General features: G+C 45.8%; 1 protein-coding gene across 1 annotated transcript; it reads right to left on the bottom strand.

The window, feature by feature from the left end:
* Positions 1-35,873: 35,873 nt before the first annotated feature.
* ARL14EPL (ARF like GTPase 14 effector protein like) lies at positions 35,874-57,076 on the bottom strand. The gene is made up of 4 exons (XM_069745896.1): positions 57,049-57,076; positions 56,454-56,554; positions 42,584-42,717; positions 35,874-36,099 (listed from the first exon to the last, which is right to left on the bottom strand). Exons 1-4 carry the CDS (start codon positions 57,074-57,076, stop codon positions 35,874-35,876), a joined length of 489 nt encoding a protein of 162 aa, XP_069601997.1.
* Between the last annotated feature and the right edge of the window lie 15,013 nt (positions 57,077-72,089).

Here is a 72,089-nt window from a genome sequence, read left to right as displayed (position 1 = left end):
AACCTTGATAGCCGGCGGGGAAATGACAAGAAAGCCCGGCTAAATAGGAAACTCCCAAATCCTAATAGAACAGGTGGACACCAGAGACAGCAGAACACAAATCACCCAGTACCATCAGTAACCACCAGAGGGAGCCCAAAAACAGAACTCACAACAGTACCCCCCCTTGAGGAGGGGTCACCGAACCCTCACGAGAACCACCAGGGCGACCAGGATGAGCCCTATGAAAAGCGCGGACCAAATCATCAGCATGAACATCAGAGGCAACCACCCAAGAATTATCCTCCTGACCATAACCCTTCCACTTGACCAAATATTGGAGTTTCCGTCTGGAAACACGAGAATCCAAGATCTTCTCCACAACATACTCCAATTCTCCCTCCACCAGCACCGGAGCAGGAGGCTCAAGCGAAGGAACAACAGGTACCTCATACCTCCGCAACAACGACCGATGAAACACATTATGAATAGCAAACGATGCCGGGAGATCCAAACGAAACGACACAGGGTTAAGAATTTCCAAGATCCTATAAGGACCGATGAACCGAGGCTTGAACTTAGGAGAAGAGACCTTCATAGGAACAAAACGAGAAGACAACCACACCAAGTCCCCAACACGAAGTCGAGGACCCACGCGGCGACGGCGATTAGCAAACTGCTGAGCCTTCTCCTGGGACAACTTCAAATTGTCCACCACATGACTCCAAATCTGATGCAACCTATCCACCACCATGTCCACTCCAGGACAATCAGAAGGCTCCACCTGACCAGAGGAAAAACGAGGATGAAACCCTGAATTACAAAAGAAAGGAGAAACCAAGGTAGCAGAACTAGCCCGATTATTAAGGGCAAACTCGGCCAGCGGCAAAAAGGTAACCCAGTCATCCTGATCAGCAGAAACAAAACACCTCAAATAAGTTTCCAAGGTCTGATTAGTTCGCTCCGTCTGGCCATTCGTCTGAGGGTGGAATGCAGACGAAAAGGACAAATCAATGCCCATCTTAGCACAGAACGTCCGCCAAAATCTAGACACAAACTGGGATCCCCTGTCAGAAACGATGTTCTCCGGATTCCCATGCAAACGAACCACGTTCTGGAAAAACAGAGGGACCAACTCAGAGGAGGAAGGCAACTTAGGCAAGGGTACAAGATGAACCATTTTAGAAAAGCGGTCACACACAACCCAGATGACGGACATTTTTTGAGAGACAGGGAGATCCGAAATAAAGTCCATGGAAATGTGCGTCCAAGGCCTCTTCGGGATAGGCAAAGGTGACAACAATCCACTGGCTCGAGAACAGCAAGGCTTAGCCCGAGCACAAACCTCACAAGACTGCACAAAAGAACGCACATCCCTCGACAAGGAAGGCCACCAAAAAGACCTGGCCACCAAGTCTCTAGTACCAAATATTCCAGGATGACCTGCCAACGCAGAAGAATGGACCTCGGAGATGACTCTACTGGTCCAACTATCCGGAACAAACAGTCTCTCAGGCGGACAACGATCAGGTTTACCCGCCTGAAACTCCTGCAAAGCACGTCGCAAGTCTGGGAAGACGGCCGACAAAATCACCCCATCCCTAAGGATACCAGTGGGCTCAGAATTTCCAGGGGAGTCAGGCACAAAACTCCTAGAAAGAGCATCCGCCTTCACATTCTTTGAACCTGGCAGGTATGAAACCACAAAATTGAAACGAGAGAAAAACAGTGACCAACGAGCCTGTCTAGGATTCAGACGCCTGGCAGACTCAAGGTAAATCAGATTTTTGTGATCAGTCAAGACCACCACACGATGTCTAGCACCCTCCAGCCAATGACGCCGCTCCTCAAATGCCCACTTCATGGCCAAAAGTTCCCGATTACCCACATCATAATTCCGCTCAGCGGGCGAAAATTTTCTAGAAAAGAACGCACATGGCTTCATCACCGAGCAATCGGAGCTTCTCTGTCACAAAACCGCCCCCGCTCCAATCTCGGAAGCATCAACCTCAACTTGGAAAGAAAGCGAAACATCAGGCTGACGCAACACAGGAGCAGAAGAAAACCGGCGTTTAAGTTCCTGAAAGGCCTCCACAGCCGCAGGAGACCAATCAGCAACATCAGCACCCTTCTTAGTCAAATCCGTCAAAGGCTTAACAACACTAGAAAAATTAGTTATAAAACGACAATAGAAATTAGCAAAGCCCAAGAACTTCTGCAAACTCTTAAGAGATGCAGGCTGCGTCCAGTCACAAATAGCCCGAACCTTGATGGGATCCATCTCAATAGTAGAAGGGGAAAAAATATACCCCAAGAAAGAAATCTTCTGGACTCCAAAGAGACACTTTGAGCCCTTTACAAACAAGGAATTAGCCCGCAGGACCTGAAACACCTTCCTGACCTGCTGAACATGAGACTCCCAGTCATCAGAAAAAACCAAAATATCATCCAAATACACAATCATAAATTTATCCAGATATTCACGGAAAATATCGTGCATAAAGGACTGGAAGACTGAAGGAGCATTAGAAAGTCCGAAAGGCATTACCAAATACTCAAAATGGCCCTCAGTTGTATTAAATGCGGTTTTCCACTCATCACCTTGCTTTATTCGTATAAGATTATACGCACCCCGGAGATCAATCTTAGTGAACCATCTAGCCCCCTTAATGCGAGCAAACAAATCAGTCAACAAAGGCAAAGGATACTGATATTTTACGGTAATCTTATTCAAAAGACGATAATCTATACAAGGCCTCAAGGACCCATCTTTCTTGGCCACGAAAAAAAAAACCTGCTCCCAAAGGGGACGAAGATGGACGGATATGTCCCTTTTCCAAGGACTCCTTAACATAATCCCGCATAGCAGTATGCAAAAATTTCAGGCGAATAAACCTGATCGTTGTCCAGCAGAGAAACTGTTCGTCCCTGATAGGTGGACTAATAAACTTATCTCTGAACTTCATTGTTCGGTGTTGGCTGGTCATCCTGGAATCTTTGGTACCAGAGAGTTAGTGGCTAGATCCTTCTGGTGGCCATCTCTGTCACGGGATGTACGTACTTTTGTGCAGTCCTGTGGGATTTGTGCTAGGGCTAAGCCCTGCTGTTCTCGTGCCAGTGGGTTGCTTTTGCCCTTGCCGGTCCCAAAGAGGCCTTGGACACATATTTCGATGGATTTCATTTCTGACCTTCCCGTTTCTCAAAAGATGTCAGTCATTTGGGTGGTCTGTGATCGCTTTTCTAAAATGGTCCATCTGGTGCCCTTGGCTAAATTGCCTTCCTCCTCTGATTTGGTACCTTTGTTCTTTCAGCATGTGGTTCGGTTGCATGGCATTCCTGAGAATATTGTTTCTGACAGAGGTTCCCAGTTTGTTTCAAGGTTTTGGCGAGCCTTTTGTGGTAGGATGGGCATTGACCTATCCTTTTCCTCGGCTTTCCATCCTCACACTAATGGCCAGACCGAACGAACCAATCAGACCTTGGAAACATATCTGAGATGTTTTGTTTCTGCAGACCAGGATGATTGGGTGTCCTTTTTGCCGTTGGCTGAGTTCGCCCTTAATAATCGGGCCAGCTCGGCTACCTTGGTTTCTCCATTTTTTTGCAATTCTGGGTTCCATCCTCGTTTCTCTTCAGGACAGGTTGAGTCTTCGGACTGTCCTGGTGTGGATTCTGTGGTGGATAGGTTGCAGCAGATCTGGACTCAGGTAGTGGACAATTTGATCTTGTCCCAGGAGAAAGCTCAACTTTTCGCTAATCGCAGACGCCGTGTGGGTCCCCGACTTCGTGTTGGGGATCTGGTTTGGTTATCTTCTCGTCATATTCCTATGAAGGTTTCCTCTCCTAAATTTAAACCTCATTTTATTGGTCCGTATAGGATTTCTGAGGTTCTCAATCCTGTGTCTTTTCGTTTGACCCTCCCAGACTCCTTTCCCATACATAATGTATTCCATAGGTCGTTGTTGCGGAGATACGTGGCACCTATGGTTCCATCTGTTGAGCCTCCTGCCCCGGTTTTGGTGGAGGGGGAATTGGAGTATATTGTGGAGAAGATTTTGGATTCTCGTGTTTCTAGACGGAAACTCCAGTATCTGGTTAAATGGAAGGGTTATGCTCAGGAAGATAATTCCTGGGTTTTTGCCTCTGATGTTCATGCTTCCGATCTTGTTCGTGCCTTTCATGTGGCTCATCCTGGTCGGCCTGGGGGCTCTGGTGAGGGTTCGGTGACCCCTCCTCAAGGGGGGGTACTGTTGTGAATTCTGTGGCTGAATTCACTCCTGTGGTCACAAGTGGTACTGCAGCTTCTGAGCTTCCTCCCTCAGGTGTTCTGGTGAGCTCGTTAACTGCTTCATTACTTAACTCCGCCTGATGCTGCTATCCTTGCTCCTTGTCAATGTTTCAGTGTTGGATCTGAGCTTCTCCTGATTGTTCCTGTGACCTGCTGCTCTGTATAGCTAAGTGCTTTTTGCTTTTTTGTTGCTTTTTTTCTGTCCAGCTTGTCTTTTGTTTTGCTGGAAGCTCTGAGACGCAAAGGGTGTACCGCCGTGCCGTTAGTTCGGCACGGTGGGTTTTTTTTGCCCCCTTTGCGTGGTTTTGCTTTAGGGTTTTTTGTAGACTGCAAAGTTCGCTTTACTGTCCTCGCTCTGTCCTAGAATATCGGGCCCCACTTTGCTGAATCTATTTCATCCCTACGTTTTGTCTTTTCATCTTACTCACAGTCATTATATGTGGGGGGCTGCCTTTTCCTTTGGGGAATTTCTCTGGGGCAAGTCAGGCCTATTTTTCTATCTTCAGGCTAGCTAGTTTCTTAGGCTGTGCCGAGTTGCCTAGGTAGTTGTTAGGCGCAATCCACAGCCGCTTTTAGTTGTGTTTAGGATAGGATCAGGTGTGCAGTCTACAGAGTTTCCACGTCTCAGAGCTCGTTCTTGTATTTTTGGGTATTTGTCAGATCACTGTGTGCGCTCTGATCGCTAAGCACACTGTGTTACTGGATTGCCTTCATAACACCTGTCATTAGCAAACATAACAACTCACCTATCGTCCGGCTCCACTGCAGGTGTGTCTTCAAGAAAATGGCGCCGGAAAGCGCGGACTGCGCAGGCGCCGATTGCGGCAGCAGGAATCAGCGCCTGCGCAGTCTGTGCTTTCCGGCGCCATTTTCTTGAAGACACACCTGCAGTGGAGCCGGAGTGTGTCTTCAAGAAAATGGTGCCGGAAAGCGCGGACTGCGCAGGCGCCGATTCCGGCAGCAGGAATCGGCGCCTGCCTAGTCCGCGCTTTCCAGCGCCATTTTCTTGAAGACTCACTCCGGCTCCTCTGCCTGTGACTGGTAAGTCAGAGGGCGGCGCCGGCGCGCATTAAGCGCGTCATCGCGCCCTCTGAACTGTCACAGTAGAGGAGCCGGGAGACGGAGTCGCACGCAGCGCTGGAACGGGGAAAGGTGAATATACTTACCCTCCTGGCGGTCCCTGACTCTCCGGTGGAGATAACGGTATGCGTTCAGTGCTTACGCATACCGCGATCTCCTGGGAGCGTCACTCTGTGGGGGCCAGACTGCGCCGGCGCTTGCGCCTGCGCAGTCTATAAAGGCTTCGGACAGAGTGACGCTCCCAGCGTTATATTATAGATATGTAGTGCGATGGCCCCAGTTCCCACAATAAATATAGGACGATGGCACAAGTTGCATACATATATATATATATATATATATATACCGTATATACTCGAGTATAAGCCAAGATTTTCAGCCCATTTTTTTGGGCTGAAAGTCCCCCTCTCGGCTTATACTCGAGTCATACCCGGGGGTCGGCAGGGGAGGGGGAGCAGGGGCTGTGTAATTATACTTACCTGCTCCCGGCGCGGTCCCTGGACGTCCCGGCTTCTTCCAGCGCTGCAGATTCTTCCTGTATTGAGCGGTCACATGGCACTGCTCATATACAGTAATGAATATGCGGCTCCACCCCCCATAGAGGTGGAGCCGCATATTAATTACTCTATATGAGCGGTGACGCTGCCCGCTCAATACAGGAAGAAGATGCAGTGCCGGGGAAGAAGCAGGGACACAGCGCCAGGACCAGGTAAGTATATGGGGAGGGGGAGCGCTGCGCGATAGTCACCTGCTCCTCGGTCCGGGTGTCGCTCTGTCTTCAGCAGTGACGCTCAGGTGAGAGGACGAGGTGACCTAGTCAGTGCGCGCCCTCTGCTGAGCGTCAGTGCCGAAGACGGAGCCGCACGAGGAGCAGGTGACAGTGCCGGGGTCCTGAGCGAAGTGAGGTGAGTATGTGATTTTTTTTTTTTTTATGGCAGCCACAGCATATGGGGCAAGTGACTGTGCAGAGCATCTTATGGGGCCATAACACTTGTGCAGCACTATATGGGGCAAGTGGCTGTGCCGAGCATCTTGTGGGGCCATAACACTTGTGCAGCACTATATGGGGCAAGTGGCTGTACGGAGCATCTTATAGGGCCATACTTGTGCAGCATTATATGGGGCAAGTGGCTGTGCAGAGCATCTTATGGGGCCATAACACTTGTGCAGCACTATATGGGGCAAGTGGCTGTACGGAGCATCTTATGGGGCCATACTTGTGCAGCATTATATGGGGCAAGTGGCTGTGCAGAGCATCTTATGGGGCCATAACACTTGTGCAGCACTATATGGGGCAAGTGGCTGTGCAGAGCATCTTATGGGGCCATAACACTTGTGCAGCACTATATGGGGCAAGTGGCTGTACGGAGCATCTTATGGGGCCATAACACTTGTGCAGCATTATATGGGGCAAGTAGCTGTACAGAGCATCTTATGGGGCCATACTTGTGCAGCATTATATGGGGCAAGTGACTGTGCAGAGCATCTTATGGGGCCATAACACTTGTGCAGCATTATATGGGGCAAGTAGCTGTACGGAGCATCTTATGGGGCCATAACACTTGTGCAGCATTATATGGGTCAAGTAGCTGTGCAGAGCATCTTATGGGGCCATAACACTTGTGCAGCATTATATGGGGCAAGTGGCTGTGCGGAGCATCTTATGGGAACACACTTGTGCAGCATTATATGGGTCAAGTAGCTGTGCAGAGCATCTTATGGGGCCATAACACTTGTGCAGCATTATATGGGGCAAGTAGCTGTACGGAGCATCTTATGGGGCCATACTTGTGCAGCATTATATGGGGCAAGTAGCTGTGCAGAGCATCTTATGGGGCCATAACACTTGTGCAGCATTATATGGGGCAAGTAGCTGTGCAGAGCATCTCATGGGGCCATACTTGTGCAGCACTCTATGGGGCAAGTGGCTGTGCAGAGCATCTTATGGGGCCACACTTGTGCAGCATTATATGGGGCAAGTGTCTGTACGGAGCATCTTATGGGGCCACACTTGTGCAGCATTATATGGGGCAAGTGGCTGTGCAGAGCATCTTATGGGGCCACACTTGTGCAGCATTATATGGGGCAAGTGGCTGTACGGAGCATCTTATGGGGCCATACTTGTGCAGCATTATATGGGGCAAGTAGCTGTGCAGAGCATCTTATGGGGCCATGCTTGTGCAGCATTATAAGGGGCAAGTGGCTGTGCAGAGCATCTTATGGGGCCATAACGCTTGTGCAGCATTATATGGGGCAAATAGCTGTGCAGAGCATCTTATGGGGCCATAACACTTGTGCAGCATTATAAGGGGCAAGTGGCTGTGCGGAGCATCTTATGGGGCCATAATGCTTGTGCAGCATTATATGGGGCAAGTGGCTGTACGGAGCACTATAATGGGGCCATAACACTTGTGCAGCATTATATGGGGCAAGTAGCTGTGCGGAGCATCTGTATGGGGCCATAACACTTGTGCAGCACTATATGGGGCAAGTGACTGTACTGAGCATCTTATGGGGCCATAACACTTGTGCAGCACTATATGGGGCAAGTGACTATACGGAGCATCTTATGGGGCCATAACACTTGTGCAGCATTATAAGGGGCAAGTGGCTGTGCGGAGCATCTTATGGGGCCATAATGCTTGTGTAGCATTATATGGGGCAAGTGGCTGTACGGAGCACTATAATGGGGCCATAACACTTGTGCAGCATTATATGGGGCAAGTAGCTGTGCGGAGCATCTGTATGGGGCCATAACACTTGTGCAGCACTATATGGGGCAAGTGACTGTACTGAGCATCTTATGGGGCCATAACACTTGTGCAGCACTATATGGGGCAAGTGACTATACGGAGCATCTTATGGGGCCATAACACTTGTGCAGCACTATATGGGGCAAGTGACTATACGGAGCATCTTATGGGGCCATAACACTTGTGCAGCACTATATGGGGCAAGTGACTATACGGAGCATCTTATGGGGCCATAACACTTGTGCAGCACTATATGGGGCAAGTGACTATACGGAGCATCTTATGGGGCCATAACACTTGTGCAGCACTATATAGGGCAAATATCTCTATGGAGCATTTTATGGGGCCATAATGAACTGTATGGAGCATTATATGGGGCCTATTTTGTATGGAGCATCTTATGGGGCCATAATGAACTGTATGGAGCATTATATGGGGCTCCTGATTCAATATGGATATTCAAAAACCTTAACCTACTGATGTCTCAATTAATTTTACTTTTATTGGTATCTATTTTTACTTTTGAAATTTACCGGTAGCTGCTGCATTTCCCACCCTAGGCTTATACTCGAGTCATTAAGTTTTCCCAGTTTTTTGTGGCAAAATTAGGGGGGTCGGCTTATACTCGGGTCGGCTTATACTCGAGTATATACGGTATATATATTATGATGGCCCCAGTTCTCCCCAAATATCTAGAATGATGACCCCAGTTCTCCCCATATATATAGTAGGATGGCCCCAGTTCTCCCCCATATTTTTCTCTTCCGGTCAGCAGAGCGGCATGAGGCAATAATGTCATCTCGCCGCCTGAGTGAGCACACTGAAGTCTCAGGAAGCTGCAGTCTGCAGCTTATGAGACAGACAAGGGTTTCCACTAGGAATTTCGGGGCCCCATACTGGCAACATTTTCGGGTTCCCTTGAGACTCCGCCCAGGCTCCACCCCAGCTCCACCTCCACCTCCACTGTCCCACTGCTCATTCTTGGAAAATCTCAACTTCACCACCATGTCCTCACCGATCAGATATTAACAGTTCCCATCAAACACCAGATCACATTAACAACCAGCATCTTTTGTTCTGGCAAAAAGAATTTTTAAGTTGACACCACGACACAATAGACTCTTTCGGCCGGGCCCTACTCTACTCTAAACTATTAAAAATAAATATATTTTTATGGATTTTTCTTTAAGGGAATGAGTGACATACATTTACATTTTGTTTTAAACAACCATAAATACCACATACTGTACAGTACAAGGGACAAATATCATCACACCATGACCAGACCACACACTACCACCACAGTGACCGAATAATATCACATACAAGGAACAAATACCGCCACACTATGACCAGACCATATATTACCACCACATAGTGACTGAATAATACCACTTACAAGGAACAAATATAGTGATGAGCGAATATACTCATTACTCAAGATTTCCCGAGCACGCTCGGGTGTCCTCTGAGTATTTTTAGTGCTCTGATATTTAGTTTTCAGCGCCGCAGCTGAATGATGTACATCTGTTATCCAGCATAAGTACATGTGGGGGTTGCCTGGTTGCTAGGGAATCCCCACATGTAATCAAGCTGGCTAAGAGATGTAAATCATTCAGCTGCAGCACTGAAAACTAAATCCACGAGCACTAAAAAATACTCGGAGGGCACCCGAGCGTGCTCGGGAAATCTCGAGTAACGAGTATGCTCGCTCATCACTAAACAAATACCAACGCACCATGTCCAGACCACATATTACCACCACCTGATGACCAATATTACCACATACAAGGAACAAATACCGCCACACCATGACCAGACCACATATTACCACCACATAGTGACTGAATACTAGAATACTGATCATTAATTTAAAAAAAAACACAATACTAAGTGCTATTGTATACAGGAACTCTGTATTTACTGTCAGTGTACAGGTAATACAGTGATCACTGGTGACATTATACACAGGAGCTCTGTATATAGTGTCAGTGTACAGGTAATACAGGGATCACCAGTGACATTATACACAGGAGCTCTGTAAAAAGTGCCAGTGTACAGGTAATACAGGGATCACCACTGCCAGTGACATTATACACAGGAGCTCTGAATATAGTATACAGTGTGTAGTGTCAGTGTACAGGTAAAACACTGACTCACCAGTGACGTCTGTAGCTGAAGTCCTTCATCTTTGCTTTTCTCATTCATGCAGCACAGACCACCGTTGCTTCTTCCAGCCAGGACTCGCCTCTGCATAAAATAACACAGTTACCTAGAGCACCGCTTCCAGAGCACATTCCCCACTTTTTCCCTTTTTTCAGCCCAACTCCCCCACTTCATCAAGTGCAGCCCAACTCCTCCTTCATCATGTGCAGTCCTCCTTAACCCCCAAATTCTATCATGTGCAGCGCCACTCACCTCATCATGTGCAGTCTCCTTAACCCCCAAATTCCATCATGTGCGGCCCCACTCCCCCTTCATCATGTGCAGCCTCCTTTAACCCCCAAATTCCATCATCTGCGGCCCCACTCCCCTTCATCATATGCAGCCTCCTTTAGCCCCCAAATTCCATCATGTGCGGCCCCACTCCCCTTCCTCATGTGCAGTCTCCATAACCCCCAAATTCCATTATGTACAGCCTCCTTTAACCCCCCAAATTCCATCATGTGCAGCCTCCTTTAACCCCCCAAATTCCATCATGTGCAGCCTCCTTTAACCCCCCAAATTGCATCATGTGCAGCCTCCTTTAACCCCCCAAATTCCATTATGTGCAGCCTACTTTAACCCCCCAAATTACATTATGTGCAGCCTCCTTTAACCCCCCAAATTCCATCATGTGCAGCCTCCTTTAACCCCCCAAATTCTGTCATGTGCAGCCTCCTTTAACCCCCCAAATTCCGTTATGTGCAGCCTCCTTTAACCCCCCAAGTTCCATCATGTGCAGCCTCCTTTATCCCCCAAATTCCATCATGTACAGCCTCCTTTATCCCTCCAAATTCCATCATGTGCAGCCTCCTTTATCCCCCCAAATTTCATGTGCAGTCTCCTTTCACCCCTCCCCACTTCTTCATTTGCAGTTACCCACCATTTAATTTTTTTTAAAAAGTTCTTTTTATACTTACATCACCACTCGCTCCCCTGCAGTGCCTCTCTGCTTCTAGCGTCCTAGTCGGGACATGTCGGCGCGTGCGCGATGACATCATCGCGCACGCCCAACACCTGACCCGGAAGCATAGAGAGATCATGGAGGGAGCAGGAGCTGTACAGCCATCAAGGTGACAGCCGCGCACAGCTCCCGTACCCGGCGTGGACGTGTGCGCCGACTGTGACTGCTGCCGGCCGCGTCACAGTGCAGCACACACGGCCGCGCACAATTTGATGTGCTGCTGTACAGCCACCACCAGGCGGCCGGCCCTGAGCAGCTGCTGGGGGAGCGGCTCGGGGGGCATGGAAAAGAAGGGGACCAAGTAAGAAAACCCTCGGTGACTGGCGGTTACCGCTGCTGAAGGGGCTGCAGGAGGTTTTTGCTTCCAATTGCCCCCCCCCTCCAAATATGAGCATCAGCCGTACTACATCTGGTTTACAGTGGGTATGGAAAGAATCCAGCCCCTTTGCTCAGTATTGAGTAGAAGCACCTTTTGAGCTAGTACAGCCAGGAGTCTTCTTGGGAATGATGCAACAAGTTTTTCACACCTGGATTTGGGGATCCTCTGCCATTCTTCCTTGCAGATCCCCTCCTGTTCAGTCACGTTGGATGGTGAACGTTGGTGGACAGCCATTTTCAGGTCTCTCCAGAGATGCTCAATTGGGTTTAGGTCAGGGCTCTGGCTGGGCCAGTCAAGAAAGGTCACAGAGTTGTTCTGTAGCCACGTCTTTCTTATTGTAGCTGAATGCTTAGGGTCATTGTCTTGTTGGAAGGTGAACCTTCGGCCAAGTCTGAGGTCCAGAGCTCTCTGGAAGAGGTTTTCAGTCAGGATATCTCAGTACTTGGCCGCATTCATGTTTCCTTCAATGACAGCCAGTCGTCCTTTCCCTGCAGCTGAACAAAAAAACCATAGCATGATGCTGCTACCACCATGTTTCACTGTTGGGATTGTATTGGGCAGGTGATGAGCAGTGCCTGGTTTTCTCCACACATAACGCTTAGAATTATCACCAAAAAGGTCTATCTTCGTCTCATCAGACCAGAATCTTATTTCCCATAGTCTGGGAGTCCTTTGTGTGTTTTTTAACAAACTCTATGCGGGCTTTCATATGTCTTGCACTGAGAAGAGGCTTCCGTTGGGCCACTCTGCCATAAAGGCCCGACTGGCAGAGAGCTGCAGTGATAGTTGACTTTGTGGAACTTTCTCCCATCTCCTTACTGCATCTCTGAAGCTCAGCCACAGTGATCTTGTGGTTCTTCTTTACCTCTCTCACCAAGGCTCTTCTCCCATGATTGCTCAGTTTGGCTGGACGGCCAGGTCTATGAAGACTTCTGGTGGTCCCAAACTTCTTCCATTTAAGAATTATGGAGGCCACTGTGCTCTTAGGAACCTTGAGTACTACAGAAATTCTGTTGTAACCTTGGCCAGATCTGTGCCTTGCCACAATTCTGTCTCTGAGCTCCTTGGCCAGTTCCTTTGACCTCATGATTCTCATTTGGTCTGACATGCACTGTGAGCTGTGAGGTCTTACATAGACAGGTGTGTTCCTTTCCAAATCAAGTCCTATCAGTTTAATTAAACACAGCAGGAGTCCAATGAAGGAGTAGAACCATCTCAAGGAGGATCACAAGGAAATGGACAGCATGTGACTTAACTATGAGTATCTGAGCAAAGGGTCCGAATACTTATGACCATGTGATATCAGTTTTTTGTTTATTAAATTTGCAAAAATTTCTACATTTCATACCTTTCATACCAAATGGCTGCAATGAAACAAAGAGTGAAAACTTTAAAGGGGTCTGAATACTTTCCATACCCACTGTATACATTATGTGACATGAGGGTCATGGCTGCAGTGGTGCTAGATGGGTTAATATGAGGGAGCACTGAAATGCTCAGGTGCTCGTTGTTCAAACCGAGCAATTCCTAATACTCGCATGCTTGATTTGAGTAATAAATATAATGGGAGTCCATGGAAAAGCCAAGTGTCACGATCCATGTTTGGATCTGTGGCAGATCTGGTTTCCCTCAGATTAAAACCTTTTTCCTTTCTGGTCATCGGGGGTTAATGCAGTTTTTCCCCCGGTGGCTGCTGGTGTAATTGCATTGCTTCTTGCTCTGCTGATGTGGGTGGTGACCACTCCCACCTTTCTTTAAAAGGTCACCTGGTGCATCAGCTGACTGTTGGTTATACAGGTCCTTTGGATACCAACCTTGCTGGAATAGGAGCTTGCTGAGTGCAGTTGTTCTACAGCTGAATACTCATTCCTGGTGCCTTACTCTGCTGTGTGGTGCATTGCAGCAGAGAAAGCTAAGTGTGGTATTATTGTTTCTTTGTCCCTTTGTTGTTTGCAACTTTCCCTGTGTTGTATTAGTGCAGCGGTGGGACCAGTGCTCTCACCTGCCTGTTCCCTACCTAGCGATTAGAGCAGGGCAAGTGAGGGACAAGGTATCCTGGTCGACCGACAGGGCCCACCGTTCTTAAAGTGTCCCCGGTGTACCCTTGTGTGTTTCGCCGTTTTGTGACCCACCACCAGGTCGTGTCACACCAGGACAGTCACATCGTGACACCAAGCTTTTTTCCGTCAGACCCTACAAAGAGGTCTGGGGGGGGCAGTAAAAATGTTCAAATGGATGGGAAAAGTGATGAATGGAATGAGAACGAACAGCATGGGGAAAACCCCAAGAAGCATATCTGACTCCCAGATCGCTGCTGAGAACAATGGTGTCACACTTTTACTCCACTTTAAGGACTGACAATAAAACATTCCAAACTGATGAGAAATTGGATTGTAGAAGAAAAAAATGTAAGAAATAATTTAAGTAAACCAAAATTATTATTTTTTCTTAATTTTTAATACATTTGTATTAATTTTCTTAAAAAAAAAATGGAAATATCATTGTAATTTATGAAGGAAGCAAGAACTGCCAAACAATAGATGAAAGAAGGACTCGGATACGCCCTGTATTATACATAAAGGAGGGCCTCATGCACATTATGTTCAAATTGTCATTTAGTGGTACTCCTAGACTCATAAAAGCTATGCACTAAGTGCAAAGCCTGCTAAAAAAAATTACAAGCAGGGTCATCCATACACCCTTGAAGGCACCAAGTTCAGTACCTCATAAAAAAGGCCAAGATGAATGTAATGCGAGGTTCACAGGAAAGCCAAAAGTACATAAAGTATGCCATATGTTCTAAGCTCTCTACAGCCAACACTTTCCTGTCTTCACCATGATGACTACTCTCAATCTCCTCCTCCATCTTTTCCTCTTCATTCCCCTCCTCAGTCCATCCACCGTCTTTTTAGGATAGCATAAAAGCGTGGCTCGCCACAGTTTTGTGCACTGATGAACTGAGGCCAGACAAAATCCAGAGTAACTCTGCTGCCTCATTGTAGTGAATGGATCCCTCTGGGGTTTCATCTGAATCACATACTCAGAGATTTAGATGTAAACCCTGACGTAACTGCTCAACGTAGAGCGTCTGATAATTGTGATCCCAAATGTTATGTAAAGTGTTCCTAACGAAAGCTTCAACTCATTCCACAAAAAAACAAGTCCCCACTCAGGTCCTTCACCTGTCAATGGAAATATAGCGAGTTTACATGTTGCTGGTAGTACAAAGGCTCTGTATAATAATAATAATAATCTTTATATAGCGCTAACATATTCTGCAGCGCTTTACAGTTTGCACACATTATCATCGTTATCCCCAACGGGGCTCACAATCTAAATTCCCTATTAGTATGTCTTTGGAATAGTCTCTGTATAGCTCCTCACCCCCTAAAAGGAATTCAGCAAATTCTGCGCTCCAATTTCTGTAGTGATGACAGCTAATTTACTGGTGCGTGTCTCCAGAAGAATGAGGTGGGCACAATGTACCAGTCACTACAATGCACTGGGCACTACAACGTACTGGTGACTACAATGTACTGGGCACTGCAATGGTAGTTTGCAATTTTCACTTAGAAACACTATTGCTTGTTTCTGGAAAATACTCATGGAGTCAAAATCATCACTACAACTGTAGACAAACTCACAAAGGGGTATAATTTCCAAAATGGGGTCACTTGAAGGGGGATTCTGCTCTTCTAACACTTAGGGGCTCTGTTTATGAAGTCTGCAAACTATTCTAGCAAAATCCTCATTCCAAGAGTACTATTCCTCCAGAGCCTTCAGTAGAAATTGTGGGACAAATTTTGGTGCCATTTTTACCCATTCCCCAGTGTGAAAATGTAAACTCTGGGGTTAAAATAGAACTTTGGTGGTAAAAATGTAATTATTTTTCTTCTCTGCCCAATGGTATAAAATTATGTTATGTAAAAATGATCACTGCACCCCTAGATGAATTTAATGAGAGGTGTAGTTTGTAAAATAGGGTCACTTATTGGGGATCTGCTGTTTTGCTACCTCAGGGGCTCTACCAATGTGACATGTGAAAGAAGAATGATCTCCAGCGTGAATTTTCATGGAGTTAAAAATAACAATTTATTAGAGACATGCTTTAAAACCAATGTTGGGCTATATGCATGATGAAAATGGGGTCCCTGGTGGTCCAAACTGACACGTTTCGACCGTTCAGGTCTTATTCATGGTACCATGTCTCTAATAAATTTTTATTTTTAACTCCATGAAAATTCAAGCTCATTCTTCTTTCACACTTTGGCTATGTTCACACGTTGCGTCCTGTCCCTGCGGGTTCTCCCGCAGCGGATTTGATAAATCTGCAGGGCAAACCCGCTGCGGTTATCCCTGCAGACTTATCGCGGTTTGTCCTGCGGGTTCCGCTGCGGGATTTTACTCCTACTATTGATGCTGCATATGCAGCAATATGCAGCATCAATAGTAATGTTAAAAATAATAAAATAATGATATACTCACCCTCCGACGTCCCGATCTCCTCGGCGCTGCAGGCGGCGGTCCGGGTCCAAACATGCTGTGCGACCAGGACCTTCGTGACATCACGGTCATGTGACCGCGACGTCACCGCAGGTCCTGGTCGCATAGCAAACCTGAGACCGGACGGCCGCGTGCAGCGCTGAGACTTCAGAGGTGAGTATATCATTATTTTTTATTTTAATTCTTTTTTTTTTTACTCAAATATGGTTCCCGGGGCCTGAAGGAGAGTCTCCTCTCCTCCACCCCGGGTATAACCCGCACATTATCCGCTTACTTCCCGCATAGTGTGCACAGCCCCATGCGGGAAGTAAGCGGATCAATGCATTTCTATGGGTGCAGAATCGCTGCGATTCTGCACAAAGAAGTGACATGCTGCGGGTTTTTAACCGCTGCGTTTCTGCGCGGTTTTTCCCGCAGCATGTGCACAGCGGTTTGCGGTTTCCATTGGTTTACATGTAAATGTAAACGCAATGGAAACTGCAGCGGACCCGCAGCGGCAAAATCGCTGCGGTTCTGCGGTAAAAACCGCAACGTGTGAACATGGCCTAAGATATAGACAACGGCTTTTATCAGGGCGGCTCTGTGTGTGGATGAACATTGGATTTCTTCTGAATCTGGTGAGCTGACAATTTTCCTATTTTTCCCCTACCCTCCATGTATACTAATGTGACATGGCACCCTCAAACCAGTCCATCAAAATATGAACTTCAATATGGCACCTATTCCCTTCTGAGCTTTGCACGGTGCCTCATAAGTAGTTTTTGACCACATATGGGGTATTGGTGTACTCAAAATAAATTGCACAACAATTTTTGCTGTCCAATTTCTCCTGTTACCCTTGTGAAAATAAAAAAATGGGGGCTAAAAAAACATTTCTGTGGGGAAAATGTGCTTTTTTTCATGGCTCAACGTTATAAACTTCTGTGAAGCACCTGGGGGTTCAAAGTGCTCACCACACATCTAGATAAATTCTTGAGGGGTCTAGTTTCCAAAATGATGTCACTTATGGGGGGTTTCCACTGTTTAGGCACATCAGGGGCTGTCCAAACGCAACATGACACCCGAAATCTGTGTTCCAAAATGTCACTTCATCCTTTCTCAGCTCTGCTGTGCTTCCAAACAGTAGTTTTCCAACACAAATGGGGTATCAACGTACTCTGGAGACACTGCACAATACATTTTAGAGTCCATTTTCTCCTTTTACTCTTGTGAAAATAAAAAATTTGTCGCTAAAAACATTTTTGTGGGGAAATTGTGATTTTTTTTTTTTTTTTTCACGGCTCAACATTATAAACTTCTATGAAGCACCTGGGGGTTGAAGGTGCTCACCACACATCTAGATAAGTTCCTTAACGGGTCTAGTTTCTAAAATGGGGTCACGCTTTGGAAACATCAAGGGCTCTTCAAACACAACATGGTGTCTGCTAATGATTCCAGAAAATTTAGCATTCAAAAAGTCAAATGGCGCTCCTTCCCTTCCGAAACCTGCCGTGCGCCCAATAGTAGTTTTTCTCCACATGTTGGTTATCTGGTGTGATGGATGGCACAGGGGAAGTGGTGTGTCGACTTCACTCACCTCTGGGGAGAGGAGAGAAGGACCCAGCAGGGGATCGACTCTCTGGCGCCACCACTTGCCCCAGGTCAGTCAGGGAACTGCACCAAGGACAAATAGTCACCGGAAAGGCTTCCCTTATAGGTACGAGTTATTGAAGCCCTCCCAGTAAGGAGGGATATACATCGCCAGTCCAGGCTGGGGACATATATGTAAACCTCCCGGCTGTCACTGTCAGATTTCTTCACTACCAGTACGGTATGCTGCCACCAGTTCCTCATTACATCTAAGCCCCGTCCGACAACAGGCTTATATCGGGTCAGATAACCACCCGGGTAGCGTATAATAACCAACTGAACGTGCGGACTTGGGGATTTGTGAATTGAGATAAAAGAGCAGCCCAAGATCAATTTTATATTTAATCGCCGAAAGGCGCACTAGAAATATACAGGTATATACAAAAGCAGATATGCAAGTATACAATCAGGAGTGTACTACAAGGGTAGGGTATAGATAGATTGCAATTACCGTGTTGTGTAGCATGTGACCACAGGGAGGCGCTGATGGATCACAGGTCCAAATCTTAGTTACATGATTCCCTGGCCCGTGGGTCCAAAATTACGATCTACCTATTATCTCCAAGGCTGCTCCCTCCCACACGCTGCGCCCACCTCTGGACTGGGCCACTTCACTCCACCCATATCTGAGAGTATGATTTTCCAGGCACAGCCGTGCAAGGCCCATAACTTTTCGTCCGAAGGTCCAAATAAGGCGGCAGTGGCTCCACTGGATTTTATCTGTGCAGGGAGACCAAACACGACTACTGTATTTAATTTCTGGTAGCTATGCTTTGTAACTCAATAACATAGTACTAGAGGTGGCTGGATGTTATGGGATCGTGGGGAAAGGAATGCCGATTCTGATTATGTGCTCAGAGATGTTGCATTCTGTTATTATAGGTCATTTTCCAGATTCAATACCTCAGAGCCTTGCAGTGACCAGTGGTGCCACGATGTCTCCATGTGCTTGAGTCAGACAAAGGAATCCAGGTCGGCTGGTCCTTCAGGAGAGTTCACACCCCTGTGATAATTGCCAGGGACACAGGGTCTATTCCTATGCGCTCCCCCCCCCCCCAACCAAGGTGCTCTCTACACATCTAGATAAGTTCCCTTGGTGGTTTATTTTACAAAATGCTGTCACGTTCCACTGTTTAGGCACATCAGGGGCTCTCCATATGCGACATGGCGTCCACTAATTATTCCAGCAAATTTTACATTCAGAAAATCAAATGGCGCTCCTTCCCTTCTGAGCCCTGCCATGTGCCCAAACAGTGGTTATCATATGAAGTATCAGCATACATAGGAGAAATTGCACAACAAATTTTAAAGGTCCATTTTTTTCTGTTATCTTGTGAAAATAACAAAATTTGGGTCTAAATTTAAATTTTTGTGAAAAAAAAGTTAAATGTAATTTTTTTTTCTTCCATAATCCTCTATGATGAGGAACATGTTTGTGCTTCTGGGTGGCCTGTGGACAGGTCTCTCCTTGGTTTCTCTGGCCTAGAGCAGGAAGATAAGACTGCCCACAGTCCGGCCCCAGAGCACAAGCATCTCATTAACTGAAAACTTCCAAAACTGATTACACAGAACCACAAGATGGATTCCTTCACCCCAGGAACAGCGCCAACCTGACAATGCCTGTAATTTACTTAGCAAAATCCTGCTGACACGTTTGCTTTAGCTATTTTGTGTGACATACAGTAACTCTGTTTTAAGAACATAAAAATTCAAAGTTTTAAAATTGCTAAATTTTTGCAAACTTTCTGAAATTTTCACAAATAAATGCAAGTCATATTGAAGAAGTTTTATCACTGTCATCAAGTACAATATGTCACGAAAAAACAGTCTCAGAATCAGTGGGATATGTTGAAGCATTGCAGAATTATTACCACATAAAGTGACAGTGGCCAGAATTGTAAAATTTGGCCTGGTCATGAAGGTGAAAACAGGCTTCGGGATGAAGGGGTTAAATGGATATTCCCATCTTCAAGATCCTTTCCCAATAAAGTAGTAGGTGTAATAATAATATTAGCAAATACACTGTGTTCCAAATTATAATGCAAATTGGATTTAAGTGTCATAAAGATTTAATTGTTTTATTTTTCAACTAAACTTGTGGATGGTATTGTGTCTCAGGGCTCAATGGATCACTGAAATCAATCTTAAACACATGTGATAATTAGTTTTCCAGGTGATTCTAATTAAAGGAAAAACTACTTAAAAATGATGATCCACATTATTAAGCAGGCCACAGGTTTCAAGCAATATGGGAAATAAAAAGATTCTCTCTGCTGCTGAAAAGCATTAAATAGTGCAATGCCTTGGACAAGGTATGAAAACATTAGATATTTCACGAAAACTTAAGAGTGATCATCATACTGTGAAGAGATTTGTGACTAAATCAGAGCACAGACAGAGTTCATGCAGATAAAGGCATAATGAGGAAGGTTTCTGCCAGACAAATTCATTGGATTAAGAGAGCAGCTGCCAAAATACCATTACAAAGCAGCAAACAGTTATTTGAAGCTGCTGGTGCCTCTGGAGTCCCTCGAACCTCAAGGTGTATGATCCTTCAAAGGCTTGCTGTGGTGCATAAACATACTATTTGGCCACCCATAAACAGTGTTCACAAGCAGAAACAGTTGCAATGGGCCCAGACATACATGAAGACTAATTTTCAAACAGTCTTGTTTATTGATGAATGTCGAGCAACCCTGGATGGTCCAGATGGATGGATTAGTGGATGGTTGGTGGATGGCCGCCATGTCCCAACAAGGCTGCGACGTCGACGAGGTGAAGAAGTCATGTTTTGGGCCAGAATCATGGGTATGATCATCAGCTGGTAGGGCCCTTTAAGGTTCCTGAAGGTGTGAAAATTACCTCTGCATACATACATAGAGTTTCTGACTGACAACTTTCTTTGATGGTATAAGAAGCAGAAACGTGCCTTCAGGAGCAAAATCATCTTCATGCATGACAATCTCATGCTGCAAAGAATACCTCTGAGTCATTGGCTTTAACCCCTTCCCGACCTTTGACGCCACGTAGGCGTCATGAAAGTCGGTGCCAATCCGACCCATGACGCCTATGCGGCGTCATGGAAAGATCGCGTCCCTGCAGATCGGGTGAAAGGGTTAACTCCCATTTCACCCGATCTGCAGGGACAGGGGGAGTGGTAGTTTAGCCCAGGGGGGGTGGCTTCACCCCCTCGTGGCTACGATCGCTCTGATTGGCTGTTGAAAGTGAAACTGCCAATCAGAGCGATTTGTAATATTTCACCCATTATAACGGGTGAAATATTACAATCCAGCCATGGCCGATGCTGAAATATCATCGGCCATGGCTGGAAATACTAGTGTGCCCCCACCCCACCCCTCCGATCGCCCCCCCACCCCCCCGATCTGGCCGGTACACTGCTCCGGCTCCCCTCCGCCCTGTGCTCCGCTCCCCCCCGTGCTCGTGTCCGCTCCCCCCGTGCTCCAATCACCCCCCCGTGCTCCAATCACCCCCCCTGCACTCCGATCCACCCCCCCCCGTGCTCCGTTCCACCCCCCCGTGCTCCATTCCAGCCCCCCCGTGCTCCGTTCCACCCCTCCCGCGCTCCGTTCCACCCCTCCCGCGCTCCGATTCCCCCCCCCGTGCTCCGATCCCCCCCCCCGTGCTCCGATCCCCCCCCCCGTGGTCCCCCCCCACCCTATCATACTTACCGATCCAGCCGTGGTCCCGTCCGTCTTCTCCCGGGCGCCGCCATCTTCCAAAATGGCGGGCGCATGTGCAGTGCGCCCGCCGAATCTGCCGGCCGGCAGATTCGTTCCAAAGTGCATTTTGATCACTGAGATATAATCTATCTCAGTGATCAAAATAAAAAAAATAATAAATGACCCCCCCCCTTTGTCACCCCCATAGGTAGGGACAATAAAAAAATAAAGAAATTTTTTTTTTTCCACTAATGTTAGAATAGGGTTAGGGTTAGGGGTAGGGTTAGGGTTAGGGGTAGGGTTAGGGGTAGGGTTAGGGTTAGGGGTAGGGGTAGGGTTAGGGGTAGGGGTAGGGTTAGGGGTAGGGTTAGGGTTAGGGCTAGGGTTAGGTTTAGGGTTAGGGGTAGGGTTAGGGTTAGGAATGTGCACACGTATTCTGGTCCTCTGCGGATTTTTCCGCTGCGGATTTGATAAATCCGCAGTGCTAAACCGCTGCGGATTTATGGCGGATTTACCGCGTTTTTTTCTGCGCATTTCACTGCGGTTTTACAATTGCGATTTTCTATTGGAGCAGTTGTAAAACCGCTGCGGAATCCGCACAAAGAAGTGACATGCTGCGGAATGTAAACCGCTGCGTTTCCGTGCAGTTTTTCCGCAGCATGTGTACAGCGATTTTTGTTTCCCATAGGTTTACATTGAACTGTACACTCATGGGAAACTGCTGCGGATCCGCAGCGTTTTCCGCAGCGTGTGCACATACCTTTAGAATTAGGCTATGTGCACACGGTGCGGATTTGGCTGCGGATTCGCAGCAGTGTTCCATCAGGTTTACAGTACCATGTAAACATATGAAAAACCAAATCCGCTGTGCCCGTGATGCGGAAAATACCGCGCGGGAACGCTGCGTTGTATTTTCCGCAGCATGTGAATTCTTTGTGCGGATTCCGCAGCGTTTTACACCTGTTCCTCAATAGGAATCCGCAGGTGAAATCCGCACAAAAAACACTGGAAATCCGCGGAAAATCCGCAGGTAAAACACAGTGCCTTTTACCCGCAGATTTTTCAAAAATGGTGCGGAAATATCTCACACGAATCCGCAACGTGGGCACATAGCCTTAGGGTTAGGGTTGGAATTAGTGTTGTGGTTAGGGGTGTGTTGGGGTTAGGGTTGTGATTAGGATTATGGCTACAGTTGGGATTAGGGTTAGGGGTGTGTTGGGGTTAGTGTTGGAGTTAGAATTGAGGGGTTACCACTGTTTAGGCACATCAGGGGTCTCCAAACGCAACATGGCGCCACCATTGATTCCAGCCAATCTCGTATTCAAAAAGTCAAATGGTGCTCCCTCACTTCCGAGCCCTGACGTGTGCCCAAACAGTGGTTTACCCCCACATATGGGGTACCAGCATACTCAGGACAAACTGCGCAACAATTACTGGGGTCCAATTTCTCCTGTTACCCTTGTGAATCTAAAAAAATGCTTGCTAAAACATAATTTTTGAGGAAAGAAAAATGATTTTTTATTTTCACGGATCTGTGTTGTAAACGTCTGTGAAGCACTTGGGGGTTCAAAGTGCTCACCACATATCTAGATAAGTTCCTTGGGGGGTCTAGTTTCTAAAATGGGGTCACTTGTGGGGGGTTTCTACTGTTTAGGCACACCAGGGGCTCTGCAAACGCAACGTGACACCCGCAGACCATTCCATCAAAGTCTGCATTTCAAAAGTCACTACTTCCCTTCTGAGCCCCGACGTGTGCCCAAACAGTGGTTTACCCCCACATATGGGGTATCAGCGTACTCAGGAGAAACTGGACAACAACTTTTGGGGTCCAATTTCTCCTGTAACCCTTGGGAAAATAAAAAATTCTGGGCTAAATAATTATTTTTGAGGAAAGAAAACGTATTTATTATTTTCACGGCTCTGCATTATAAACTTCTATGAAGCACTTGGGGGTTCAAAGTGCTCACCACACATCTAGATAAGTTCCTTTCAGGGTCTAGTTTCCAAAATGGGGTCACTTGTGGGGGGTTTCTACTGTTTAGGCACATCAGGGGCTCTGCAAACGCAACGTGACGCCCGCAGAGCATTCCATCAAAGTCTGCATTTCAAAACGTCACTACTTCAATTCCAAGCCCCGGCATGTGCCCAAACAGTAGTTTACCCCCACATATGGGGTATCACCGTACTCAGGAGAAACTGGACAACAAATATTGGGGTCAAATTTCTCCTGTTACCCTTGGGAAAAATAAAAAACTCTGGGCTAAATAATTATTTTTGAGGAAAGAAAACGTATTTATTATTTTCACGGCTCTGCATTATAAACTTCTATGAAGCACTTGGGGGTTCAAAGTGCTCACCACACATCTAGATAAGTTCCTTTGGGGGTCTAGTTTCCAAAATGGGGTCACTTGTGGGGGGTTTCTACTGTTAAGCCACATCAGGGGCTCTGCAAACGCAACGTGACGCCCACAGAGCATTCCATCAAAGTCTGCATTTCAAAACGTCACTACTTCACTTCCGAGCCCCGGCATGTGCCCAAACAGTGATTTACCCCCACATATGGGGTATCAGCGTACTCAGGAGAAACTGGACAACAACTTTTGGGGTCAAATTTCTCCTGTTACCCTTGGGAAAATAAAAAATTGCAGGCTAAAAGATCATTTTTGAGAAAATAATTTTTTTTTTTTTTTTCATGGCTCTGCGTTATAAACTTCTGTGAAGCACTTGGGGGTTCAAAGTCCTCACCACACATCTAGATTAGTTCCTTTGGGGGTCTAGTTTCTAAAATGGTGTCATTTCTGGGGGATCTCCAATGTTTAGGCACACAGGGGCTCTCCAAACGTGACATGGTGTCCGCTAATGATTGGAGCTAATTTTCCATTTAAAAAGCCAAATGGCGTGCCATCCCTTCCGAGCCCTGCCGTGCGCCCAAACAGTGGTTTACCCCCACATATGGGGTATCAGCGTACTCAGGACAAACTGGACAACAATATTTGGGGTCCAATTTCTCCTATTATCCTTGGCAAAATAGGAAATTCCAGGCTAAAAAATCATTTTTGAGGAAAGAAAAATTATTTTTTATTTTCATGGCTCTGCGTTATAAACTTCTGTGAAGCACCTGGGGGTTTAAAGTGCTCAATATGCATCTAGATAAGTTCCTTGGGGGGTCTAGTTTCCAAAATGGGGTCACTTGTGCGGGAGCTCCAATGTTTAGGCACACAGGGGCTCTCCAAACGCGACATGGTGTCCGCTAACAATTGGAGCTAATTTTCCATTCAAAAAGTCAAATGGCGCGCCTTCTCTTCCGAGCCCTGCCGAGTGCCCAAACAGTGGTTTACCCCCACATATGAGGTATCGGCGTACTCGGGAGAAATTGCCCAACAAATTTTATGATCCATTTTATCCTACTGCCCATGTGAAAATGAAAAAATTGAGGCGAAAAGAATTTTTTTGTGAAAAAAAAGTACTTTTTCATTTTTACAGATCAATTTGTGAAGCACCTGAGGGTTTAAAGTGCTCACTAGGCATCTAAATTAGTTCCTTGGGGGGTCTAGTTTCCAAAATGGGGTCACTTGTGGGGGAGCGCCAATGTTTAGGCACACAGGAGCTATCCAAACGCGACATGGTGTCCGCTAACGATGGAAATAATTTTTCATTCAAAAAGTCAAATGGCGCTCCTTCCCTTCCGAGCCTTACCATGTGCCCAAACAGTGGTTTACCTCCACATGTGAGGTATTGGTGTACTCAGGAGAAATTGCCCAACACATTTTAGGATCCATTTTATCCTGTTGCCCATGTGAAAATGAAAAAATTGAGGCTAAAAGAATTTTTTTGTGAAAAAAAAGTACTTTTTCATTTTTACGGATCAATTTGTGAAGCACCTGGGGGTTCAAAGTGCTCACTATGCATCTAGATAAGTTCCTTGGGGCGTCTAGTTTCCAAAATGGGGTCACTTGTGGGGGAGCTCCAATTTTTAGGCACACGGGGGCTCTCCAAACGTGACATGGTGTCCGCTAAAGAGTGGAGCCAATTTTTGATTCAAAAAGTCAAATGGCGCTCCTTCCCTTCCAAGCCCTGCCGTGCGCCAAAACAGTGGTTTACCCCCACATATGAGGTATCAGCGTACTCAGGACAAATTGGACAACAACTTTCGTGGTTCAGTTTCTCCTTTTACCATTGGGAAAATAAAAAAATTGTTGCTAAAAGATAATTTTTGTGACTAAAAAGTTAAATGTTCATTTTTTCCTTCCATGTTGCTTCTGCTGCTGTGAAGCACCTGAAGGGTTAATAAACTTCTTGAATGTGGTTTTGAGTACCTTGAGGGGTGCAGTTTTTAGAATGGTGTCACTTTTGGGTATTTTCAGCCATATAGACCCCTCAAACTGACTTCAAATGTGAGGTGGTCCCTAAAAAAAATGGTTTTGTAAATTTCGTTGTAAAAATGACAAATCGCTGGTCGAATTTTAACCCTTATAACTTCCTAACAAAAAAAAATTTTGTTTCCAAAATTGTGCTGATGTAAAGTAAACATGTGGGAAATGTTATTTATTAACTATTTTGTGTCACATATCTCTCTGGTTTAACAGAATAAAAATTCAAAATGTGAAAATTGCGAAATTTTCAAAATTTTCGCCAAATTTCCGTGTTTATCACAAATAAATGCAGAATTTATTGACCTAAATTTACCACTAACATGAAGCCCAATATGTCACGAAAAAACAATCTCAGAACCGCTAGGATCCGTTGAAGCGTTCCTGAGTTATTACCTCATAAAGGGACACTGGTCAGAATTGCAAAAAACGGCAAGGTCTTTAAGGTCAAAATAGGCTGGGTCTTGAAGGGGTTAAAGGAGATAAACTCATGGTGTGGCCACTATCTTCCCCTGACCTCAACCCTATAGAAAACCTTTGGAGTATCAAGCAAAAATATCTATGAGGGTGGGAGGCAGTTCACATCAAAACAGCAGCTCTTGGAGGCTATTCTGACTTCATGCAAAGAAATACAAGCAGAAACTCTCCAAAAACTCACAAGTTCAATGGATGCAAGAATTGTGAAGGTGATATCAAAGAAGAGTTCCTATGTTAACATGTAACTTGGCCTGTTATGATGTTTTGGAGTTAAATAACTTTTTTGTTCAGTGAATGTGACCTCCTAATGCTGCAAATTCCACAAATGAGCATTTTCAGTTCTTTAAAACATATCAAATGTATAGAAATTCTACTGTGCCTAATAATTTGGAACAGTGCGTTTTGAGTTTTTATTCATTTTGGAGATTATATTATTATCATTGGGAGGTTTCTTCAATAAAATTTGATATGTACTCTAACAGGTGATGACTTTTATTAGACTGACTGTCATTTGCACCGACCATTTAGGAAAATCTGAGAAAAATATCATTTGCATAATAATTTGGAACATGGTGTACAGTACAGACCAAAAGTTTGGACACACCTTCTCATTTAAATATTTTTCTATATTTTCATGACTATGAAAATTTTACATTCACACTGAAGGCATCAAAACTATGAATTAACACATGTGGAATTATATACTTAACAAAAAAGTGTGAAACAGCTGAAATTATGTCCTATATTCCAGGTTCTTCAAAGTAGCCACCTTTTGCTTTGATGACTGCTTTGCACACTCTCGGCATTCTCTTGATGAGCTTCAAGAGGTAGTCACCGGGAATGGTCTTCCAACAATCTTGAAGGAGTTCCCAGAGATGCTTAGGACTTGTTGACCCTTTTGCCTTCACTCTGCGGTCCAGCTCACCCCAAACCATCTCGATTGGGTTCAGGTCTGGTGACTGTGGAGGCCAGGTCATCTGGCGTAGCACCCCATCACTCTCCTTCTTGGTCAAATAGCCCTTACACAGCCTGGAGGTGTGTTTGGGGTCATTGTCCTGTCGAAAAATAAATGATGGTCCAACTAAACGCAAACAGGATGGAATAGCATGCCGCTACAAGATGCTGTGGTAGCCATGCTGGTTCAGTATGCCTTCAATTTTGAATAAATCCCCAACAGTGTCACCAGCAAATCACCCCCACACCATCATACCACCTCCTCCATGCTTCACGGTGGGAAACAGGCATGTAGAGTCCATCCGTTCACCTTTTCTGCGTCGCACAAAGACACGGTGGTTGGAACCAAAGATCTCAAATTTGGACTCATTAAACCAAAGCACAGATTTCCACTGGTCTAATGTCCATTCCTTGTGTTCTTTAGCCCAAACAAGTCTCTTCTGCTTGTTGCCTGTCCTTAGCAGTGGTTTCCTAGCAGCTATTTTACCATGAAGGCCTGCTGCACAAAGTCTCCTCTTAACAGTTATTGTAGAGATGTGTCTGCTGCTAGAACTCTGTGTGGCATTGACCTGGTCTCTAATCTGAGCTGCTGTTAACCTGCGATTTCTGAGGCTGGTGACTCGGATAAACTTATCCTCAGAAGCAGAGGTGACTCTTGGTCTTCAGTTCCTGGGGCGGTCCTCATGTGAGCCAGTTTCTTTGTAGCACTTGATGGTTTTTTGCCACTGCACTTGGGACACTTTCAAAGGTTTCCCAATTTTTCGGACTGACTGACCTTCATTTCTTAAAGTAATGATGGCCACTCGTTTTTCTTTACTTAGCTGCTTTTTTCTTGCCATAATACAAATTCTAACAGTCTATTCAGTAGGACTATCAGCTGTGTATCCACCAGACTTCTGCACAACACAACTGATGGTCCCAACCCCATTTATAAGGCAAGAAATCCCACTTATTAAACCTGACAGGGTACACCTGTGAAGTGAAAAACATTCCCGATGACTACCTCTTGAAGCTCATCAAGAAAATGCCAAGAGTGTGCAAAGCAGTCATCAAAGCAAAAGGTGGCTACTTTGAAGAACCTAGAATATAAGACGTAATTTCAGTTGTTTCACACTTTTTTGTTAAGTATATAATTCCACATGTGTTAATTCACAGTTTTGATGCCTTCAGTGTAAATGTACAATTTTCATAGTCATGAAAATACAGAAAAAAATTTAAATGAGAAGGTGTGTCCAAACTCCAATTATAAATGTATAGTTCTTCTATGTCACTTACGCTAAATAAAGCAGCTTTGTTTTTTATTCTTCCTGGTATTTGGCTTTGACACAACTTTTTTGCGACTCACATGTGATTTTGATGCATTTCCACAACGGAAAGACACGAAAAACACATGTGCTTTTTACCTGCAAATGTTTCACCTGTAATGCAAGTCTATGGGAAAATCTGAATTGAAAGCTGAGAGAAATTGACATGTTGCAGATGACGTGCTTACAAGCATAAATCAGCTGCTGGCATCACAACAGGACGCTGTGAGGGAGCGAAGGGCAGGAAAGTAGAATGGTGTGGGGGTTTTCTGATGGGGGCCATGTAAACCAGGATAGGGATGAGGGGGCCATGCATACCAGGATAGGGATGAGGGGGCCATGAATACCAGGATAGGGATGAGGGGGCCATGAATACCAGGATAAGGATGAGGGGCCATGCATACCAGGATAGAGATGAGGGGGGCCATGGATACCAGGTTACAGATGAGGGGGCCATGCATACCAGGATAGGGATGAAGGGGCCCATGCATAGCAGGATAGGGATGAGGAGCCATGCAGACCAGGATAGCAATGAGGTGACCATGCCTACCAGGATAGGGACAATGGTACCATGCATACCAGGATGGGGAATGAGGAGACCATGTATACCAGGATGGGGGATGAGGGGACTATGTAAACCTGGATTGGGGGAATATATATATATCTATATATACCAGGATTTTTTATACCAGAAATTTTTTTCTCCTCTAAACCATAGGTGCGTCTTTTGGTCCAGTGCGTCTTATAGTCCAAAAAAATACGGTATATCCACAAAGTTAATTACAATGCAATTCTGAAAGTGAAATCTATAGAAACTTGGTGCAAAGTAATGCACACAAATAGTGCAGTGCAATATACAAAATTAAAGGGAACCTGTCGCCTCATTTTTCGCCTATAAGCTGCGGCCACCGCCATTAGGGGCTTATCTACAGCATTCTGCAATGCTGTAGATAAGCTCCCGATGTATCCTGAAAGATAAGAAAAACAAGTTAGATTATACTCACCCAGGGACGGTCCGGTGCGGTGCAGTCCGATGGGCGTCGCAGGTCTGGGTGCGACACCTCCCATCTTCATACGATGTCGTCATCCTCCTTGCTTCGTGTCGCGGCTCCTGCGCAGGTGTACTGATCTGCCCTGCTGAGGGCAGAGTTAAGTAATGCAGTGTTCAGGCGCCAGGAAAGGTCAGAGAGGCCCAGCGCACTGCAGTACTTTGCTCTGCCCTCAACAGGGCAGAGAATTACACCTGCGCATGAGCGGCGAAAGAAGCAAGGAAGAGGACGTAATCGCATGAAGATGGGAAGACCCGGACCTGTGACGCCCATCAGACCGGACCGCCCCTGGGTGAGTATAATCTAACTTGTTTTTCTTATCTTCCAGGTTACAACGGGGGCTTATCTACAGCATTACAGAATGCTGTAGATAAGCCCCTAATGGCGGTGGCCGAAGCTTATATACGAAAAATGAGGTGACAGATTCCCTTTAAATCAATTGTAAAGAGATAAAGATACCGTATATACTCGAGTATAAGCCGAGATTTTCAGCCCAAATTTTTGGGCTGAAAATGCCCCTCTCGGCTTATACTCGAGTCACGGTGGGTGGCAGGGTCGGCGGGTGAGGGGGAGAGGGCGCTGAGGCATACTTACCTAGTCCCGGCGATCCTGGCGCTCCCCCTGCCGTCCCACGGTCTTCGGGTGCCGCAGCTCTTCCCCTGTACAGCGGTCACGTGGGATCGCTCATTAGAAAAATGAAAATGGACTCCACTCCCATAGGGGTGGAGCCGCATATTCATTTCTCTAATCAGCGGTAATGGTGACCGCTGATAGAGGAAGAGGCTGCGGCACCGAAGACCAGCTGTCCGGGGGAAGGAGGGGGACACCGGGAGCAGGTAAGTATGTCATATTCACCTATCCCTGTTCCACACGCCGGGCGTCGCTCCATCTTCCGGCGTCGCTCCATCTTCCCGGTGTCTCTCCGGGCTGACTGTGCAGGTCAGAGGGCGCGATGACGCATATAGTGTGCGCGCCACCCTCTGCCTGATCAGTCAGTGCGGAGAGACGCCGGGACCGGACGCTGGAGCTGCAAGCAAGAGAGGTGAGTATGGCATTTTTTTTTTTTATTGCAGCAGCAGCAATGGCACAGCTTTCTATGGTACATCAATGGGGCAATAATGAACGGTGCAGAGCACTATATGGCACAGCTATGGGGCAATAATGAATGGTGCAGAGCACTATATGGCACAGCTATGGGACAAAAATGAACGGTGCAGAGCACTATATGGCAGAGCTATGGGGCAATAATGAACGGTGCAGAGCACTATATGGCACAGCTATGGGGCAATAATGAACGGTGCAGAGCACTATATGGCACAGCTATGGGGCAATAATGAACGGTGCAGAGCACTATATGGCACAACTATGGGGCAATAATGAACGGTGCAGAGCACTATATGGCACAGCTATGGGGCAATAATGAACGGTGCAGAGCACTATATGGCACAGCTATGGGGCAATAATGAACGGTGCAGAGCACTATATGGCACAGCTATGGGGTAATAATGAATGGTGCAGAGCACTATATGGCACAGCTATGGGGCAATAATGAATGGTGCAGAGCACTATATGGCACAGCTATGGGGCAATAATGAATGGTGCAGAGCACTATATGGCACAGCTATGGGACAAAAATGAACGGTGCAGAGCACTATATGGCACAGCTATGGGGCAATAATGAACGGTGCAGAGCACTATATGGCACAGCTATGGGGCAATAATGAACGGTGCAGAGCACTATATGGCACAGCTATGGGGCAATAATGAACGGTGCAGAGCACTATATGTACAGCTATGGGGCAATAATGAACGGTGCAGAGCACTATATGGCACAGCTATGGGGCAATAATGAACGATGCAGAGCACTATATGGCACAGCTATGGGACAAAAATGAACGGTGCAGAGCACTATATGGCACAGCTATGCGGCAATAATGAACGGTGCAGAGCACTATATGGCACAGCTATGGGGCAATAATGAACGGTGCAGAGCACTATATGTACAGCTATGGGGCAATAATGAACGGTGCAGACCACTATATGGCACAGCTATGGGACAAAAATGAACGGTGCAGAGCACTGTATGGCACAGCTATGGGGCAATAATGAACGGCGCAGAGCACTATATGGCACAGCTATGCGGCAATAATGAACGGTGCAGAGCACTATATGGCACAGCTATGGTGCAATAATGAACGGTGCAGAGCACTATATGGCACAGCTATGCGGCAATAATGAACAGTGCAGAGCACTATATGGCACAGCTATGGGGCAATAATGAACGGTGCAGGGCACTATATGGCACAGCTATGGGGCAATAATGAATGGTGCAGAGCACTATATGGCACAGCTATGGGGCAATAATGAACGGTACAGAGCATTGTATATGGGGCACAGCTTTATATGGAGCATCTATGGGGCAATAATGAACTGTATGGAGCATTATATGTGGCACATTTTTATATAGAGCATCTTATGGGCCCATCATGAACTGTATGGAGCATTATATGGGGCTCCTGATTCAATATGGATATTCAAAAACACTTAACCTACTGATGTCTCAATTAATTTTACTTTTATTGGTATCTATTTTTATTTTTGGCATTAACCAGTAGCGGCTGCATTTTCCACCCTAGGTTTATACTCGAGTCAATAAGTTTTCCCAGTTTTTTGTGGCAAAATTAGGGGGGTCGGCTTATACTCGGGTCAGCTTATACTCGAGTATACACGGTACATTAGTCAGACATATCCAAGATTAAAAATAGACTGTGTCACCATATCGACCTCTACCTTGACCTTATTTTTTCTGGGTGTCTTTTCAGTTGAGCTTATCGGCATTGGTTTTGAAGCTGGCAGTGCACTGTTACCTCCTAATTCTACCCATCTTCAGCGCAGTGCTCACAAACCAGACAGCAGCCATGGTTGGTATCATAGACAACAAGTTATAAACAAAATAAAAGTATTATCTCAAGAAAGGCTGCCAAATGTATTAAGTAGTATATTGCAAAAGTTGTTTTTACAAGTGCTAAGTAACAATATCAATGTATGAAGATGGGAATCACCCTTTTATTCCCTTTAAGTTTTTGGAAGAAACTTCCCTATGCTTGAGGGAGGACTCTGAAATGTTACAATAAGCCCTGATCAGAGGGGCATGGAAAGACCCTGAAGAGAGACGTTCTTAAGAGATACATTTTGAAGATTATAACATTCCATATGTTTCTTGCCTTTACTGAACTTGGGAGGTAACTGTAATAATAAAAAAAATAAATAAATAAACCAAGATCTAGATGCCGAGACAGCAAAACAAGCATCTTATTCATCAATGCAAAATTGTCATCATTGGTAGAATGGTAATCCTGAATTAGAGGAATGTGCAAGAATAAAGTGATAGATAAGGAGGGAACAGCAAAAAAAAGCAACAAAATCTTACTAGAGCTTTGAAAGCCCAAAATAATTTTTTTTTATTTTCATTTGACCAAAACAAATGATAAAACTTGGTGACAATTAGTAACAAATAAAATCCACAGATAAATACACTAAGCTTATGAAAAATAGAAACAATTCTGAATATAAAATTTAACCTTATTTGTCCAAAATAGAAAACCTGTACAAAAGTACCAAACGTTAGAAATATACATATAAAACGAGCATAAACCTGGTTTATAAAAAGAGACAAAGGACATAAAAATAACAGAAGCTATTGTTCAAGCAGTGGCTTGCATAGTCACACATTGGAAAATGAACTGTTCTCATCTCTTCTCAACAACAGACTTCAAATAAAATAAACTATAGCATTAAAATAAAATATAACGTTCAAATATTTTTGTAAACATTCTGGACACTACATCGCCAGAGCCTGGAATTTGGCGCACTTACTGTTCTCTGGGGGTTCTGGGCACAGTAATACTATTAAAGAGTAACTGCAGTTTTATTTATATTTTCATAAATCCATAATGTAAGTGAAAATAAGAAACTTTGTAATATCTTATATATTACATCCTCTTTTCTACTCATGAACTGATCTTCACTGGTAAAATCTGTCTTCGGTAAATCAAAATGTTCCAATTATGGAGATAGGAGATGACGGTGCTCATAAGTTCTATGTTGCAGGACAACTCCCGGTAGATGGTATGTCTCTGCCACTTCTTCCTCTCTCCTCTCCATAGAATTGTAAAAGCACCAACTGTCATCTATCTCAGTTATGTGAACATGTCTTCACTGAATACAGATTCTACATATACATTGAGAGAGAAAGCTCAGTCCAGGAGGAGAAAAGGCAGATTTCTTTGTTAATATATTACAAAATTGCTTATTTTCTTGCATACTATTAGTTTAGGAAATAAAAATTACAACGACGGTTACTCTTTAAAATGATCCTATTAAGCAAGGACTCCTCCAAATAGAATATGCCACATTTTCTTTTTCGTATGGAGACTATAGAAAGAACAATGTATTCCTTTGATGGGTTCCGGGACACACGGATGTAAAGCAGGGCCTCCTAGAAGTCTGAGGTTTGCATTACATGCCACACAAAAATCCCAACTGTACTGTCTGCTTACATGTAGATTTACACGTTGGTACATTGTTAATAAAAGCTTAAAAGACTGCCAATAAACTATCCATTTACATAAACAGAAGTTAATGGGGTTGTTACAGAAATGACATGACCCAAACCAGGTCAGTTCTTCTTACCGACACTTAAAGGGAACCAGTCACCATGAAAATGAAGTCCAATCTGCAGGCGGAGGCAGAGTAGACTGATATATAGTTTTGTGAGAAAAGATTCACTATAATCTGTGTTTCCATCAATTTAACCTCTGCTGGTTCTGAGATTTTGGGTCCAGTGGGCGGTCCTATCAGTGACTGACAGCCATCTCTGTCTGCACGCTTATATAAGGAAAGCTGTCAGTCACTGATAGGACCGCCCACTGGACCAATGATATCACAAACAGAGGTTAAAATGATGTAATCACAGGTATACTGAATCTTTTCTCACTAAACTATGTATCAGTCTACTCTCCTCCCCCTCTATAACATGGTGCCTGCAGATTAGACTGCATTTTTATGGTGACAGGTTCCCTTTAAAGTTGCTGTCATATCTATTCTTTTCAGTAAGAGTAATTGTACCACCATTTTCCAATCAGGGCTATTCTGTGGGTCTGTGAAGCTTAATACCAGCTGAACAGAAATGATTCAAATTATTATGACTTATCTGACTGACATACGAGTCACTTTTGGGATAATTCCTACTTATTTAAAGGGGTTGTCCACTCCAAATTGATGATTCTGCAGGTACTCTGTGCGACTGCAGACTTATGAATCCTCCCAGCGCTTGTACTGTGCTTTGTGGGGATGCGCTGGTTTCTGAGCGGGGACCAGAGGGTATATGTGAGTTACACATACTCCCGGCCAGTGAGCGGGGCCTCGCTTCCATACACTTGTATTGAGCAAGGCCGCTCCTTCCAGTCGGAGGGCCGCATCACTAGAGGGGGCACAGCCTCACTCTATACAAGTGTATGGAGCGGGGCCACATTCATTAGAAGTGCCCTGGCCGGGAGTATGTATAACGCATACCCTCCGGTCCCCGCTCAGAAACTGGTGCTCAGTGCGCGTATTGGGGGGGGATTCATAAGTCTGCAGTCACACAGAGGGACTTCAGACTTATCGATTTGGACTGGATAACCCCTTTTAAAGAACGGCCAACAAAAACTTTTTTTCACAAACTGCCATAAGTACTTATGTATTTTAATATAAGTGTATTATTGATCTAGGTCTTTCTCAGGTTCCAGCATCAGTCCGCTGCTCTTCCTGCCCACATGACCTGCATACAGAGGGTTTGTGTGAGTCTGAAGTCACTCCATCTGTGTCCCGGCTGTGTCAGATGTCCGTCACTATCGGTCTGATGTCAGATCCAAAGCACGGGCTGGCTGCACAGATCCGAGAAATATATGAAGCCATGACGCTCGGGTCAGGAGATGTACGGCCAGCCCCTGCATTGCGAGCCGATATCAGACCGATTATCACGGATTCTGACACAGCCCTAAATCTTTGGAGGCTCGTTCTGAGGCGCCAGGGGCTTATATTGAAGGAACTGGCTCTGCCCTACACCATGGAGTAACCGGAGAAGATGGCGATCACTAAGTATAGCAATACACTTACACCTCAGTCATCACATATGTAATTAGGTTATAAAATAAGAATGTTGTCTGGACTTCTCCTATAAACACACCCCTCACATAACTGTGTAGAAAACCTTCCTCTATTAATCAGGCACATAAAACGGCATCTTGCTAATGATGTCGCCAGCCTCGGTCTGTATTCGGTCGTACACCCACTTCCTGTTGCAGCGACACTCGGGGCCACACTTGCAGGAGCCGCACTTGGGGCACGGATAGAAGCAGCCTTTGCAACTCTCCTCCAGGCAGTCACACAGGTCCCGGTTATTACACAGGAGTTTACCCTGCTTGTCATATTTCTTCACAGCGACCCTGGGAAAGACAAAACCGTTGTCACATGATACAGGATGCCACCATCACTGTTCCTCAGTCATTACTTCATTATTAACATATTGCCAAAGATAACTCATAAAGACCTGAATAAAAAACAGGACTTTTATTCAATAAATCAATAATTACAAGAATGTGCATTAAAATTATAACCACACAGCGCAATGGATAAAAGTCCTATATCGAGATAGCGTAACTTTTATAGGAATTTCCAAATCATAATTATCCCCAAATATAGTCAGGTAATTAATACTTATATCTGAGGGCTGTGTGGCCGCGGTCCACAGTATAGTCTGATCCCTATCCTGTAAGTCTTGAATTGAGCTCAACATCACACTTGCTATTAAAAGATGAAAACCATTAGCCTCCCCAACATGTTTCACCAAACTGGCATAGTCAGGGGTTTGAGGCTATAATGAGCCGGCTCATAGACAGACTGCCCTTATAAAGGTTTGGTTGTGTCCCCACTCTATGACCAAGCAATAGTAGCCTCCCCTACCTGGGTAGCCAAAGTGCTCCCTTCAACAAACAGCCAGCCTCCTCCAATCATCTTCATAGTATTGAAAATCATGAATTTCATACATTCCCATTAGGTATCAATCATGTCAATTACACTGCGCTCCTTTATTATTAAGTGTCCCCCATCGGCACCACCCCATTGTGGGAGCAGCTGTATCCAACAAGGGGGATGTGTCATGTAAATATAAAGGGATGATACAAGATGTTACAGGTTAATCTAGTACTATAGGCTAGCGGTATTAAAGGGAATCTGTCTGCAGGTTTTTGCTATTTTGTTACCTCATCTGAGAGCAACATGATTTAGGCAAAGAGACCCTAAATCCAATGATGTATCACTTAGATGACTGGGGGCAGCTATTCTGACACAATCAGTATTTTTAGATTTCGAAATGAAGCAGCACTGAGGAAGCTAACTCCGCCCACACCACAGATAACTCCGCCCATACCACGCTCTGTATACACAATATCTATAGACAGTGAGCTGCTTATCACAGGAGGGGGTGGAGTCAGACTACCAGGAACGGGTCCCAACAATAATAAGCTTCTGGTGCAAAAACAATCATTGCAACTAAACAGCATAAAGCTTGATAAGAAAGGCATCACTGAAATCTGTGGTTTAACCCATGCAGCATGCTGTCTTCAGATTACATAGTTCCATAGTTACAAAACCTGCTGACAGATTCCCTTAAATATGACTGTATGTTGTGGAGAAGAAAGCTCGTTGTCTTCTCCTATGCTGTAGGGCAGAATTTATACCACATTCAGTGTGATCCAATACACGGAGAAAATCTTTCAAGACATGCAGTGGACATATTCATAAAATTTTATGAGCTGGCTCCTCTAACACCACATGTATGGCCGTTATGCCTCTACATTTCTTCTGCATCAGTACAGCAAAGCTTATTCCACCTCATTTTGCAAAAAAAGTTGCGTTTTACCTTTTTTTTTTTTGTACAACAGTCCAATAGGGCTGTACATTATGTAGGTTTTGATTGATTGGCCATAAATAATCATGCCAGGATGTTGAAAAACAATTTAGTGTGAACAAAGCCTTATAGAGAACAGGTCACATTAAAAATGCATCCTGCTCTGCCACCAGGTTTGTGTGAAATATTCAGCATAATCTGTATTTTATGTTATGAACTCCATGCTCATTCTGGGCTTAGGAGTCAAAAGACGAGGGCTAATTATTGATTGACAATCTTAATATATACTTACCATGTAATGTCTTCACATCCCGTTCCATCCCGATGTGTCCAGATCCCAGAATTCCAAGAGGTGGAAGGTCACCGACCGCCATATTGGGACACCCAAGTGATAGGTATCTCAATATAGAAACTGCTGGTGGTATCAGCCTCTTGCGCGGTACCACCAGCGGAACACCGTCGCAACACACACACACACACTCACTCACTCTATACGCCGCACACACAAACACACACTGTATATGCCGTATGCACCACACACACGCACACCGTATGCAGCCTCCTGCACGGTACCACCAGCGGAACACCGTCACAACACACACACACACTCACTCTCTCTATACACCGCACACACAAACACACTGTATATGCCGTACTCACCACATGCACACTGTATATGCCATATGCAACAAACACACACACACACACACACACCGTATGCAGCCTCCTGCACGGTACCACCAGCGGAACACCATCGTGAACATGTCACCGTCGGGATCAGTCAAATGATTCACTGACCGCCGCCATCTTTGTACAGGAGGAGCGCATGTCAGAGAAGACAGCAGATGGGGAGAGAGAAAGCACACAGGGTTGAGTGCCTGTCTCTAACGGGACAGCACATGAGGGGAGAACTCAGCACAGGAAGGAGAGAGACAGCAGACAAGGGGGATAGCACAAGGGGTAGACAGGTCAAAGAAGAGATCACAGACTGGAGAAGTCAGCACATCCGGAAAGAGGGAGTGGATAGGTGGGTGAGCACATGGGGGGATTCTCAATGCTGCAAAGCCTGCCCCCATCGTGACACTACCGCCCCCCCCCCCCCGATGCGATAGCGAGTTTCATGTGTCAAGTTGTGTGTTGAGTTGCATGTGGCGACATGCATGTAGCGACTTTTGTTAGATGAATTTTGTGTGGCGACGTGCGTGTAGCAACTTTTTGTGTGTCGAGTTGCATGTGACAGGTTAGTGTAGCAAGTTGTGTGCAGCAAGTTTTGCGCATGGCGAGTTTTGCGCGTGGCGAGTTTTATGTGTGGTGCGTTTTGAGTAGGTGCAAGTTTTGTGTGAGGCAACTTTTGCATGTGTTGCAACTTTTGTGCATGTGGCAATTTTTCCACGTGTGCAAGTTTTGCGTGTGGCGAGTTTTCCAGGAGGTGAGTTTTGCACATGTCGCGAGTTTTGCGTCAGCCTAGTTTTGCATGTGGCGAGTTTTGCGCATGGCGAGTTTTGAGCGGCGACATTTGTGTTTCGACTTTTACGTAGCGAGGTTGGTGAATGTGTGGTGAAATACGTTCTGAGGGAGGTATATGTGTTCAAGCACGTGGTAGTTTGTAGCGCCTTTTGTGTGTGTGTTCATATCCCAGTATGTGGTGAGTATCCCATGTCGGGGCCCCACCTTAGCAACTGTATGGTATATACTCTTTGGCGCCATCGCTCTCACTCTTTAAGTCCCCCTTGTTCACATCTGGTAGCTTTCAATTTGCCTCCAACACTTTTCCTTTCACTTTTTGCCCATTATTTAGATAGGGGCAAAATTGTTTGGTGAATTGGAACGCGCGGGGTTAAAATTTCGCCTCACAACATAGCCTAATACGCTCTCGGGGTCCAGACGTGTGACTGTGCAAAATTTTGTGGCTGTAGCTGCGACGGTGCAGATGCCAATCCCGGACATACACACATACATACATACATACATATACACACATTGAGCTTTATATATTAGATAATAATAATAATGTTATTTCTTTTTGGAGTGTTTTTAGCATTTTTTTTTTCAGGCGACTTCCAGGCACAATCTGTCTGAAAAACACTTAATTATTTAATAAATAAAGTTGCACTCTGTAGTGCTATAGCATGTAAACATCAAATACAGTTGTGTGAAAAAGTGTTTACCCCCTTCCTGATTTCCTATTCTTTTACATGTTTGTCATACTTTCCGTATATACTCGTGTATAAGTCGACCCGAGTATAAGCCGAGGCACCTAATTTTGCACCGAAAACCTGGGAAAACTTATTGACTCGAGTATAAGCCAGGTATACATTGTCCCTATTCTGGTATGCATGGCTCCTTATTCCCATTCTTGTATCAGAGGAGAGAGAGAAATAGGGTCCCCCGATTCCCCTCCCCTCTCCCCCCGATACCTCTGTTGTCCCTGCAACCCCCCGTGCAGTCCCCCGAGCCACCGACATCTTCTTCCTGGAGAAAATGGCAGGCGCATGCTCAGTGTGCCTACCGAGATCTGTCTGCTGGCTGGCACCCGGCACCAATAGGACATTTTTCCTAATGGTTCATTTTGAGCACTGTGATAGACCCTAGGAAAAGTGAATTAAAAAAACAAACAAATATATATATATATACAGTGGGGCAAAAAAGTATTTAGTCAGTCAGCAATAGTGCAAGTTCCACCACTTAAAAAGATGAGAGGCGTCTGTAATTTACATCATAGGTAGACCTCAACTATGGTAGACAAACTGAGAAAAAAAAATCCAGAAAATCATTGTCTGTTTTTTTTAACATTTTATTTGCATATTATGGTGGAAAATAAGTATTTGGTCAGAAACAAAATTTCATCTCAATACTTTGTAATATATCCTTTGTTGGCAATGACAGAGGTCAAACGTTTTCTGTAAGTCTTCACAAGGTTGCCACACACTGTTGTTGGTATGTTGGCCCATTCCTCCATGCAGATCTCCTCTAGAGCAGTGATGTTTTTGGCTTTTCGCTTGGTAACACGGACTTTCAACTCCCTCCAAAGGTTTTCTATAGGGTTGAGATCTGGAGACTGGCTAGGCCACTCCAGGACCTTGAAATGCTTCTTACGAAGCCACTCCTTCGTTGCCCTGGCGGTGTGCTTTGGATCATTGTCATGTTGAAAGACCCAGCCACGTTTCATCTTCAATGCCCTTGCTGATGGAAGGAGGTTTGCACTCAAAATCTCACGATACATGGCCCCATTCATTCTTTCATGTACCTGGATCAGTCGTCCTGGCCCCTTTGCAGAGAAACAGCCCCAAAGCATGATGTTTCCACCACCATGCTTTACAGTAGGTATGGTGTTTGATGGATGCAACTCAGTATTCTTTTTCCTCCAAACACGACAAGTTGTGTTTCTACCAAACAGTTCCAGTTTGGTTTCATCAGACCATAGGACATTCTCCCAAAACTCCTCTGGATCATCCAAATGCTCTCTAGCAAACTTCAGACGGGCCCGGACATGTACTGGCTTAGGCAGTGGGACATGTCTGACACTGCAGGATCTGAGTCCATGGTGGCGTAGTGTGTTACTTATGGTAGGCCTTGTTACATTGGTCCCAGCTCTCTGCAGTTCATTCACTAGGTCCCCCCGCGTGGTTCTGGGATTTTTGCTCACCGTTTTTGTGATCATTCTGACCCCACGGGGTGGGATTTTGTGTGGAGCCCCAGATCGAGGGAGATTATCAGTGGTCTTGTATGTCTTCCATTTTCTAATTATTGCTCCCACTGTTGATTTCTTCACTCCAAGCTGGTTGACTATTGCAGATTCAGTCTTCCCAGCCTGGTGCAGGGCTACAATTTTGTTTCTGGTGTCCTTTGACAGCTCTTTGGTCTTCACCATAGTGGAGTTTGGAGTCAGACTGTTTGAGGGTGTGCACAGGTGTCTTTTTATACTGATAACAAGTTTAAACAGGAGCCATTACTACAGGTAATGAGTGGAGGAAAGAGGAGACTCTTAAAGAAGAAGTTACAGGTCTGTGAGAGCCAGAAATCTTGATTGTTTGTTTCTGACCAAATACTTATTTTCCATCATAATATGCAAATAAATTGTTAAAAAAAACAGACAATGTGATTTTCTGGATTTTTTTTCTCAGTTTGTCTCCCATAGTTGAGGTCTACCTATGATGTAAATTACAGACGCCTCTCATCTTTTTAAGTGGTGGAACTTGCACTATTGCTGACTGACTAAATACTTTTTTGCCCCACTGTATATATATATACACATATATTTTATATGCACAGGGTATGCTATGAATTCATCAATCTCTAAATTTCTAACAAAATAATCTCCTTTTGAGCATATTTTTGTAAAGTAACATGTCAGGAGGTTCTTGCTGTCTGAACATTGGGCAGTATGAAATAGAGAGTCTCACTCATTACCGACATCTATAATTTAGGCTGAATTTAACACATCTGTGCTTTTTCATCCGAACTTGGACCACAATACAGTCATTTTGTGCTGACAACTTTACTTCAAAAAGTAGCTGGAAATAGGGAGAGAATTCATCTCGGCATCACCTCACCACAGAAGTCACCTGGGCAGCACATCGCCCAAGATGTCACCTGGGCAGCACCTCACCAGAAAGGTCATCTGTGCAACACCTCACCAGAGAAGTCACCTGGGCAGCACCTCGCCCAAGATATCACCTGGGCAGCACCTCACCAGAAAGGTCATCTGTGCAACACCTCACCAGAGAAGTCACCTGGGCAGCACCTCGCCCAAGATGTCACCTGGGCAGCACCTCACCAGAAAGGTCATCTGTGCAACACCTCACCAGAGAAGTCACCTGGGCAGCACCTCGCCCAAGATGTCACCTGGGCAGCACCTCGCCTGAGGATTCATTTGGCCGGTACTTCGCCAGAGATGTCATCTGAGCGGCACCTCGTAAGCTTCTTCTTGCCCATTTCAGCTGGATTGGCAGATCTCTCCCAACCCACAGATAAGAGAGAAAGCAAATGTTCCCAGTTTGATATAATCTTATAAGCCTTACTTGTTGGTAGTGTAATATCCATTCATCTGAGACATGTAGGCTTTCTTCTTTTGTTTTCGAGTTTCCGGATTAAAGTCTGCGACCTGAGGTCCAGGGTTCTGGAAAGCTAAACATTTCAACTGTCTCTCAATTTGCTGGGAAAAACAATAATGACAAAAGTTATAATGATATATTTGTACTTTATGCAGTCTCCATGCCACTCCCACACCTATATGATTATTATTATTATTATTATTATTATTATTATTATGAACCTGGCACGTACTAAAAAAGAACATTTGCAAAAAGTTCTGTCCGTGAAACTATCTACTATGTAATTGCCTAAGGGTCACTTCCGTCTGTCCTTCTGTCTGTCACGGATATTCATTGGTCGCGGCCTCTGTCAGTCATGGAAATCCAAGTCGCTGATTGGTCGCGGCAAAACAGCCACGACCAATCAGCGACGGGCACAGTCCGGCGGCAACATGGCTGCTCCTTCCTCCCCGCAGTCAGTGCCCGCTCCATACTCCCCTCCAGTCAGCACTCACACAGGGTTAATGGCAGCGTTAACGGACCGCGTTATGCCACCGTGTAATGCATTCGGTTAAGGCTGCTATTAACCCTGTGTGACCAACGTTTTACTATTGATGCTGCCTATGCGGCATCAATAGTAAAAAGATCTAATGTTAAAAATAAAAAAAATAAAAAATCGTTATATACTCACCGTCTGTTGGCCCCTCAGATCCACAACAGGTCTTTCCCGCTCGCGATGCTCCGGTAACCGGTCCATGCTGCGATCTCGTGAGATGATGACGTAGCGGTCTCGCGAGACCGCTACGTCATCATCTCGTGAGACCGCAATGCACTCTTGAGACCGGAGCACTCGAGGAGCGTCAGTAATCGCTTCGCTTGGATCCGGGGGCTCCAGAAGGTGAGTCTATAACTATCTTCTCTACTATATAAAGCTGAATGTGTGTATGTGTGTGTGTATGTCCGGGATTGGCATCTGCACCGTCGCAGCTACAGCCACAACATTTTGCACAGTCACACGTCTGGACCCCGAGAGCGTCATAGGCTATATTGTGAGGCGAAATTTTAACCCCGCGCGTTCCAATTCACCAAACAATTTTGCCCCTATCTACATAATGGGGGAAAAAAGTGAAAGGAAAAGTGTTGGAAGCGTCGCAGCTACAGCAACAAAATTTTGCACAGTCACACGTCTGGACCCTGAGAGCGTCATAGGCTACGTTGTGAGGTGAAATTTTAACCCCGCGCTTTCCAATTCACCAAACAATTTTGCCCCTATCTACATAATGGGGAAAAAGTGAAATGAAAAGTGTTGGAGGCGTTGCAGCTACAGCCACAAAATTTTGCACAGTCACACGTCTGGACCCTGAGAGCGTCATAGGCTATGTTGTGAGGTGAAATTTTAACTCCGCGCTTTCCAATTCACCAAACTATTTTTCCCCTATCTACATAATGGGGAAAAGTGAAAGGAAAAGTGTTGGAGGCAAATTGACAGCTGCCAGATGTGAACAAGGGGGACTTAAAGAGTGAGAGCGATGGCGCCAAAGAGTATATACCGTACAGTTGCTAAGGTGGGACCCCGACATGGGATACTCACCACACACGGGGATATGAACACACACACAAAATGCGCCACACACTACCACGTGCTTGAACACATATACCACCCTCAGCACACATTTCACCACACATACACCAACCTCGCCACATAAAAGTCGAAACACAAAAGTTGCCGCTCAAAACTCACCACGCGCAAAACTCGCCACATGCAAAAAATAGGCTCACGCAAAACTCGCCACAAGTGCAAAATTCACCTCATGGAAAACTCGCCACACGCAAAACTTGCACATGCGGAAAAATTGCCACATGCACAAAATTTGCAACACATGCAAAAGTTGCCTCACACAAACCTTGCCCATACTCAAAAGGCACCAGACATAAAACTCACCACGTGCAAAACTCGCCATGCGCAAAACTTGCTGCACACAACTTGCTACACTAACCTGTCACATGCAACTCGACACACAAAAAGTTGCTACACGCATGTTGCCACACAACTCATCTCACAAAAGTCGCTACATGCATGTCGCCACACACAACTCAACACACACAACTTGACAAACGAAACTCGCCCTAAAACACACACAAGTCTGGTATTAGCCTTCAAAAATAAAATTCTGATTAATAAGCAGACAAACTACAAGAGCAACAAATGTACCATATAGGAAATACGGCAGCTGTCAGTCACATAACCTGTCTATTATGTGTATGTGTGAGCTAATATATACTGCCAGGGGGAGGGCTTCCTGTTGGCTGGGGATTTATCAGGCTGCCAATTTATCTTACAAATACTGAGGTAAAAATACTGAGCAAATAACGTGTTAACGAGGTCTAATACAGGAGATCACACAGGTATATACTATATACAGGAGGAGATGACACACAGGTATATACTATATACAGGAGCAGATTACCTACAGGTATATACTATATATAGGAGGAGATGACATACAGGTATATACTATATATAGGAGGAGATGACATACAGGTATATACTATATATAGGAGGAGATGACATACAGGTATATACTATATACAGGGGAGATGACACACAGCAGGTATATAATATATACAGGGGAGATGACATTCAGGTATATACTATATACAGGAGATGACATACAGGTGTATACTATATATAAGGGAGATGACAAACATGTATATACTGAGGTGAAAATGAGAGGTGTGAGGTGAAAATGAAAAGGTGTAAGTGCAAAATGAGAGGAGTGAGGGAAAATAGTGTAGTGATCGGAAAATGACAGATGTGAGGTCGAAATGACAAGTGTTAGGCGGGAATGAGAGGAGTGAGGGAGAAAATGAGAGGTGTGAGGGAGAAAATGAGAGATGTGATTGGGAAAATGAGAGGTGTGATGGGAAAATAAGAGAAGTGACGTGCTATAACTAACCACAGATATTTACTATGCCCAGGCAACGCCGGGCTCTTTAGCTAGTATAATTATATAATTATAAGTTTATAATTTTTTTTTATTTTAATTTTTTTTAACAGGGATATGATGCCCACATTGCTATATACTACGTGGGCTGTGCTATATATTACGTGGGCTGTGCAATATACTACGTGGGCTGTGCAATATACTACGTGACTGGGCAATATACTACGTGGGCTGTGCAATATACTACGTGACTGGGCAATATACTACGTGGCTGTGCTATATACTACGTGACTGGGCAATATACTACGTGGCTTGGCAACGTGGCTGGGCAATATACTATGTGGCTGGGCAATATACTACGTGGCTGTGCTATATACTACGTGGCTGTGCTATATACTACGTGGACATGCAGATTTAGAAAACCCAATGCGTTAGAATCGGGCCACCATCTAGTTGTTCTGACAACAGTTTTCAGACAATACTGGTGAAGTTGATTGAAGTCAGATGATGGACAAGCTATTTTTCATAATGTAATTTTTAAAGGGGTTCCCAGCTGTAGTTTGTCACTTCCCTAGTTCCAGCATTGAGTCTCTAGCATTGTTCTCGGTGTCCAGTAACAAAGGAGAGGGTGGAAAAGACGATCACATAGTCACAACGTTATAAAATGTGACAATTCTTTATTAAGCATAAAGTAAAAAACAAGTCGGAAAGGACGTGGATACACAACACATACAATGCGCAAGGACACAACAGGCAGTGGATTATGCTATGTAACAAGTAAAACATATTAAATGTATGCAGTATATATAGCAAATGTTCATGAAACAAAGTCCCAATGTTCATAAAAAAACAGCCGCACACCAGTAGTATGAAGATTTTTGCCAAAAGTATTATATCTTTATTTGTGCGTACAGACATCACCAGGTGCTTTATCAAGTATACAGGTTCCGGAAAATAAGGTTAAAGCGAACCTGTCACCCCGTTTTTTCAATATGAGATAAAAATAGCGTTCAATAGGGCCTGAGCTGTGCGTTACAATAGTGCCTTTATTGTCCCCTGATTCCCCACCTTTGCTGTCAAAATACCTTTGTAAACCCGCCGTTTTCGGCTGTCAATCACGCTGGTCCGGTTAAATGGGTGTTGTGAAATCGCTGTTTCTCCCCCACCTTTTGCTTTTCCCTAAGAAATTTCTCCCCGGCGTTGGCGTAGTATTTCGCGCCTGCGCATTGAAGTCTCATCTCGCGCCTGCGCATTATGCTTTGCCCAACTGTGGGCATAGCATACAGCACATCATTGCGCATGCGTGGCTCCTCACTGTAACCTCTGTGCCCCGGAAGTCAGGGTATGCAAATTGTGATGTCTTGGATGCCGGTAAACTTTTCCCATCCAGAACTGCTAGCGTAAGTTTTGTTACAAAATCGCTTATCTATCTTTCTATCTATCTATCTATCTATCTATCTATCTATCTATCTATCTATCTATCTATCTAACTCACAGCAGATGACATACACCCTACCACATACAACATACACCCTGCAACATACACACTGTGACATCCACCCAGCCGATATACGTCTTGCAACCTACCACACGTGACATGCAACATACTACATGCGACATGCAATATACCACATGCAACATACCACATTTGACATGCAACATATGACATGCAACAGCATGCGGCAACATGCAACATGTGATGATGTGCGACAACATGCACCATGCGACGACATGCATCAACATGCGCCATGCGATGTGTGACATGCAGCAACATGCGACGACATGCAGCAACATGCGTCATGCAACATGCGACAATATGCGGCATGGGACGACATGCGGCAACATGCGACAGCATGCCACAACATGCGACATGCAACAACATGCTACATGCAATGACATGCGGCGACATGCAACATGCACCATGCAACATGTAACATACAACACATACATACAATATATACATATAAGCTTACAGTACATTAAACATAGAGTACATACTCACCATCACTTGTCACTTTGATCCCCGAGCGAGTGTCCAACAACGATCTCCCCTATAGAACAGTGACATCGGGTGATGTCACTGCTCTATAGGACCCTCACTGACACACTGACAGGAGACAATGGCTACTGCAGTGCATCACTGAGAGGTTACCTTAGGACAAAGTCTCACTTTATGGCAATTGCTGCGTGGGAACTTCCTCACACAGCAGTGCCAGAAGTGAGACTAGGGACTATTTTCTCACAAGGGCGTAGGAATACATTGTGGGGAATACATTGGGGAAGCATACCTTCCATTACTGTAGTCCTAGAGCCCCTGGAGAGCAGTGACATCAGATGATACTGCTGTTCTCCACGGGAGATCGTCGAGGGACACTCGTTTACATTGGATTTCTGTGGACAGGGAGTATATAGGTTGTTTATTTTAATATTTTTTACAGATGATACTTGCTTCGGGGATTCAAAGTGACAAGTGATGGTGATTATGTACTCTATGCTTAATGTACTGTATGCCTATATGTAAATATTGTATGTATGTGTTGTATGTTGCATGTTGTATGGTGCATGTTGCATGTTACATGTTGCATGTCGTCGCATGTCATCCCATGCCACATATTGTCGCATGTCACAGGTTGTTGCATGTCGCATGTTGCATGTTGGTGCATGCTGTCGCATGTCGTTGCATGTTGTTGCATGTTGTCGCATGTTGCATGTCGTCGCATGGTGCATGCTGCTGCATGTCATCGCATGGTGCATGTCTCATGTTGTTTCATGTCGTATGTCTCATGTTGTTGCATTTCGCATGGCACATGTTGCATGTCGCATGGTGCATGTTGTCACATGTCGCATGCTGTTGCATGTTGTCGCATGTCGCTGCATGTCGTCGCATGCTTTTGCATGTTGTCGCATGTCGCATGCTGTTGCATGTCGCCGCATGCTGTTGCATGTCGCATGTTGTCGCATGTTGCTGCATGTCTTCACATGGTGCATGTTGTCGCATGTTGCGTGTTGCATGCTGTCGCACGTCGCATATTCTTGCATATCGTTGCATGTTGCCGCCTGTCGCATGTCGTTGCATGCTGTCGCATGTCGCATGTTCTTGCATGCCACATGTTGGCGCATGTCATCGCGTGTCGCATGTTCTTGCATGTTGTTGCCGGTCGCATGTTGCTGCATGTCGTCGTATGGTGCATGTTGTTGCATGCTGTTGCATGTCGCATGCTGTTGCATGTCGTTGCATGGCGTCGCATGTTGTTGCATGTCGCATGTTGTTGCATGCCACATGTCATTGCATGACGCATATTGTTGCATGTCGTCGCATGACGCATATTGTCACATGTAGTTGCATGTCATCGCATGTTGCATGTCATCGCATGTTGCATGTTGTCACATGTTGCATGTTGTCACATGTTGCATGTTGCATGCTGTCGCATGCCACATGTTGCTGCATGTTGTTGCATGTCGTTTTTTATCGCATGTTGCATGTCGCATGTTGCTTTTTGTGGTTGCATGTCGCATGTTGTGTCGCACGCCGCATGTTGAATGTTGTATGTTGCATGTCCCATGGCACATGTTGTATGTCGCATAGTGCATTTCGCATGTAGTATGTTGCATGTCACATGTGATAGGTTGCAAGTCGTATATCGCTGGGTGTATGCAGGGCTGCCACTAGAAATTTCGGGGCCCCATACTGGCAAAATTTTCAGGGCCCCCTTGAGACTCTGCCCAGGTTCCACCCCAGCCCCACCTCCATGCTCCACCCCTCGAACTGTACACAGTCGCACTGCTCTCTCTGGGAAAAACTCCACTTCTCACCAATCACACATTGACAGTTCCCATCACCAGATCACACATATAGCCAGCAGCTTTTGTTTGGCCAAAGATTTTTTTAAGCCGCCACCATAACACGGTAGACACTTTTGGCCGGCCCCTACTCTACTGTAACCAATTAAGTAACCTATTAAATATTTGTTAAAATATGCAATACAATTTAGGTATATTTTAATTTATTTTTCAATTTTTAAAATGACCAATAATATCACATACAAAGAACAAATACCGCTACACCATGACCAGATGACATATTACCACCACAGTGATCAAATAATATCACATACAAAGAACAAATACCACCGCATCATGACCAGACCACATATTACCACCACATAGTGACTGAATACTACAATTCTGATCAGTAATAAAAAAAGCACCATACTATCACCATAAGTGCCATTATACACAGGAGATCTGTACTTAGTATGCAATGTCTGTGTACAGATAATACAGTGATCACTAGTGAAATTATACACAGGAGCTCTGTATACAGTATACAATGTATAGTGTCAGTGTATAGGTAACACACTGACTCACCAGTGACGTCTCTAGGAGAAGTCCTTCATCTTTCATCCAGCACAGACTGCCATCATTTCATCCAGCCAGGACTTGTCTCTGCAGGAAATAACACAGTTATCTCGAGCTCTGCTTGTAGAATACATTACTTAAATTTTTCCCAACTTCTACATTACACCACATGAAGAAAAAGAGGCGACATAGTATTACTCTACACAGTAACAGGACCGCCCTCTCATTTAAAACAGTATACTCAAAACATAAAATAAATACATCACTGCAGTAATAATATCCCTAAATTATCCCCTATGGTAATAATATTCCCCATCCTGGCCACTGTGTGTCTCATTCCTGGTGTCAGCCATATGTTCTCCCATCCTGCCTTCATGAGTATCCATTCTGCCCCATATGATCTCCCCATCCTGCCCCATATGATCGCCCCATGTGATCTCTCCATCCTGCCCCATGATCCTGCATGATCTGTCTCCAATTCTGCCCCCGATGTCTCCAATCATGCCCCATGTCTCCATTCTGCCCCCTATGTCTCCAATCATGCCCCCATGTCTGCAATCCTGCCACTTGTCTCCAATCATGCCCCCTGTGTCTCCAATCTTCCCCCATCTGTCTCCAGTCATGCCCCCATGTCTTTCATCCTGCCCCGTGTCTCCAATCATGCCCCGTATCTCCATTCTGCCCCGTGTCTCGCATTCTGCCCCAATGTCCAGCATTCTGCCCCAGTGTCCAGCATTCTGCCCGTGTCCAGCGTTCTGCCCCCGGGTCTCACAGTCTGCCCCTGTCCAGCATACTGCCCCTGTCACTGTGTCCAGCATTCTGCCCCAGTGTATCCAGCATTCTGCCCCAGTGTGTGCCCAGCATTCTGCCCCAGTGTGTGTCCAGCATTCTGCCCCAGTGTGTGTCCAGCATTCTGCCCCAGTGTGTCCAGCATTCTGCCCCAGTGTGTCCAGCATTCTGCCCCAGTGTGTCCAGCATTCTGCCCCAGTGTGTGTCCAGCATTCTGCCCCAGTGTGTGTCCAGCATTCTGCCCCAGTGTGTGTCCAGCATTCTGCCCAATTGTGTGTCCAGCATTCTGCCCCAGTGTGTGTCCAGCATTCTGCCCCAGTGTGTGTCCAGCATTCTGCCCCAGTGTGTGTCCACCAGCATTCTGCCCCAGTGTGTGTCCACCAGCATTCTGCCCCAGTGTGTGTCCACCAGCATTCTGCCCCAGTGTGTGTCCACCAGCATTCTGCCCCAGTGTGTGTCCACCAGCATTCTGCCCCAGTGTGTGTCCACCAGCATTCTGCCCCAGTGTGTGTCCACCAGCATTCTGCCCCAGTGTGTGTCCACCAGCATTCTGCCCCAGTGTGTGTCCACCAGCATTCTGCCCCAGTGTGTGTCCACCAGCATTCTGCCCTAGTGTGTGTCCACCAGCATTCTGCCCCAATGTGTGTCCACCAGCATTCTGCGCCAGTGTGTGTCCATCAGCATTCTGCCCCAGTGTGTGTCCACCTGCATTCTGCCCCAGTGTGTGTCCACCAGAATTCTACCCCAGTGTCCACCAGCATTCTGCCCCAGTGTGTGTCCACCAGTATTCTGCCCCAGTGTGTGTCCACCAGCATTCTGCCCCAGTGTGTGTCCACCAGCATTCTGCCCCAGTGTGTGTCCACCAGCATTCTGCCCCAGTGTGTGTCCACCAGCATTCTGCCCCAGTGTGTGTCCACCAGCATTCTGCCCCAGTGTGTGTCCACCAGCATTCTACCCCAGTGTGTGTCCACCAGCATTCTGCCCCAGTGTGTGTCCACCAGCATACTGCCCCCGTGTCCTGCATTCTGCCCCGGACCCCCCTGGATCGCCGCTCTCAAAGAAAAAAAAACCACGAGTTCTTACCTGGCCATGCTCCTACATCGGGCGAAGCTCCCTCCAGGCTCCACGCAGGTGAAGACGCTGTCACTGGGCCTGGCGGCTGACAATGACGTCAAACGCCGGCGAGTGCGCACTGCGGCCCTACTCAGCTGCCAGCCTCCGACTGGCTGGTGGCTGTTAACTATTGACGTGCGGGCGCGGGCCCGCACCTCAATAGCGTGCCGCAGCGCCTGCAGGGGGCCCGGTGAGCATATGAGACGGGGACCGATACGGGCCCCCTCTGCCCACCGGGCCCCATACGCCAGTCACAGCTGTAATGCCCTGATGGCGGCCCTGGGTGTATGTCACAGTGTGTATGTCGCGGGGTGTATGTTGTATGTAATCTGCTGTTAGATAGATGAGATAGATAAATAGATAGAAAGAAGGAATAAGAAAGTTAGAAGGAATACCATAGATAGAATGAGATAGATAGCTGTGAAAAAATAGAAAGATAGATAGATAGATAGATAGATAGATAGATAGATAGATAGATAGATAGATAGATAGATAGATAGATAGATAGATAAGTGATTTTGTTACAAAACTTACGCTAGCAGTTCTGGATGGGAAAAGTTTACCGGCGTCCAGGACAACACTATTTGCATATCCAGACTTCCGGGGCACAAAGGTTACAGTGGAAAACCGGGCATGCGCAATGATGTATACTTTGCCAACAGTTGGGCAATACATACTGCGCATGCGCTAGAGCCGAATGCACTGCGCAACTGCAAAAAAGCACGATCTGTGCTATTCACAGATCGAGTTACATCAGACATGCCGAGGAGCGGGGGGAGAAACAACGATTTCACAATGCCCATTTGACCGGACCAGCGTGATTGACAGCCGAAAACGGCGGGTTTACTAAGGTATTTTTGCAGCAAAGATGGGGAATCAGGGGTCAATAAAGGCACTATTGTAAAGCACAGCTCAGGCCCTACTGAACGCTATTTTTATCTCATATTGAAAAAACGGGGTGACAGGTTCCCTTTAACGGTTCGACCGGGGGTGGTCTTTGTCAAAACCTCACTTATGGTAGGGGTGCAGAGAGGAAAAAAGGAGTCAGTCCAATAAAGGCGGTGCCTGTAGTAATGTAGGGAAGCTATGCATCACCAATGGTACGGACATAGCTTCCCCACGTTCCTACAGGCACTGCCTTTATTGGACTGACTCCTTTTTTCCTCTCTGCACCCCTACCATAAGTGAGGTTTTGACAAAGACCGCCCCTGGTTGAAACGTTAACCTTATTGTCCGCAACCTGTATACGTCATAAAGCACCTGGTGATGTCTGTACGCACAAATAAAGATATAATACTTTTGGCATAAATCTTCATACTACTGGAGTGTGGCTGTTTTTTCATGAACATTGGGACTTTTCGTTCAGCCTGCACCCGCCTACTTTTGTTTACAGAGTGCACACCATTCCCTTTGACTTGACTATATATATGGCAAAGACACAGCACTTAAGTATAGGCCCCGTATTATAAGCCAGATGATATGGTGTGCAACTTATGTACATAGACTACGCAGGGGTAGAAATATGACAGAAGTACAATGCTAGCACAAAGTTTTAATACACTATAATAATGGAAGTACGGCACTGTATCCCAAATAACACTGACCAAAAAAGTGTATAATACACACAGAGGCTACACCTGTAGATTGCACACAAAAGGAACAGGGGCTCACACTGCCTGTGCGTCCACCCCAACCCGCGTTTCGGAACCAATCTTCGTCAGGGGCATGAAGCATGGTAGCGGGCTGGGGTTGGTTCTGAAATGCACTTTGGGGTGAACGCACAGGCAGTGTGAGCCCATGTTCGTTTAGGTGTGCAATCTACAGGTATATGTCTCATATATCTGTCCTTATTTGGACCATCATTTAGCAGCATTTATTTTCTTGATACAATTCTGTACATGTCCATATTATAAAAATGCCATTTTTTTCAGTAAGCTACTGGTATGTCCAGTAGTGGCTGCGGTGCTGATGACAGCACTGTAGCCAATAAGTGAGTAAACAGAACACCCACTTCAGAACCGCTAAGCTCACTGATCGGCTGCCATGCTGTTGACGTAACGTACGTACTGCAGATCATACCGGACAGTGGGAACAGCATCAGAAACTCAGCACTAGACCTGGGGATGGTGAGTAAAGGGCAGTTTGTTATTTTATAATAAACTGCAACTCGGGATGAAGATTTCCTGAATGGAAACAACCCCTTTAATGCGCTTTATACCAGAATGCCAAAGACAATATACCATCAGTTTCTAAATCTATACACTTAGCACACTGAAATGTATGCCTTTATAGTCAGCTCTAGTGATGAGTGAGTATACTCTGTGCTTGGGTTTTCCTGAGCATGCTCAGGTGACCTCCGAGTATTTTGGCGTGCTCGGGGATTTAGTTTATGTTGACGCAGCTGCATGATTTACGGCTGCTAGCCAGCCTGAGTACATGTGGGGGTTGCCTGTTTGTTAGGGAATCCCCACATGTATTCAGCCTGTCTAGCAGTCGCAAATCATGCAGGTGCGTAGACATAAACTAAATTCCTGAGCACGCCGAAATACTCTAAAACCACCCGAGCGTGCTCAGGAAAACCCGAGCACCGAGTATACTCACTCATCACTAGTCAGTTCCCATTTAATGCATGACAATTTTAAGTGCTGTGGAATATTATAGCGCTATATAAGCAAAGCATATTAAATCATTTTACAGAATTTACTAAACTCCCAAAAAAGAAAGATCACCTAGAAGAGTAGGCATTTTTCCTTGGTGGTCCAATGGAGGCACCAGGGGCGAATGCCTGCACAGTAGTGTGGCATTTGCCATGAGCATTATAGCTAGCACTCTAAAAGGAGCACTGTGTATATTACTAGTTCAGGTGTAACAGGCCAAATGAACCCCTGTCCAGATTAAACCCGGGTATTGTTTGTCCCAGGCCAGAGTATACCGCAAACTAAATTTGTTTTCAGCCAAATTATAACTGGGGTGGAAAATAGCCTAGGCCAAATGATACCCCTCCGCTACATTATACCCTTTTTTTTTGAGACCTTGTTAATGAAATAGGTTTTAGATGCCATTTTTTAATAACTTAAAACTGACTTCCCCGTAGTGGGATGGTATATGTGTTGTTAATCACATGATGAAGATTGGTCTTACATGTCTTATTGGCCCAGTAAGATAAGGGCCTTTGCCTTACAATGCAATTGTAGCTTGATCTTATCACTTAATTGGCTTTCTCACCCTGTCTCTGATTGGTTGAAAAGTGTGCAGATCTCTTAAGGTACCTTCACACTCAGCAACTTTACAACGAGAACGACAACGATCTGTGACGTTTCAGCGTCCTGGATAGCGATCTCGTGTTTGACACGCAGCAGCGATCTGGATCCCGCTGTGCCATCGCTGGTCGGAGCTAGAAGTCCAGAACTTTATTTGGTCGTCAGGTCGGCGTGTATCGTCATGTTTGACATCAAAAGCAACGACGCCAGCAACTTTTACATGGAGCTAACAACCAGCGAGAAAGAGAAGTGAGTCGCCGTTACGTCACTGGATCGCTTCTTCATCGTTCTGGTCTTGCTGTGTTTGACGTCTCTACAGCGACCTAAACAGCGACGCTCCAGCGATCGGCTCGTTGTCTATATCGCTGCAGCGTCGCTCAGTGTGACGGTACCTTAACACTCAGACTCGGACACACAGCTGCCTGTAATGTGTAACTACTGAGAAGTGCGGTAGAATCTTTATCTCATTAAATCATTGTGGAAGTCTAGTATTTTACTGATTGAAGTTTTCCTGGTTCAAGTAATACAAATCTGTGTTTAGAACTTTAGGATTTGTCAGTTTTCTTACATAGCATACCTGACAAACCTGAACCCCCAAAAAGGTGTTGAAAAACTAAGTAATTCCTATGTATATCACTCAACACTGCTAATAACAAGTGGGGTATAATCTGGCATGAGAGGGTTTAAAATGACTTAGGCCATACTATACCTGGGGTAAAACCAAGCCTAGGTCGCTTTAACCCCGGGTATAGTCTGGACTTGGGGTCTACTATGGCCTGTTACACCTGGGATACTGTGGCCTTCAGTATTTCATCTCTCTTTTCTGGGGTGAGGATTATGTCCCTGGAAGCAGACAGGTGTGCTCTGTACATAGTATATTGCTGGTTCCTGCAGCCACAGCACTGAGGTAAGGTCTGCTAGAGAGCAGAATGGAAATGTGGAGTAAGTGATGCATTTGTGTATCTATAAGGGTATGTGCACAAGATGCGGATTTTGCTCCGGATCCGCAGCGTTTCCGCAGCTGCGGATCCGCAGCAGTTTCCCTTGCGTTTACAGTTCAATGTAAACCTATGGGAAACAAAAAACGCTGTGCACATGCTGCGGAAAAAACGTGCGGAAACGCAGCGGTTTACATTCCGCAGCATGTCACTTCTTTCTGCGGATTCCGCAGCGGTTTTACAACTGCTCCAATAGAAATCCGCAGTTGTAAAACCGCAGTGAAAACCGCAGAAAAACCGCGGTAAATCCACAACGGTTTTCCACTGTGGATTTATCAAATCTGCTGAAATCCGCTGCAGAAAAATCTGCAGTGGACCCAGAATACATGTGCACATACCCTAAGAGTTCCAGCCTGGACTGAATAAAATGAAAGGTACATTGTGAAATTCGTACCAACTGCTTCAGAGGTCTGGGGTTGTCATCTTTCACAGGATCTATCCCCGTGCCTTCTTCTCCTTCATTATTTTTAGCCGACTTTACACTCATTGTGATTGCTATAATATAAAAAAAAATGTATTTGTAGAATAAGTAGAAATATCAGGTGTTTTTATTTTTTCGAAATAAACTAGTTTTGTACACTGTTCATCTTTTGCATATGCACATCCAGGGGCGGACACTGAAAGCAAAGGGCCTCTGTGCTTCCTAAAGGGCTTTTCCCTGTTAAAATGGCTGCCCGGTCCAAAGTGATAATTCTGCAGTCACTCTGTGCGCTGCTGGGATTCACCAGTTTCAGACCCGAGAACAGAGGATATGTATGAGTTATACACACCCCAGCCAGTGGGCGTGGCCTCGCTCTTCATACACTAGTATGGAGAGAGGCCGCGCCCTCTAGTCAGACACACCCACTGGATGACCGCATCACTAGATGGGGCATGGCATTGGCTCCATGCAAGTATATGGAACTCATACATACGTTCCCGATGTAACCCAGATTAACCCCCCCACCCAGAATGTCCCCGGGGTTAAAGTGGCCTAGGCCAGAATATACCCCAGCTGCTGTAGATCAGATTTTTCATGCTTTTGAGAACCACTGAGTGATATATTTAACAGGGCCCCAGGAAGCGCACAGGGGCCCCAGGAAGCACACAGGGGCCCCAGGAAGCACACGGGCCCAGGCAGCGCACAGGGAGACAGAGCATGGGGCTCAGACATCATACAGGGGGCCCAGACATCGCACAGGATTGAATGATATACTTGTTAGGATTTGAACCTGTGACTCTTTGTTTGCTAGTCTGTTCCTTTGCTTGAGGAGCTATTCAGAACTTGCTTGACTTCTGCCTGAAACCATATGAACTTTGTCTGGGATAGAGATCATCACCTGCCCTGCTGATTTGTCCCCACCCTGACTGAGCTTTATTGGACCTGCTATATATACCTGGCCCTGTGCAGCTTCCTGCTGCTGAGTATTTTGTGTGCTCAGTCTAACTGAGTGAAGCAATCTCTGAGCTCCTGGTTGAAGGTGTCTTGCTGGCATCTTTCTGCTTCTTATTGATATTCTGCTGCTACTACCCTGAACTCCTGCTGCTCATACGGACTTTGTGCATGTGTGTGATCCAGGCCGGCCCTTGCTCAGGCTGGTCCCTGCATCTGCGGATATATTGAACACTGCCACTGCCATATATTGCATCTCCAGAGGTTTTTCCACGGTCCGGTCACTTGTATACATCTGCTTCGGGAAACTGACCTTCAGTCCTGTATCGCCAGTGACGTGACAGGATACTCAGCCCAAAAATGGAGGCCGCTGGGGCAGAAACTATGGAGACACGTGTCAGAAAACTGCAGGGTGCAATGTCCAATCTGCACGCCGAACAGATGAATGGAAAAGCACGGATGGACGCATTTATTATACACAATGACCATAATGTCCAGAATCTCCAACAAACTATCCAAGATTTGCAGAATACGGTACAGATGTTGACGGTCCGAATTACACAGCTAGGACAAGCTTTCGTCACAGCATCTGACAGGCCCCCCAAATTGCCACCATTTCGTTTTGGAGGTGATTTAGATAAATTTTGTGGATTTTTGAACCAATGCTGTCTGTTCTTCGATACACATCTTAATCAGTTACCGACCGAAAGGTCAAAGGTGTTATGCATCATTATGCTGTTAACCCACAAAGCGATCGCTTGGGCTATTCCTCTGATTGAGACTCGGGACGCACATTTAGACAATTTGAATGAGTTTATTCTGACGATGCAGCAGATGAATCAACGTTGCTGGCATTACGACAAGGCAAACGTCCCGTCGCAGAATATGCTATGGAGTATAGGAGGTGGGCCATCGACACTGAATGGAATAATGCAGCAAAAGTAACCTTCTTTAAAAGAGGACTTTCTAGTGCAGTAAAGGACGAACTTGCCCATGGAGAGACCCCTTCAGATTTGGATGATTTCATCAAACTTTGCATCCGGATTGATAACCGTCTGTCTGAACGACGACAAGAGAAGTGGACTTACATGAATCACTCAACTAACTCATATAACCCTTCCCTGCCTTCGGTCATCAAAGTGCCTAGCCGGAATTCCCGGGATACAGAATCAGAGCCGATGCAAGTAGACGCAATCCAGAGATGAGCGAGTGCAGAACGAAGAGAACAAAGATTTAAAGAGAATCTATGTCTGTACTGCGGGGAAGCAGGACATTTTCTCATTAACTGTCCAAGTCGTCCCACAAGCCGTTTACGAAAAATGGTGGCGGCCATAATGGACTCGATTCTGGGGCCAGCGGGAATTTCATGGATTCTGCGTTTGCTCAAAAACATGGTATAGAGGTGCAGAAAAGATGTTCATCTATTGTGATGGAGACAGTAGATGGATCTCCACTGAATTCGGGGCCAGTGAACCATGAGACAGGACTTTTGGAGATCTATATTGAGCCACAGCACCGCGAGATGTTGACATTCCTAATTATTTCTTCCCCACATTTTCCCATTATTTTAGGTCTGCCCTGGTTACAGAAGCAAAATCCTAGCATCGATTGAGAGATGAAAAAGATCAGTTTCCCCGTAATGGACGTTCGGGCGGAAGTTCCAAGTGAGTCAACTTTAGAAACAGCCCAGAATTCAGAATTACCTCAGCTACCAGCGGTATATGAAGTTTTTCTAGATGTCTGTGACAAAAGGGGAGTGGATACACTTTCCCCGCATCGACCATACGACTGTCCAATAGAGCTACACCCGGGGTTGGCTATACCGTTTGGAACTATCTACCCTCTAGCAGGTCCTAAACTAAAGGCTCTCAAAGAATTTATTGAAGAAAATCTAAACAAAAAATTCATTTGTCCATCATCTTCGCCGTCTGGAGCTCCTATATTTTTTGTTAAAAAGGATGGAACACTTCGGCCAGTAGTGGACTACAGGGAGCTTAATAAAGTCACGATTAAAAATTGTTATCCCTTAACGTTGATCCCGGAACTCCTAGAAAAGGTGCGATGTGCGAAGATCTTCACTAAGTTAGATTTACGTGGGGCATATAACTTAGTACGTATAAGACCTGGGGATGAGTGGAAGACAGCTTTCCGTACCCGATACGGACACTTTGATACTCTAGTGATGCCCTTCGGATTTTGCAATGCTCCAGCTACTTTCGAGCACCTGGTGAATGATATCCTCCGAGACCTGTTGGACCAGTTCATGGTCTTTTATCTAGATGACATCCAGTAACCCCCGGATAAGGCACGGAGGGTCCGAAAAGAGGGGGCCATGACAGGGCAGGTTGCAAGTGACAGATTTGTTGGGGATTTGGAAAAAGGCAGTAGGACGGCAGGAGTTAGCGGGGGGGGGATGGGGGGAGAGAAGTAGTGGGGATTGATTAAAGGGGAAGTGACATAGGGGAAGTGACTTAGGAAGGGAGGAAAGAGGGAGGCCACAGGGGGATAAAAAGGATGCAGGGAGGAGCCGTGATCCTCTTTCACTCTCGGGACGGCCGGACATCAAGCAGCTCTCCCACCCCGCAGGCACACCGAGCTCTCCCATACCGTGGGCGCATCTTACCAGGCATGGACCTCATCTCCAGGTGGCTGCCAGCGCTCACCCCCCCAGGATGGTTGGAAAGCATTGCGGAAGGTATCCTGGGGGTGGGCGGTGGTGGTAGTAGCAGGGAGTCCTCGATGCTGGCTGGGGGGCAGGTACGGGGCGCAGGAGTGAGGGCAGCTCAGGATCCCGCAGTAGGAGGTTCCACCGGTAATAGGCGCAGGAGGAGCGGGCCGGCGAGCAGGCGTTGGGCGGCGGATGCTGCATGCTCCGCTGGGCAGGAGAGGCAGGGAGGATGGGGGCCAGAGCCGATTCTTTGGAGCTATGAGGATAGAGGAAGTAGTAGCACCAGGCAAGGCGATAGCGGGGGGCATTCTAGCCGAAGACATTATGAAGACAAAAGGGGGGTTGGAATTTGGGATTACAAGATCAAAGACGGACCAAAGTGGAAAAGGAAAAAGGGTGATATTGGGAAAAGTAAGCGGTTCTATCATGTGTCCATGGAAATGTTTCAGGATATTCTCGGCAGCCAGGCCTAAACAGGGGGACCGCTGCTATGTCACGAGGATGGGTCATTTTTGTCCAGGTATCTATTTATTAAAGTACTAGATTGTGGCCCGATTCTAACGCATCGGGTATTCTAGAATATGCATGTCCCCATAGTATATGGACAATGATGATTCCAGAATTCGCCGCTCCTATACATATATATATATACAGTATATAATGCCATGGATGAGGCCAGTATGCTGAGCCGCCAGGCCTCGACCAATCAGCAACGGGCACAGCGACGATGCTGATTGGTCGAGGCCGCCAGGCCTCGACTAATCAGATGCAGGATGTCTACGTCCTTTATGACATCATCGTCGCTGTGCCCGTTGCTGATTGGTCGAGGCCTGGCGGCCTCGACCAATCAGAGACGTGGGATTTCTACGTCGATGCTGTGCCGGTCTCTGATTGGTCGAGGCCAGGACAGACAGACAGACAGAAAGACACACAGACAGACAGACAGGAAGACAGACGGAAAAACCCTTAGGCAATTATATATATAGATTCCGGATGTGTGTAGTAAGGGCAGGTGTTGATCCTGGCAGATACACAGGCCATTCCTTTCGGATCGGGGCAGCAATGGAGGCCGCGGTGGGGGGGCTGAGCCCTGAAACAGTAAAGCAAATTGGCCGGTGGGAGTCGCGATGGTACAGGTCTTACGTACAACCTCAAGGTTATGAGGCAGCAATACCCCCCGAAGTTGGTACATCACACTAATTTCGTTTTGTTTGTTACAGGACAAGTCTCGATCATCATTTGGTGTCAAATGTAAAATACAGTCTGTATAGAGTCTTGTGTGTGGGTGCCAGGAAACACAGAAGACACAGGCTTGTTTAAGTAGTTCTTGTATTACTTCATACAAGTAAGGGTTAACACAGTTGCAGGCAGGATACAAGACAGGCAGGAATAAACCTTAAGTCCATCTAGTTACAGAAACAGGTTAAAGGTTCTCTCTCTACTTCCCTTGCCAATGTTGATGGTAAGCTGAGAGATCCCTGAGTCCACACATGTCCAATGATCTGAAGTAGAAGGTGGTAGGATAATAAGTCCAAGTCTTCCAGGAGCAAGGTGTCAAGTAAACTGCAGACTTGATTCTGAAGCACTGATTAAACAGCTGATGCTACTTAAAAGGGCAAGTGGCAGAGAACAGGGCGGAAACATTGAAACTGAGAACTCCATGCAGGTTAAGGGCAAAGTAGATACAGCAGAACAGAAAGCAAAATGGCCGACAGGAAAAACTAGGTTCTACAAAAAATAACAGCAGATATAGCAAATCGTCTAAAACCTTACATTACTCCCCTCTTAGGGACAGCCTCCGGATGACCCCAGACCCGGCTTGTCTGGGTACCTCTGATGGAACTGGCGAAGTAAGCGAGGAGCATTAATGTTATCAACCGGTTCCCATGAGTTGTCTTCAACTGAGTAGCCTTGCCACTTAATCAGGTATTGTAGCTGATTTCTATGCAACCTAGAATCCAGAATCCTTTCCACTACAAATTCCTCCTGACCATTAATCAGCACTGGGTCAGGATGAGGAGAAGAACGTCCAGGAAACATATTGGGCACTGCTGCCTTTAGTAGGGAAACGTGAAAAACAGGGTGAATTCTCATGGTTCTGGGCAGACGAAGACGACAAGCCACGGCACTTACAATCTTATTGATCCTGTAGGGACCAATGTACTTATGTCCCAATTTGGATGATGGAATCCTTAACTTAAGGTTCTTAGTTGACAGCCAGACCAAGTCTCCTAACTTGAAGGCTGGTGCGGGTTTACGAAATTTATCAGCTGCTCTTTTATATTTCTCCTGAGCCGATTCCAGATTCTCTTTTAGAAGATCGACATTCCGTTGTAGGGAAGCGATTCTGTCGGTCACAGCTGGCAGAGGCGTATCTATAGGAAATCGAGGAAGTATGTTAGGATGATAACCTAGATTAGCATAAAAAGGAGACTGCTTAGTGGAGGCACTCTGAGCGTTATTATAAGAAAATTCAGCCAAAGGAAGTAAATCCACCCAATCATCCTGTAGGTGGCAGATAAAGCAGCGGAGATACTGCTCCAGGGTCTGGTTGGTCCGTTCTGTCTGGCCATTTGTCTGAGGATGAAAGGCAGAAGAAAGATTTACTTTAATGTCCAATGCGGCACAAAAGTTCTGCCAAAACCTTGAAGTGAATTGCACCCCTCGATCAGAAATGACCTCATCCGGTAGTCCATGCAAACGAAACACCTCTTGAATTATTAAATCTGCGGTCTGTTTAGCAGTGGGTAAGCCGCTACAGGGAATAAAGTGAGCTGCCTTTGTCAAACGATCCACCACCACCAAAATGGTGTTTTTCCCTTGCGAGGTTGGCAACTCCACAATGAAATCCATGGAAATGGATCCCCATGGACGGGATGGGGTGGGTAGGGGTTGTAATAGACCCGTCGGTGAAGAACGTGGTGTCTTGCATCTCGCACACACTTCGCATGAAGAGACATAATTTAGAACATCTTTTCTATAAGTGGGCCACCAAAAGAAACGAGAAAGGAATTCTTGAGTCTTTAGGACTCCTCTATGTCCCGCTATCTTGGAGTCGTGGATGAGCTGTAGTACTCTCAGTCTGACCATTTCAGGTATATACAAACGTTGGCCTTGAAACCACACACCATTCTTATAAACAAGACTTACATCCCTAGGAGGTTGAGCCAGAAAGGAATCCGAATGGTATGCCTCCTTGATGTCATTAAGTAGGTCTTGATTGTGAATCACTCCCAGGAACCTGGAATCGGGAAGAATAGTCTTAGAAGTAGTGAGTGGAGAGGTCTCAGTTGAATGGATCCTAGAGAGTGCGTCTGCTTTTCCATTGCACGACCCTGGCCTATAAGAGATTACAAAATTGAATTGATTCAAGAACAGACTCCAACGAGCCTGGCGAGGAGTCAGGCACTTAGCTGATCTGATAAATTCAAGATTGCGATGGTCGGTCAGGACGACTATCTGCTGTGCAGTTCCCTGAAGATGATGTCTCCATTCCTTGAAGGCAGCAATGATGGCCAACAATTCTCTATTGCCCACGTCGTAGTTCTTTTCTGCTGCAGACAACCGCTGTGAAAAAAAAGCACAGGGATGCAAAACATTCTTCTCACCTGTTCTCTGGGAGAGTATAGCTCCGATGGCACAGTCAGATGCATCCACCTCTACTATGAAGGCCAGTTCAGGGTTGGGATGCACTAGGATAGGTGCTGTGGTAAATTTACTCTTCAGGTGAGAAAATGCTTCTTGGGCTTGAGGAGTCCAGGTGAAGGTAGATCTTTTTCGGGTAAGTTGCGTGATAGGTGACACTACCTCAGAAAAGTTCCTAATAAAACGCCTGTAGAAATTGGCAAACCCGATGAAGCGCTGTACTTCCTTCACATTCTTCGGAACTGGCCAGTTCTTGATGGCTTGGGTCTTACTCTCATCCATACAAATTCCTCGTGATGACATTACATACCCCAAAAATTGAATCTCGGTCTGATGGAATTCGCATTTTTCAAGTTTGATATAAAGATGATTCTGTCATAAGCGTTCTAAGACCATCTTCACGTGTCCATGATGTTCCTCTGTAGAGTTAGAAAAAATCAAAATATCATCTAAATAAATCACTACAAAAGTATCCAAAAGATCCCTGAAAATGTCGTTCACTAAATGTTGGAAAGTTGCTGGGGCATTACATAGACCGAACGGCATGATTAAGTATTCGAAATGTCCATAACGTGATCTGAATGCGGTCTTCCATTCATCCACAGGTCTAATACGGACCAAATTATAGGCCCCACGGAGATCCAGTTTAGAAAAAATCTTGGCATGCCGTACTCTCTCCAATAACTCAGGGATCAAAGGCAGTGGGTAACGGTTTCTGATAGTAACCTTATTAAGCTCCCGGTAATCTATGCAGGGTCTAAGAGATCCATCTTTCTTCTTCACAAAGAAGATGGGTGCACCTGCAGGAGATGAGGAGTGGCGTATGAAGCCTTTGGCTAAATTCTCATCAATATAGTCCTTCAAAGCCTTTAGCTCGGGCCCTGCCAAAGGGTAGATCTTACCAAAGGGTATACCTACTCCTGGCAAGAGTTCAATTGGACAATCTTATGGACGATGAGGGGGAAGCCGATCAGCGTTCCTCTTGTCACATACGTCGGCATACTCATGGTACATAGCTGGTAGCTCTGAAAGCGTGGAGGATCCCTCAGGAACAGCACAAACTGCAACTTCTGGAGCTATCTGTTTCTCCGGGAAGTGCAACTCCTTGGTCTCCCAGTTAATTGTAGGGTTCTGAGCCTGCAGCCATGGCAACCCTAAAATGATGGGAAAATGGGGAGAAGCAATAAGCATAAAAGACAATCTCTCTTGATGATCTTTACCCATGAACACCTTCAAGGGTTCCGTCTCCTGATCCACTGGTCCAGAGTTTAACAGGGAACCATCCACAGTCTCCATCTGTACAGGAGTAGCTTTCTTCACGGGACGTATCCCATGTTTCTGGGCAAAAGAGATGTCCATAAAATTGCCACTTGCCCCTGAGTCAATCATGGCAGAGCTACACACCCATACCGAGTCAACCCAGAGTTTGATGGAGAGGGAGCAATGAGAGTTATGCTTCTTACAGCTCAACTGGGATACTGTTGGGGAAACTTGAAAAATTGCTGCATTTATACAATCATCAGGCTCTGAAATAATGGAATTTAAGTCCGAGAAGTCAGTATCTATAGCTGCAGATCTCCCTAGAACTTGAGATTCGGATTTGACAGATCCCCTTTCGCAGCACTCACAGTGTATGACTGCTGCAGCAGTCTTACGAGAACGATTGGGGCAGCTTGTAATGAAGTGCCCTGACTTACCACAATAGAAACATAGATTTTCTTTTAGCCGATGTTCCTTGCGGGCATCACTCACCCGTCTCTGTAAGGAGTCCACCTGCATTGGTTCAGGTTCTGGTTCCCGTGTGGTCCGGCTCACAGACTCCTTAGCTGGGGAGGAAGGCAGGAAATGATTAGGACGATTAATTTCAGACCATCTCTCCTGTCTGCGTTCAGTAAGACGGGCATCAATACGGATGCAGTAGTTAATAAAGTCTCCCAACGCGGTGGGAGGGTCGGCACGAGCAAGTTCGTCTTTAATCATAGGAGACAACCCTTTACGGAAAATTGATTTCTTCGCAGAACTGTCCCAAGTAGTATCAAGAGCCCATCTCCTGAAATCCAAGGCATATTCAGCTACTGAGCGCTTACCTTGGCGCAAAGCCAACATGGCTGCTTCAGCTGTTGCACCTCGGTTTGGGTCATCAAAAACCTGCCCCATAGCTGAAATGAAAGCTTCAAGATTATTTAGACATTCATCCTCAGTCTCAATCAGGGGGTTTGCCCACATCAGAGCTTTGTTGGAGAGCAGCATGATTATGGTTAACACCTTGGATCGTTCGGAGAGAAATTGTGAAGCATGAGCAGAGAAAAACAGTTTGCATTGATTAATAAATCCCCTAAATTTTTCCCGTTCACCACCAAAACGGAAAGGTGGCAACTTTGGAAACCCAGAACCCGGGGATGTGAATGGTGCCAGGACTCGTTCCTCCAGAGCCTCAATCCTGTTTCGCAATTCCTGCGTATTTTGTCCGAAAACTTGCAAGTTGTGATTATTAAGATCTTGCTGGCTTGAAAAGCTGGTCTTTAAAGCCTGAATATCCGCAAGAATCTTATCAGTAACTCCACATAAATCTTTTACACGAGCCTCCATCTTCCCAGATATTTTACGGCAGAAAAGCTGGAAAAGAGGAAAGAGCGCACAATAGTGTTTACCTGTGGTAGCACACCTGGCTGAAAAAAGGGAATGCGCTCACCAGAAATGGTTGTGAGAAGTCACAACTAGGGTTGAGCGAAACGGGTCGTTCATTTTCAAAAGTCGACGACTTTTGGCAAAGTCGGGTTTCATGAAACCCGATCCGACCCCTGTGCGGGGTCGGCCATGCGGTACGCGACTTTCGCGCCAAAGTCGCGTTTCAATGACGCGAAAAGCGCCATTTCTCAGCCAATGAAGGTAAACGCAGAGTGTGGGCAGCGTGATGACATAGGTCCTGGTCCCCACCATCTTAGAGAAGGGCATTGCAGTGATTGGCTTGCTGTCCGCGGCGTCACAGGGGCTATAAAGGGGCGTTCCCGCCGACCGCCATGTTACTGCTGCTGATCTGAGTTTAGGGAGAGGTTGCTGCCGCTTCGTCAGAAGCAGGGATAGCGTTAGGCAGGGTCCATTAACCCCTTCCCGACCCATGACGCCACGTAGGCGTCATGAAAGTCGGTGCCATTCCGACCCATGACGCCTATGTGGCGTCATGGAAAGATCGCGTCCCTGCAGATCGGGTGAAAGGGTTAACTCCCATTTCACCCAATCTGCAGGGACAGGGGGAGTGGTAGTTTAGCCCAGGGGGGGTGGCTTCACCCCCTCGTGGCTACGATCGCTCTGATTGGCTGTTGAAAGTGAAACTGCCAATCAGAGCGATTTGTAATATTTCACCTATTATAACTGGTGAAATATTACAATCCAGCCATGGCCGATGCTGAAATATCATCGGCCATGGCTGGAAATACTAATGTGCCCTCATCCCACCCCACCGATCGCCCCCCCAGCCCCCCGATCTGGCCGGTACACTGCTCCGGCTTCCCTCAGTACAGGGCTCCGCTCCCCACCGTGCTCTTGTCCGCTCCCCCCGTGCTCCAATCACCCCCCCGTGCTCCAATCACCCCCCCTGCACTCCGATCCACCCCCCCGGTGCTCCGTTCCACCCCCCCGTGCTCCATTCCAGCTCCCCGTGCTCCGTTCCACGCCCCCCATGCTCCGTTCCACCCCTCCCGCGCTCCGATTCCCCCCGTGCTCCGATCCCCCCCCCCCCGTGGTCCCCCCCCACCCCATCATACTTACCGATCCAGCCGGGGACCCGTCCGTCTTCTCCCTGGGCACCGCCATCTTCCAAAATGGCGGGCGCATGCGCAGTGCGCCCGCCGAATCTGCCGGCCGGCAGATTCGTTCCAAAGTGCATTTTGATCACTGAGATAGATTATATCTCAGTGATCAAAATAAAAAAAATAATAAATGACCCCCCCCCCTTTGTCACCCCCATAGGTAGGGACAATAAAAAAATAAAGAAATTTTTTTTTTCCACTAATGTTAGAATAGGGGTAGGGTTAGGGTTAGGGTTAGGGCTAGGGTTAGGGTTAGGGCTAGGGTTAGGGGTAGGGTTAGGGCTAGGGGTAGGGTTAGGGGTAGGGTTAGGGGTAGGGGTAGGGTTAGGGGTAGGGTTAGGGTTAGGGCTAGGGCTAGGGTTAGGGCTAGGGGTAGGGTTAGGGGTAGGGTTAGGGTTTCGGTATGTGCACACGTATTCTGGTCCTCTGCGGATTTTTCCGCTGCGGATTTGATAAATCCGCAGTGCTAAACCGCTGCGGATTTATGGCGGATTTACCGCGTTTTTTTCTGCGCATTTCACTGCGGTTTTACAACTGCGATTTTCTATTGGAGCAGTTGTAAAACCGCTGCGGAATCCGCACAAAGAAGTGACATGCTGCGGAATGTAAACCGCTGCGTTTCCGTGCAGTTTTTCCGCAGCATGTGTACAGCGATTTTTGTTTCCCGTAGGTTTACATTGAACTGTAAACTCATGGGAAACTGCTGCGGATCCGCAGCGTTTTCTGCAGCGTGTGCACATACCTTTAGAATTAGGCTATGTGCACACGGTGCGGATTTGGCTGCGGATCCGCAGTGGATTGGCCGCTGCGGATTCGCAGCAGTGTTCCATCAGGTTTACAGTACCATGTAAACATATGAAAAACCAAATCCGCTGTGCCCATGGTGCAGAAAATACCGCGCGGAAACGCTGCGTTGTATTTTCCGCAGCATGTCAATTCTTTGTGCGGATTCCGCAGCGTTTTACACCTGTTCCTCAATAGGAATCCGCAGGTGAAAGCCGCACAAAAAACAATGGAAATCCGCGGTAAATCCGCAGGTAAAACGCAGTGCCTTTTACCCGCGGATTTTTCAAAAATGGTGCGGAAATATCTCACACGAATACGCAACGTGGGCACATAGCCTTAGGGTTAGGGTTGGAATTAGGGTTGTGGCTACAGTTGGGATTAGGGTTAGGGGTGTGGGGGGGTTAGTGTTGGAGTTAGAATTGAGGGGTTACCACTGTTTAGGCACATCAGGGGTCTCCAAACGCAACATGGCGCCACCATTGATTCCAGCCAATCTCGTATTCAAAAAGTCAAATGGTGCTCCCTCACTTCCGAGCCCTGACGTGTGCCCAAACAGTGGTTTACCCCCACATATGGGGTACCAGCATACTCAGGACAAACTGCGCAACAATTACTGGGGTCCAATTTCTCCTGTTACCCTTGTGAATCTAAAAAAATGCTTGCTAAAACATAATTTTTGAGGAAAGAAAAATGATTTTTTATTTTCACGGCTCTGCGTTGTAAACGTCTGTGAAGCACTTGGGGGTTCAAAGTGCTCACCACATATCTAGATAAGTTCCTTGGGGGGTCTAGTTTCTAAAATGGGGTCACTTGTGGGGGTTTCTACTGTTTAGGCACATCAGGGGCTCTGCAAACGCAACGTGACACCCGCAGACCATTCCATCAAAGTCTGCATTTCAAAAGTCACTACTTCCCTTCTGAGCCCCCACGTGTGCCCAAACAGTGGTTTACCCCCACTCATGGGGTATCAGCGTACTCAGGAGAAACTGGACAACAACTTTTGGGGTCAAATTTCTCCTGTAACCCTTGGGAAAATAAAAAATTCTGGGCTAAATTATTATTTTTGAGGAAAGAAAACGTATTTATTATTTTCACGGCTCTGCATTATAAACTTCTATGAAGCACTTGGGGGTTCAAAGTGCTCACCACACATCTAGATAAGTTCCTTTGGGGGTCTAGTTTCCAAAATGGGGTCACTTGTGGGGGGTTTCTACTGTTAAGCCACATCAGGGGCTCTGCAAACGCAACGTGACGCCCACAGAGCATTTCATCAAAGTCTGCATTTCAAAACATCACTACTTCACTTCCGAGCCCCGGCATGTGCCCAGTGATTTACCCCCACATATGGGGTATCAGCGTACTCAGGAGAAACTGGACAACAACTTTTGGGGTCAAATTTCTCCTGTTACCCTTGGGAAAATAAAAAATTGCAGGCTAAAAGATCATTTTTGAGAAAATAATTTTTTTTTTTTATTTTCATGGCTCTGCGTTATAAACTTCTGTGAAGCACTTGGGGGTTCAAAGTCCTCACCACACATCTAGATTAGTTCCTTTGGGGGTCTAGTTTCCAAAATGGTGTCATTTCTGGGGGATCTCCAATGTTTAGGCACACAGGGGCTCTCCAAACGTGACATGGTGTCCGCTAATGATTGGAGCTAATTTTCCATTTAAAAAGCCAAATGGCGTGCCATCCCTTCCGAGCCCTGCCGTGCGCCCAAACAGTGGTTTACCCCCACATATGGGGTATCAGGGTACTCAGGACAAACTGGACAACAATATTTGGGGTCCAATTTCTCCTATTATCCTTGGCAAAATAGGAAATTCCAGGCTAAAAATCATTTTTGAGGAAAGAAAAATTATTTTTTATTTTCATGGCTCTGCGTTATAAACTTCTGTGAAGCACCTGGGGGTTTAAAGTGCTCAATATGTATCTAGATTAGTTCCTTGGGGGGTCTAGTTTCCATAATGGGGTCACTTGTGGGGTTGCTCCAATGTTTAGGCACACAGGGGCTCTCCAAACGCGACATGGTGTCCGCTAACAATTGGAGCTAATTTTCCATTCAAAAAGTCAAATGGCACGCCTTCCCTTCCGAGCCCTGCCGAGTGCCCAAACAGTGGTTTACCCCCACATATGAGGTATCGACGTACTCGGGAGAAATTGCCCAACAAATTTTATGATCCATTTTATCCTACTGCCCATGTGAAAATGAAAAAATTGAGGCGAAAAGAATTTTTTTGTGAAAAAAAAGTACTTTTTCATTTTTACAGATCAATTTGTGAAGCACCTGAGGGTTTAAAGTGCTCACTAGGCATCTAAATAAGTTCCTTGGGGGGTCTAGTTTCCAAAATGGGGTCACTTGTGGGGGAGCGCCAATGTTTAGGCACACAGGAGCTATCCAAACGCGACATGGTGTCCGCTAACGATGGAAATAATTTTTCATTCAAAAAGTCAAATGGCGCTCCTTCCCTTCCGAGCCTTACCATGTGCCCAAACAGTGGTTTACCCCCACATGTGAGGTATTGGTGTACTCAGGAGAAATTGCCCAACACATTTTAGGATCCATTTTATCCTGTTGCCCATCTGAAAATGAAAAAATTGAGGCAAAAAGAATTTTTTTGTGAAAAAAAAGTACTTTTTCATTTTTACGGATCAATTTGTGAAGCACCTGGGGGTTCAAAGTGCTCACTATGCATCTAGATAAGTTCCTTGGGGCGTCTAGTTTCCAAAATGGGGTCACTTGTGGGGGAGCTCCAATTTTTAGGCACACGGGGGCTCTCCAAACGTGACATGGTGTCCGCTAAAGAGTGGAGCCAATTTTTGATTCAAAAAGTCAAATGGCGCTCCTTCCCTTCCAAGCCCTGCCGTGCGCCCAAACAGTGGTTTACCCCCACATATGAGGTATCAGCGTACTCAGGACAAATTGGACAACAACTTTCGTGGTTCAGTTTCTCCTTTTATCATTGGGAAAATAAAAAAATTGTTGCTAAAAGATAATTTTTGTGACTAAAAAGTTAAATGTTCATTTTTTCCTTCCATGTTGCTTCTGCTGCTGTGAAGCACCTGAAGGGTTAATAAACTTCTTGAATGTGGTTTTGTGCACCTTGAGGGGTGCAGATTTTAGAATGGTGTCACTTTTGGGTATTTTCAGCCATATAGACCCCTCAAACTGATTTCAAATGTGAGGTGGTCCCTAAAAAAAAATGGTTTTGTAAATTTCGTTGTAAAAATGACAAATCGCTGGTCAATTTTTAACCCTTATAACTTCCTAACAAAAAAAAATTTTGTTTCCAAAATTGTGCTGATGTAAAGTAAACATGTGGGAAATGTTATTTATTAACTATTTTGTGTCACATATCTCTCTGGTTTAACAGAATAAAAATTCAAAATGTGAAAATTGCGAAATTTTCAAAATTTTCGCCAAATTTCCGTTTTTATCACAAATAAACGCAGAATTTATTGACCTAAATTTACCACTAACATGAAGCCCAATATGTCACGAAAAAACAATCTCAGAGCCGCTAGGATCCGTTGAAGCGTTCCTGAGTTATTACCTCATAAAGGGACACTGGTCAGAATTGCAAAAAACGGCAAGGTCTTTAAGGTCAAAATAGGCTGGGTCATGAAGGGGTTAACCACCCCTTGTGCTGTAGCGATTTCCACAGCCCAACACCACCTTCGGTGTGCAGGGATGTGGAAGCTACATTTTTTTTTTTCCCCCTCAGCGCTGTAGCTCATTGGGCTGCCCTAGA

This window comes from Ranitomeya imitator, chromosome 1, assembly GCF_032444005.1.
Source record: "Ranitomeya imitator isolate aRanImi1 chromosome 1, aRanImi1.pri, whole genome shotgun sequence".
NCBI lineage: Eukaryota > Metazoa > Chordata > Amphibia > Anura > Dendrobatidae > Ranitomeya > Ranitomeya imitator.
Note: the sequence above shows the minus strand (reverse complement) of the source record. Positions and strands in the feature narration are given on the sequence as shown.

Excerpts from the sequence above, each read along its gene's own strand:
- ARL14EPL (XM_069745896.1), bottom strand. The coding sequence starts at position 57,076 with ATGAAAAATCTGATCTACAGCAGCTGGG. Across the intron at positions 56,555-57,048 it reads TCTGATCTACAGCAGCTGGG|CAATCACAATGAGTGTAAAG; the intron begins GTATATTCTGGC and ends TTTATATTATAG. Across the intron at positions 42,718-56,453 it reads CCAGACCTCTGAAGCAGTTG|CAAATTGAGAGACAGTTGAA; the intron begins GTACGAATTTCA and ends TGTTTTTCCCAG.